Below are 71,454 nucleotides of genomic sequence, written 5' to 3' on the forward strand. Positions count from 1 at the left end.
TTCGGCAATGCCTTCCCTACGGCCGATATAGAGGCCTCCGAATGGCAACTTATGCACTAATCGCACTTGCGTATCCCTCATCGAATTTGCAATACTAACTTGTGCTGGCGCAATCAATGATGTATGGGACTATAGCCAATGGCACTGCCAGATCAATTGGGCGAACATTTCCTCCACTGACCTAAGGCACAGCCTTGGCCCTCTCCTCTATGACCTCGACTTAATCATCTTCACTCTCGGAACTGTCAAAGCCCAGTGCCTTACTATCGGTATCTCATTGGTCGTCCGATGATTCTCCATTGAACGCCTTAGGTTCATTATCGTACAGTGACTCGCTATCGGACATTTATAAACATAAATGAAAGGAAAACTAAATGTCATGCAAAGATCAAACTATGGAATCCTATAGATATCTCTATCTAAAGCAACTAGACTATCGAACGTTCTTCATGATCACCGGAAATCGATCCGCTGTGTGAAGAGTCACTAGAAATCTCCTTCTCGCTGAAGAATACTCGTTGGAAATCACGTCTTCACAAATTCGCAAATGGCTCTCACAACACAAGTGATCTCCAAAAATTGAAGGAGTCAACTGGTTCACCTAGATAATGCAACGGAGGCCATCATTACTTCATTCAGCATCCATGCCAACGACAAGTGGCACCAATAGTGCGCAGTAGCAACCTGCACACCACACACAGAAGACTAAGCATCATCCCATGCCCTCAATTCCGCTTCCCAACCTACACGCCACACACAGAAGACTAAGCATCATCCTATGCCCTTGATTCCGCTTCCCAACATGCACGCCACGCACAGAACGCTAAGCGTTGTGTTATCCACCAAAATGTTTGGAAGATTATGAAAACTACCATTTCGGACCTGATATTTATAGCATCAAGTGAACAGGCCTAGTATGCATTATCTGTTAGGAAGATCATTTCTACCGAACTGCAAACATATTTTTATGGCCCATGTTAAGTGAGGAAATCAATTTCACGGAACACCAACACTGTTGATGAAGCGTTCAAATCTCCTACCCCAAAAAAGGGGCACCGAAGGACCATATGAATTGTTAAGGTATCCTATACTGAGTGATGCCTCACACAGAGCAAGTCCCCAGTACTGATGAGAAGAGCAAGTCCACAACTAAGAAGATTCTCTTAGATGGGAATGTGGGGGACTTTTGTTTATACCTTATCTGATCGAATAATGCAGAGGCCACACATGGAAAATAAGACGTCATCGGTAGGGGAGTGTTTGGCACCCTTTACTACGAATGCAATACAAGACCCATTTCCAGTCATTTCTTGTTGGGACATGTGGAGCCATCACATACAATATCCACAATCCCACATCAAAATCTCACTCAACATGCACACCTCCCAAGACTTATAAAAGTGGGCACAAGTCCCAAAAAAGAGGGTAACTGAGGCTTTCGGCAATTCATCCATTACTCTGTCCAGATTACTATACATTCCATACTTATTCTTACTTAAGCATCGGAGAGCCTTCGGTCAGTACCACACCGGTGCCTAAGGGCTTAACGAGCATTTTCTATATTGCAGATCGATCGCTCTATTGAAGCCTAGAAGGTGCCGAAGGCCAAGACATCACTAAGCTGGGTCCAAAAGTGTTGAACCATTTTTTTTGCATCAACAGCTGGTTATATATCTACAATCCTTACTCATTCCAAGTTTCCATCCCCAGGGAAAATAGATTGAAAGCACAAGACAGCTAGCTCTTGCCAAAACTAGTTTTGCTTAATTTGAAGCTCACTGTCAAATATGGAGAACAGTTTGAAGAAACGAGATTCCCAAGCAACATATAAAGAGATTGATGAAGAAATCCACTAGACGCAAAATCTCCTCCAAGGCAAATACTGATTATGCCTATTCCTTAAATAGTAACCAATTTGAGAAGAAAAAAAAAACTACAGTGATTTAATGTACATCTAGCATCTACTGATGCAAGATTCACTGCATTTTATGCGCAGTAGGTGGAGAAAAATGTATATTACCTGGTGTAGCACAGCTGTGTCCTAAAAGAAGTTTACACTAATATCTTCAACTTCATTGTCAGGATGGAATGTATGCCCAAAGATTTATGTTTAGTTGGAAGTTCCCATACTTCATGAGATAAAAACTCATGCAAAATTCTACCAATATAGTCAATCAAGTGACTCCTTAAACCCTCATCTTGTAAAACTTTCCAACTATATTCATAAAACATGGAAGATTCGATTTCAAAAGGTTGGCCATCAGCAAACCCTGCCCCAGATTCCCAAACCACTTTCCTTCTTTTTCTTGGGTTTGGAAATATCCTTGTGAAAAAATCAGTGGCTTGATCGGATATACCAAATATCATCTCATCCAGAATACATACAGCAGTTGCTTGCCTGGCGCAGTAACTGTCCTGAACCAATTCTATTATACCATGAATGCCAACTGGCTTTGTTATAATCCTTCATACGAATCTTGTAAACTAATTTACGCAAGCAAACCAGTGGAATTTCAGTAATGAGTGACAAATGCTACCCATTTCTTATATCTAGTAAGGAAGGAAACATTAAAAACTTGATGTCAGTACAGAGCAATGACGATGTAAGTTGAAAGTTGAAACCAAACAATTCAATGTAAAGAGCTGAAATTACCTGCCATCGAAGATAAACCTACAAGTCTAAGAATTCCTGAAAGAGCTTCGTGTGATAGTGCAAGTGATTCCTCACTCCCAAGCACCACTTTTGGAAGCTTATCAATGAGCCTGGTAACATATTTAACTTCTTGTAAGAAAATATTCCTTTTGAAAGGGCAGGACCAACTACACCTAATATTTTGTCTAATATCAAATGAAGCACAAACCTAATAAAAATATGAGCAACATCATGTCCCAATTGATTTTCTCCAATCAATGTGAATAAATTCCCAAAGGATTCTTGTGCACCTGCAGTCACCTCTTCAGAGTCATCAATAACCAAAGCACACAAGCACTCTTGCATGAGTAGTAGCAAGACATATGTTAGCTAAGCTTCAACTGGAAGTTCAAGTTTAGTCCTTATAAATCAAAGTAAATTGATTTAATTCAGGATAATAAACATGCTGATAAGTAAAAAAATAATCAGAACAAGAAACGGAAGCTTATTTGCTTTAGCTGGAGATAAGACATGTTGAAGACACATTAAGATTCAAGAACAACCAAAATACAGAAGCACACTACAAAATAGAATGCCTTTAGCGAGGGCAGCTTGTGATCGAAAAAGGCCTTCTGCAGTCGAAAATACCCTTTTTCGACGGCAAAAAGTCGTTGGAACTATCATCGATACTCACCAAACCTCTAACTGCTTGATCAATTGCATCCCCACTTCCTGCAGCCCCAATGGTCATTGTTTTCAAGGCGTGTAAAACTTTGGCAAATTGACTAACAACATCAGGTAAAAAGAAGGCTAATGCATCAGCAGTCCAACCTGTAGGGAAAGAATATTTTGAATCAAACTAACCCAAAGGTACTGACTTATAAGATTGCAATTTGCAGTGAAGGATGTTATCATACATAAAAAATTTCAGAACCTATATGGGTCTGTTCGGGTGTGAATAACACAAAAAAATAAACAACTGGTTGTGATGCTTGAGATTAGTAAAAATAAATAAATGAAACAAAATGTGATATTTTTACCATTCAAAGTCGATGTTGTAAACAAACACTAAAATAAAATATCAAGAAAATAAAGCATTTAAAATGAAATTGATGGCTAAGTATAGTTAGTTTTTTATTAAGCACACCAGTTGGTTCATAAAGTGTCAAACAAAATATTTAAGCTTTTTTAAGGGATGAGCACAATGTGAAATGAAGAGGAGGCAGAAACAAAGAAACGCAAATTCAAATTTATAAATGGCTTATTTATGTACATGCTCTCTGTGCTTTCAAACTTGTCTCAGATTACCACTTGTGTTTTCAAACGTCTCAAAGTAACCCCCAACCTTTTAAAAACCTGTCTCACGTTACCCATTTTCAGCTTTTTAGCGTTCCGTTACGAGCATTGGGCCCCACTTCGTTTTAATCTTTAACCTCTTCGAATAAGGGTTTCTCAGTTCTAAGAAAGGGGGAAATTGGGTGAGAAAGGGAAATTGGAGAAGAGGGCTTAGGGTTTGTGAAAATCTGAGGTTGGCCTCCAAATAAGCATCTCTGAGAGCATTGCATTCAAGCGCATTCCTTTGCTGGGTGCACTTGTTCTTTTCTCTGGGTTTTGGTTTTCCAAACCCTCACTTTCATTTCATCTCTCTGTCCATTTCTAGAGGCTTAACAAAGTGTTTGGGCCTAATTTGGCACATCCAGCCCAAGAGAACAAAAGCCCATGACAATTTTTGATACCACTGCGTTCCCTTATAAATTGGGCCGAAGATTACTCACTTAACCCAACACTGGAGGCCCGTAGGATAAGGCAAAATTAGACCTGCAGACAGTATAGACTAAAATCGGAATCAAGAACCCAAATCAAATAAAGCCCAGCCCAGAACCTACCGAAACACAAGAATGACTTGGGCTTCAAAGAAACCCAAAACTGGTCTTGGCATGATTAAAGAAAAGCCCAAAAATCATAGGCGGACCACGTTTGAAAAACCTTGAAAAGTCAATATTCTTAATCGGGATGATAAAGAGTTGACAAGGGCAGGCAAAAAGAAGGGACATCTCTAAAATCTCTGTCACCAGAAGATCAAAATCCCTTTTATATATTCAGAAATATTGTTTCTACTCCAAAGAAGGCACCATCTTTCAAGGGATACACAAGCTATGTTTTCTAAAAAAGATAAGCAGGAAACAAGTTGTTCAAAACTGGAAAATCAAACTAACCATCACAGATTGAACTCTTACAGGGGCAGTTAGAATTAAAGATGGGTTAGGTTCTTTAAAAAAAAAAACACAGGGAAGTGATTGCCATAGGAACTGACTATTGAGAGCTTATCTGCTAGAATTGATAAAACCCCTTTTTTTCTTTACATTTAAAAATGAAAGATCTTTTGAGGATTTTTGTCGTCCATTATTAAAAGATTAGAAATCTTATTCTAACATTCCCTATAAATATAAGAGAGGGTGAACAGAGCAAAGGACAATCAATTAAAAAAACAACCAAAAATCAACCCAAGACAAAAACTTAAAATGATCACTTGATCTCTGAGAACCTTCAAACAAACTGAAGCAACCAAAAGCTCATTTAAGCCCCAGAAGAAGCTAGCTATAAATCAGAACTTCCAATTCAGACTTAAGAAAATAAATCATTCAAAATGAGATTTCTCTCGTTACAAATTTGGTTCAGCAAAAGTCAAAACAAGCAGAGTTTGAGTTTTTACAAATATGAAAACCTCAACAAATTTATGGAGAGTCCTGACCAAGCAGAACGGGTACCACAATATAGTTCCAGCTTAGTAATCCTCAAGTCCAACCACTTTTGCCCTTTCAGAATGAAGGAGTCGTAATTCTGCCCATTCAAAAAGCCTCCACAGGGCTCGAAATAGATTAAAGCTACAAACTCGAACTTTGGTATCGATTTACAATTGAAGCTTAGCAGTTGAAGTTGTTAATAGCTCAGTCCAACACATGTTTACCCAGTCTAGCCCAAATCATGAGTTTTCTATCCAGGTGAAATGGAAGCCCACCTTCTTTTCGTCTTTTTAGAGTTGATTTTTCCTTTCTCAGTTTTGTAAAAGGCACTTCTACCTAAAAATAGTTTACTATCTTATCATTCATTCTGGCCAGAACTACCAGTGTTGTATTGTGAAAAATTGTGAAGTCCTCACAAGTCTGAAGCATGAAAAGAACTTACTTTGGAGATATTCCTCACCCAAATTCATAATCGTTTGTTTAGAAATCAGTAACTTGGGGAGCAAGTTATCTATTTTTAAGAAGTCTGCTAGAATTTTTATTACTAGCAATGGCACGCTCGCACACTAAAGAAAGTTGACTTGTTGACGGTCAGCGGTTTTCAAGGCAATGGGTAACTTTACCCATCCGTCACAAGAGCAAACGAATCAGGTGAACACAAAGCTCGTGCTTGAATTCCTGCACTGAGACTTTTTACCTTTTCTGGTGAGTGTTTGGGGTTTTCTGAAATTGTATGAGTTTTGATTGTGCAGTCGGTGGTGTAAGCTATTTTTTGGTCTTTGTTTACTTCTTCATGAAGCTCCAGCTGCCTTCAATGGCTTCTAATGATAAATTAGCCATGAATTGAGCTTAGGCTTTGTGAATTTCATACTTGAACTTTGATTAAAATCCTGAAGCTCTTGTTTTATTATGTTAGTCAGTTTCATATGATTGTTCTGAATTTTTGGGGAAAAAGAGAGAGAGAAGGAAACCCTTATTCAAGAGGTCTTACAGTGCTGTTCGACTTCCTCCTTTCTTAGAACTGAGAAACCACGATTCAAAGAGGTTAAAGGTTAAAACGAAGGCGCGCCCAACGCTCTAAACGGAACGGCTAAAAAGCGTGACGGAACGAGTAACGTGAGACGTTTTTTAAAAGGTTGAGGGGTACTTTGAGACGTTTGCAAACACATGTGGTAATCTGAGACAAGTTTGAAAGCACAGGAGGCATGTACATAAATAAGCCTTTATAAATTAACCAAAGCTACAAATAGTTAGAACCTACATGGAATCACAAGATTACCTTAGCAAGAAGCACATGCAGGGTCATAAAGGCCTCAATACAAAGCCTTGCACCACCTAGATGTCCTCGTGCAGCCTCAGTATCTGCAGCCTTTACATAAAACTGCAAAGGACAAAAATAAAAAATGAAAACTTCAAATGATACAGGATAATCAATGGTAGTGCAGATAAAGAGCCATTAAAGTTTATACAAATTTATAAATAAACCCAATCCTAGACATGTATTTATAAAAAAACCCAAGCACTATTTAAACATAGAAACACACCCAAAATCAACCCCAAAGTCAACTTTTTGGGTGTGTTTATAAATGAGTTTTGAGTGTGTGTAATGATGGGTTTTGGGTGTGTTTATATGTTTAAATAGTGCTTGGGTTTTTTTATAATTTCAACCCCCATTTTGGGTGTTCTAGTAAAACTCCCTAAAGTTTATGGGGCATTTGAATCAAAAGCATTAACAAGTTCAATGCATGAACGTTTTGTTTTGGCTTCTAATAAATTCCATGTATTTGGAATGGAATAGCTAGAGTCGTAATTATTTGGATGGGGCTTAATGTATATGATTTTAGAGAGATAGAAAAAAGTATGTGAATTGGTCTTAATGAATCTTACGAACTCGGAAATGGTGAGGGTACATAATAAAGAGTTAATCATGGTTATGCCAATGAACACATGTCAAGTATTGAGAAGGGTGGTGAGGGTACATAGTAAATAGTTAACCATGATTATGTCAATAGACACATGTGTTTGGGCCAAAAATTGACACACCCAGCCCAGCGAAAAGATGGAAGCCCAAAAAACCGTAAGAGTCGTACCAAGGCTCGAGAGAGCAAACAAAGCTGATTTAGCCTCACAGCCCAATATAAAAGGAAGAGGGAGTCCAGGAATAGGAACAATCCCACGTGACATCTCTGGGATAAAGAAAGTCAGCAATGGCAACTGCCATAGAAGAAGTGATTGAAGGGTTCATGACATCAAGTAACTGAAGATCAAATCCCTCTTATATATGTATATTCAGAGATTTTTTCTTCTGTCCTTTCAGAGAAGGTAATTCTCCCAAGGAGATAAGCAAGTTACAATCTCAGAGAGGGATAAGCAGGAAGCAGGGAGCTGTCCAGAAAAGGAATCAAACTAACCATCACGGGTAAAATATCACAAGGGGCAGCTGAAATTGGGAAAGAGATTAGGTTCCTTTTCAAGAAAATCAGGGAAGTGATTGCCTATCTGAGAACCTATCTGCCAAAACTAAAGAAGAAGAGGAAAAGGGGGAAATATCTTTGCCGCCCAATAAATAAACACAATCACCCTACTCCAGAGAAGAAACAGTTTACTATAAATACAAGAATGAGTGAACAGGGGAGAGGACAACCAACAAAAACAACCAAAAAATCAATCAAAAACAAAAACTCAAAATGATCACTTGATCTCAAAAAACCTTCAAAACACTGAAGCAACCAAAGCTCATTGAGCCACCACAAACAACTCAAAATCAACCAGAAGCTCACTTGAATTCCAAGTGAAAACCAGCTTTAGATTAGAATTCCCAAGGTTCAGACTTAGAAAATAAGTCATTCAAAACGAGATTTCTCTCGTTACATAAATTTGGTTTAGCAAAAAACCAAGACAGAGCTTGAGCTTTTCCCAAACATGAAAACCTCAACAAATTTTACAGGCAGTCTCTAGCCCACTGAAGTCCTCGAGAATGTACCATACGCCCTTTCAGATCAAGAAGCCGATTCCTTACTCGTAAGCTTCACAAAAGCTTAAGATACATTGAAGCTCTGCCAGAATCAACCTTTGGTATCGATTTATAGTTGAAGCTTAGCGATTAAGGTTGTCAACGTTAGCGTTTCCAGTCGGCCGACGGTTCGATCGGCCGGACATTTTCGACCGAGCAGTAACCTTCCATCTCGCGTAAATGGAGTTCCAATATCTTCATCTCTCTAGCATGAGTATTTATTGTTATAGTTTTGTAAAAGGCGCTTCACGCTAAAAGCTTTAAATTTCATCAACCATTCTCGCGAGCGACCTCTTTATCGAGATAAATTGTTAAAGTCCTCACGATGAGGCAAGAAAAGAACTTACTTGGGAGATATTCCTCACCCAAATTCACAATCGTTTGTTTGCAGAAATTAGTAACTTAGGCGCAAGTTATCCATTCCAAACTAAGTCTGCTAAATTTTTATTACTAGCAAGGCACGCACACACCAAAGAAAGCGACTTGTTGACCAGTCTATGGTTCTCAAGGCGGTGGGGAACTTTGCCCTTCCATCACAGGAGTAAACACCAAAACGGGCAAACAATTTGGCACGCCAATGGGACATCTCAAGTATACATTTTCTCATTGAGTTCTTTACCAGTCCATGAATACTGGAAGCTCTAGCCGAACCCACACCACGACATGGAAATAAACCAAGTGGCCCTCGGGAAGGACTGGAATCGAAGAAAGTGATGCGGCATTCGGACATGGCAGACAGGAGCAAGAGGTCCAGACTGCTCTAGAAGGATGAACTCGACATAGGAATCGTATTACGACAAGAGGTCACAACACAAAGGAGCCAAGATATCCTAAATAATATGACAGCCATGATGCAATGGCAGGTCAACAAGCAATTCAGGAAGGATCGGGAGGTCGCCATGGCTGTAATTCCAATCCCGGTGAGGTGGTCCAAAGAACTAGACCTTCCCTATAGTCCCCACCGTGATTGGCATGGCCATGTTAAGAGAATCCTCTCTGCAGGTGTAGCCGGATACGTAACGGGAGAAATCCAGCCGGACACAGGAAATGGTTTTTCCTGTCCAAGAACGTGGCCCCATACGCCGAGCTCCTGCGCGCGCCAGACAAGTCCCGAATCAGCGTAACCTCACGGCTTGTTCCGCAGCAAGCCCCACAAGATCTCCCTATGGAAATTCTGCCCAACAGCAAAGCAATATTACCTTACAGCCCGAGTAGGATGGACCCTCAATCCATTCCTCACCTCGCAAGAGGAAGGAGAGACAGAGGGGAAACTATCCTTATGCCAATAACGATGTAAAGCAGTGAGGGGCAAACCGAGGAACCACCGGGACCTGAAGAGCCGAGGAGCACAGGAAGAAGTTCTCGCTTAGACCAAATAGGGCAGAACCACGATTTGCTCGACTGTAATGTGGATTTGCTCGGCACCTGTAAGGACAAAACCCCTTCCTGCTAATGCTCTAAATGACGTGGGGCATTGCAGAGGATGATCAGGGAAATGATGGAGCTCAAGCCGAGGAGAAAGGCCCACCTATAGGAAGCCATATCCACCTTACATCGATCAGATACCCTTGTCCCCAGGTTTTAAAGTACCAAACTTCACTTTATTCAACGGAGAGGATCCTCATGCTTCATCAGTTGAGCATGTAGGCAGATTTTCCACCCAATGCATAGCCATAGAGAATAACCCACTGTTAAAGCTAAGACTTTTTGGGAACTCTCTCTCTGGACAAGCTTTCACTTGGTACACTAACCTGCCAACAAATTCTATTCAGACTTGGGAGCAAATGGAGAGCGTCTTCCATGACTACTATTACGAGATTGGCCAAGTCACCATCGTGACCTTGCCGCTCTCAATAAAGTGAAGATGAACCTGCCCAAGACTTTATAAACAGGTTCAGGAAGCTCAAAATGAAGTGCCGAATCCCCATCGAAGAAAGACACTTCATCCAAATGGCTCAGGCTGCCCTCAAAATTTCTCTGAGGAAAAGATTTGATGGGATGTTGTTTGGAGATTCTGGCAGAACTGGCAGATAAAGCAACAAGTACGAGGAATTGCTCAGAGAGGAACAAAGAAAAGAGAAACTCTTCCAAAGGCACCTATTACAAATCCCCTTCTTCCTCAATACATATGATTGAAGTGGAGTCAGAAGAAGATGCAGAGGAATCGGAGGAGAGAGAGGTTGCATTGCGGAAATGACAAAATTAAAGCATCCCATCAGTTGTAAAACCCTTACAAAGCCTCCAAGGGATCAAAAGCGCCACCATTCACAGGAGGGTTCGTGCTCCAAACAAACCCATGCAGAACAAAGTATATTCTTTCGATCCGACCAAAGTAGATGCTTTGTTTAATGAAATGTTGCTACTGAAAGCAATAGAGACGCCTCACAGTAATGCCCAAACCAAGAACTCAAGGCGATAAGATGCAGATGGCACAATTCTTGGAATCATTCTACCAATAGTTGTGTTGTTTTCGGAGATGTTATACAGGAAGGATAAAGCTAGGAAGGTCGGTTAGCGTAAAAACCTCCATCCGTCACCACGATCCTTTTCCACAAGTTAATATGGTCAACCTAAATTGGCCAAACGAAAGAAGGACAGAACACTATAGAGGCTGACTCAGTAAAGCGAGAATAGTTTCAAAGGAGACTATGGAAAGACCAAAAGCAACCATTTCACCGAATAGTGCTCTGCAGCAGGTGCAAGTGTGAGGTCGAAAGGAGGTAATCCCGAAAACAGGATCCACTCCAAGTGTTTTTGACCGATTGGAACCACGCCCTGGATAAGGCCGACAGAGAAACTACCCTAGGCCTGTCCAATCCAGCAGAAGAATGACTAAGCAGCCCAAGGAAGAAAAATCAATAAGAGTGCCCAGAAGTGATAAACCTTTGGCGGCCATCATTGAAGGCGGTGTGGTATTCTCGGGAAAAGTGGCGGACCAACAATGGAGCTGACAAGAACCCAAAGGAGGAGGGTTCAGACAAGATCGCACATTGCTCAATAACGAGAAAACGCACGGATGCTTCCAGAGGCCAATTCCCGCCAAAAAGGGAAAGAGCGTAAATATTTCCCCTGCATGTACAAGCAATCTCTCAACCACAGAAGTTGAAAGAAGCAGAATCCTCAAAGAAACCTTCTATCCATTCTACCTCCGCCTAAAATCTACTTAAAACTCCCCACCATAGGAAAAATCAATCCTATTCCGTGAGAAGGGTAAGGAGACTGGGTTGAGGAATATGAAGAGGAGCACTGGATTATGAACCATCTACAGATGATCGTAATGCGCTCCTCGAATGTAAGCACTAGGAGAATGGACTGAGGAGTATGATGGAGAATGATGGATTATGACGGAGAATTGATGCGAAACCGAGGCCTCTTGCGTGCGTAATTGGAGGACTTGTTACGTCGACCTAGGCATCAATATAGTTCATTCCGCGAAAAGTTCGGGCAAGAGAAGGACAAGAGCACTCGATCGAGACGTATTTTCCCAAGAAAGTTTTGAATGCAAAGTTGGCGAAGCGGAAGAAATGCCGTAACAAAGAAACATACCCTGTGATGAATGAACAACCCACAAGTTGGCTACATGATCGCTTTGCTTCTCCAAACCAACCAAAGAAATGGCAAACCACCTCATACCCTTGTTTATAACAGAAACTTTGGGGTGTTCCTATTCCCAAAACTATGGTAGATGGAGGTGCAGCCATCAACCTTCTCGCTCACACGAATCTTTGAGCAAAATGGGCAGAACAGAAAAGGATTTAATTCCAACCCGCCTGACCGTCACCAATTTCGCAGGAGGCATCACCAAAACCCTTGGGATCCTAGATGTGGATGTTTTAGTAGGAAGCAAGAAGTCTGAAGGTTGCATTTTTGTGGTAGAAACTACCTCTACCACTTACAATGCATTGCTTGGCAGAGACCTGGATTCACCAGAGTCTATGTGTTCCTTCCACTCTTCATCAACAGTTAGCTTTATGGAATGAAGAAGGCTACATGGAGATAATAGAGGCCGATCCACGGCCATTTCTACCTTCTGCCATGTGTTGTGAGGCAAGGTATTATCATGATGACCTTGGTCCTTTCACCTTCTTTGGATTCAACTGAACGGCCGCCCCCATGGTGTCACGGCCCAGAGGCTCATTGAAGAAGGTCTAACCAATTCCTTGGAGGATTGGAACAGACCTTTTGTTCTAAATTTCCATAGCACTAATGTCTAGTCCCAATCAACAAGAAAAGGATCGAGCTGCAACAATCCGGTCCATTACAAAAAGATTGTTGATATACTGGGAGGAAAGAAAGTTTTTATGCAGTAATTCAGCCATCAATATGGCAGAATTCACTCATGAAAGCACGGAAAGCCAGGAGGAAGAGGAACTACAGGAGGAAGTGCTAGATTTTGCACCAGCCGCACTGGATGACTCTCTGCCAGAGGTAGAAGATCCTTTGCAGGAAATAAACTTAGGAACAGGGGAGGATCCAAGGCCTACCTTTATCAGCGCACTATTGAAAGAGCCACTTAAGAATGAACTCGTTGCACTTCTACAAGAGTTCAAAGATTGTTTTGCTTGGCATTATCATGAGATGCCAGGATTAGACAGGGAATTGGTAGAACACAAGCTGCCAATCAAAGAGGGATACCTTCCGGTCAAACAGCCGAAGAAGGATGTCCATGGACACAGTAACTAAAAGTCAAAGAAGAAATAGAAAGGCTGCTCAAGGCAGATTCATCAGCCTACCATCTATGCGATTAGCTAATATTGTACCGGGCCTAAAAAGGAAAACTGGGGCGGACCGCGTGGATTACGTAAACTGAATGAAGCCTCTCCCAAGGATGAGTACCCTATGCCAATGGCGGACATGCTAGTAGATGGAGCTGCCCACAACCAGATGCTATCTTTTATGGATGGCAACGCAGGTTACAATCAGATCATGATGGCAGAAGAAGATATCCACAAGACAGCCTTCATGTGTCCAGGCATATAGGTGCTTTTGAATACACTGTAATGCCTTTTGGCTTGAGAAATGCAGGGGCTACCTATCAAAGGGCAATGAATTCTGTTTTCCACGATATGATTGGACATTCCCTGGAAGTTTATATTGATGATGTTGTGATTAAATCACCAGAGGAGGGAAACCACATGACAAATCTAAAAGAGCATTCCTAAGAATGAGGCAACATAAACTGAAAATGAACCCAAAGAAGTGCGTTTTTGGAGTTCAAGCGGGAAATTTCTTAGGATTCTTGGTCCACCAAAGAGGCATAGAGATCGACAAAAACAAAGCAAAATCCATCATAGAAGCTTTGCCACCTAGGAACAAGAAGGAATTGCAAAGTCTCTTGGGAAAAATTAATTTTTGAGGAGATTTATATCCAATTCTGCAGGAAAGATCCAGCCTTTCTCTTCTTTGTTAAGATTAAACAGAACAAACCTTTAAGTGGGAAGAAAGCACAACAAACTTTTGAGGAAATCAAGCATTACCTCTCAAATCCACCAGTTCTGTCCCCACCAAAGAGAGGCAGACCACTCAAGCTCTATATATCTGCATCAGAAGTATCCATTGGAAGTTTATTGGTTCAGGATAACAAGGAAGGAAAGGAACAGGTTTATTACCTAAGCAGAACTCTACCGAAGTGGAAAGAAAATATTCTGCAATTGAAAGACTTTGCCTAGCCTTGTACTTCACTGTAAAGCTCGACATTACATGCTGCCATACACCATCTATATCATTGCCAAAACAGATCTGATCAAATACATGCTAACAAGACCAATGCTAAGAGGCAGAATTGGAAAATGGACCTTGGCCTTGACAGAATTTGCCTTCGATATGTTCCTCGTAAAGCCACAAAGGACAAGTCAGGCAGACTTCCTAGCAGATCATCCCGGAGAGGAGATTGAAAATATGGACTCTTTAGACATAGCAAATGCAGATCTATTGACCAGAGCTCACACCTACCTCAACAATCCTATCTACTCAGTTCATCTTGCACCTTGGAAGTTATACTTTGATGGATCAAAAGCGATACAACCGGCGGGGAATTGTCTTGGAAGAACCACTTGGAATCGACAGCTACTCTTTCCAATTGGATTTCCAATGCACCAACAACAGGCAGAATATGAGGCCTTAATCATTGGCTTAGAAATCTTGGTAGAACTAGGAATCAATGTGAAATTCAGGAGATTCCATCTTGGTTTTAAAACAAATTGTCGGGAATACAAGTGCCTAAGCCCTTCTTTGGTCTACTTGGTGGCAGCTAGGAATCTTCACGGAATTCAGAGAAGCCACTTGGGAACATATCCCAAGGGAAGAAAATTTGCACCAATGAATTGGCCAGTGCAACAGCGTACAAATGCCCAAGACTGTGTACAAAGAATCATCAGGATAGGAAAGAAAAGCCTACCATCTGTTCTGGCCAGGGGGATGGAGATAGATGTCAACTCTGCCACAATCACTGAAGATGATTGGAGAAATCCTATCATGACCTATCTACGATATCCAACTTTGCCCTCTGAGAAGAGAGTCAGAATCATGGCTTTAAACTACCTTATGTGGAATGAAGATTTGGTCCGAAAGAGCAAGGATGAGGTGCTTTTAAGGTGCCTCGGAAAGAAAGAATACATGAAAGTTATGGGGGAAACCCATGAAGGAATCTGTGGAGCGCATCAAGGTGGGAGAAAAATGTGCTGGTTAATTAGGAGATATGGCTACTTCTGGCCAACCATGATGAAAGATTGCATTAACTATTCCAAGGGGTGTGAATCTTGTCAAAGACACGGCCCAGTCCAGCAGGCTCCATCAGTTCCCATGAATCCAGTGGTAAAACCATGGCCCTTTAGAGGATGGGCAATGGATCTCATTGGTAAGATCTATCCAGCCAGCAGCCAGCAGCACTGCTTTATCATTGTTGCCACAGACTATTTCACTAAGTGGGTGGAAGCCAAGGCTGTTAAATCTACTACATCTCAAGAGATCATCATTTTCATAGAAGAGCAGATTATCCAAAGATTTGGCATCCCAGAATCAATCACAACTGATAGAGGATCCTCCTTCATATCCAGAGAAATGCTGGACATGGCAGAGGCATTCAAAATCGATGCTCCAATCCACTCCTTATTATGCCCAAGCCAATGGACAGGCGGAATCAAGCAACAAAGTGATCATCAACATTATCAGGAAAATGCTTGAGAAGAATCCGAAACAATGGCATGAGAAGCTGTCAGAAACTCTGTGGGCATATAGAACTTCAAAAAGAGAAGCGACTGGCATGACTCCCTATGCGTTAACCTACGGTCATGATGCAATTCTGCCTATGGAGATAGCTGTTCAGTCCCTCAGAATTGCTCACCAACATGACTTAGTAGGAGAAAACTACTCCCTGCCATGCTGCTGGGAACTGGAGGGATTGGATGCAGGCACTGACACTCTCAACAAACTCTTGGCAGGAAAACAGGTGTATCAAGGGCCTACAACAAGAGAGTCAGGGACAAGAGTTTTGAAGAAGGGAGATAGTCTGAGAAAGCAGTTCTTTGCCCCTCGAACCCATGTGGCTGGTTATGGAAAATGGTCGCCTACATGGGAAGGCCCTTTCATAATCAATCAGATTCCTCGGAATGGGGGCATACAGGTTGCAGGATAGGGATGGAGAAATTCATACGGCCCTAATCAATGGCAAATGGTTAAAAAAGTTTTATCCAACCATGTGGGATTCGCAGGCTGTACAAACAGACCCTGGGATAGACACAAGATTATACTAAATTCCTTTCAAAATTACTCTTGTTTTAGATTTACTTTGAGTTTGTCCCTTTGTTGTACTTCTACTTCTGTTAACGGAATTTACCACGCGTAATTTAATGGCCATGTCATTTAAGTCCAAACCGTTCCAAAATAATTCAGACTTAAGGGGCATTGTTTGGGCCAAAAATTGACACACCAAATTAACGAAAGATGGAAGCCCAAAAACCGAAAGAGTCCCAAGGCTCATCGAGCAAACAAAGCTGATTTGGGCCTCACAGGCCCAATATAAAAGGAAGAGGAGTCCGGGAATAAGAACAATCCACGTGACATCTCCTGGGATAAAGAAAGTCAGCAATGGCAATGCCATAGAAGAAGTGATTGAAGGGTTCATGACATCAAGTAACGAAGATCAAATCCCTCTTATATATGTATATTCAGAGATTTTTTCTTCATTCCTTCAGAGAAGGTAATTCTCCCAAGGAGATAAGCAAGTTACAATCTCGAGAGGGATAAGCAGGAAAGGGAGCTGTCCGGAAAAGGAATCAAACTAACCATCACGGGTAAAATATCACAAGGGGCATGAAATTGGGAAAGAGATTAGGTTCCTTTTCAAGAAAATCAGGGAAGTGATTGCCTATCTGAGAACCTATCTGCCAAAAACTGAAGAAGAAGAGGAAAAGGGGGAAATATCTTTGCCGCCCAATAAATAAACACAATCACCCTACTCCAGAGAAGAAACAGTTTACTATAAATACAAGAATGAGTGAACAGGGGAGAGGACAACCAACAAAAACAACCAAAAAATCAATCAAAAACAAAAACTCAAAATGATCACTTGATCTCAAAAAACCTTCAAAACACTGAAGCAACCAAAGCTCATTGAGCCACCACAAACAACTCAAAATCAACCAGAAGCTCACTTGAATTCCAAGTGAAAACCAGCTTTAGATTAGAATTCCCAAGGTTCAGACTTAGAAAATAAGTCATTCAAAACGAGATTTCTCTCGTTACAAATTTGGTTTAGCAAAAAACCAAGACAGTAGAGCTTGAGCTTTTCCCAAACATGAAAACCTCAACAAATTTTACAGATCTCTAGCCCGAAGTCCTCGAAAACACCATACGCCTTTTCTGATGAAGAAGCGCGATTCGCCCACCGAAGCTTCACAAAAGCTTAAGTACATTGAAGCTCGCGGAATCAACATTTGGTATCGATTTATAGTTGAAGCTTAGCGATCAAGGTTGTCAACGTTCCATCGACCAAGCATCTCTAAATCCGGCCTTGATCAGCCGGACATTTCCATCGGAAACATGTAACCTTCCATCTCGACAGAAATGGAGTTCCAATCAGATCTTCATCTCTAGCATGAGTATTTATTGTTATAGTTTTGTAAAAGGCGTTCTTAAAAAGCTTTAAATTTCATCAACCATTCTCGCCGTAATGCCTCTTTATACTTGAGATAAATTGTTAAAGTCCTCACCGATTGAGGCAAGAAAAGAACTTACTTGGGAGATATTCCTCACCCAAATTCACAATCGTTTGTTTGCAGAAATTAGTAACTTGGGGCGCAAGTTATCCATTCCAAACTAAGTCTGCTAGAATTTTTATTACTAGCAGTGGCACGCTCGCACACCAAAGAAAGTGACTTGTTGACCAGTCTATGGTTCTCAAGCAGTGGGAACTTTGCCCTTCCATCACAGGAGTAAACACCAAAACGGGCAAACAACATGTCAAGTATTAAGAAGGGTGGTGAGGGTACACCTTGAGTTAAAATGGTGAGCAAAAATGCTCTCATATGCTAAAAGGCTGGCGGATTTTAGTTTGCCAATGAATTTGGACATAATTATATGGAATATGATAATATTAATAAAATATAATGTGGGTATATACTAAAAAGGAAAACAATATGAATATATATAGGGTACATTTTTTAAGGTAGTTTGCATAACAATAAATAGGTGATTATCAAAAAAGAAGATGACAAACTTTAGAGACTAATTTGCCATCTCCAAGCTGCATCCCAGCATAAATAAGCCTACAAAAACAGTTGTGAAGCCAATAAGATCTTTGCCACACGTAAATGAAATGACGACAGACAACTGTCACTTGAAATTGAACACCGGCCTAGAATGGCCAGTCTGTAAACCAGAAATTACTCTTGAGTTCTCAATTGTTTAGTTAATTTATTATATGATATTGTTATTACATTGAATATAAAGAAGCACACCTCCGTTGCACAAGGGGGGATTCCCTCTTGGATTCATATCCTCTGCTATGATTTTATCTGCCAGATCTGCTTTACTTTTGTTTTCTATACGCCACCTAATTAAAATTTAATCTAAGGGATTTAAATGTTGACACATCACCCTAAAACAAAAACCCAATTTACTCCTAATTCCAAAAAAAAAAAAAAAAACCTCCCCAACTAACGGAATATTTAACGTCCAAAGCCCTTTTTTCTTCTTCTTCTTCTTTGTGTTCTGTCCTCTTCTCTTTTTTTCTCCTTCTTATTCATGTTCTATCCTCTTTTCTTCTTCTTCTTCGTGTTTTGTCCTGTTGAAAGACAACAACCAAACAGCGAGCATACACTTATTAATTATCTGATTTCTCAAACTTCTAGACAACAACCAATTCCGCGTTTGATCGAATTTGACATAATTCTTCTCCATCTCTCATAAGCTTTCCAGACATACATACAAGCTTTTTTTTCTGCAAAATGTGTTATTAGATTGATCTCTATTGACGAGGACAATCTAATCAATTTAATCACTGAAAATAAAAAGGCAAATGTTATTTCCAATCAAGAGATCATAAGAAGAGAGAATGATAACCATGCCGTTAGAGCACAAATACCAAATGCCTAAGGCTGCCGTTCCTATCGTAATTAACAATTGTGGATTCTCAAAGAGCCGCTTCACAGAGGAATTGTTTTTCTTTTGATCATAATTTTCCTAAGAAATTCCAATAATTTATTATACATCCATCTTTGGTGTCATTTGCCAAAAGTTTCTGCACCTCAACTCAACCCTTGGATGGCAAAAGGATGAACAGACGGGGAGAGAACGCTGTTTATTGCTTTACTTTGTCAAGAATATAAAAAAATATATGTTATTTATTTCTTAAATACATGTGTTATATTCTTTATCTTTGGATTGTTTTTTAATAATGTGGCAGCATTATAGTGAAAGTATAGAAGATTATGACAGAGAAAATCAGAGCAGAAGATCCGGATCCTTCACTCTTTCTCCTCAACCCTTTCCTTGATCCGGTCAACGGCATCATTTGGTTCGATGTCGATCTCAATTTCAGCCGTTGAATCATTTGTTTTCCCATTGATCAAGTCACTTTTTAATCACGGCTGTTGGCTTAAACTAGCCATTACATTTGAAATAAATAAAAAATCAATTTGGCTGTTTGAATTGCAGCCATTAGATGACAACGACTACTAGCCCATCTTGCGCCACGCGTCAGCAACTTTCCCTTCAATTAGCCGACATGGCTGGCCCACCTCCGCAGTTTCTCTTACTTTCCCCCCAAAACCAGTCTGCTCAAAGTGAAGAATTGGGGATCGGATGCGGGATTCTCCCTTGACTTGGGCCAAATTTTGAGATATTTCACACCCCAAAAAAAAAAAGGAAGGTTATGGTCTAAAATCCCGGTTTCTGAATATTCAATTTTCATACAAAAAAAAAATAGGACATTCAATTTTCTACAGCCAGAATTGTCAAGTCTTGTAATTGAACACGCCATTTCTTGACATGATATGAGCAACATATATATATACATGCTGCGTGCTTGAAGCTCCTCTAAGAGTATCTCCAACCGATGTGTCAAACGTGCCACATAGATGTTTAACATAGAAATAACATCTCACATCACTCCAACCGATATGTTAAAGTGATGTGGAATGAAAGGCTAGAGTTGAGATGTTATTTTGACATCTCAAAAGCAGATGTCAAATGAATATTTTATTATTTTTAAAACGATTGACTATTACTTTCATTTATTATTTTCCTTTTTTATTTTTTTATTCTTTATCTTAAATGATTTGTATTCTAATAATTATTTATTTGACATATCGGGTGGAGTGTAAAAGTATGTAAATGTCAAATTGCCACATCACCATCAAATTTAAATTTGATGTTTGGTATTTGACATCTCCCTTGGAGATGCTCTAACATTGAAAAGAAAAATGGCTGCGGGAAAATATGTTGTTCTTGATCTAGAAAATGGCCAAGAAAAGCAAATAGTTATCGTGCCAGACACATCGGAAGTCAGGGTTTGGCCTTTCATTCTCATGTTTTTCCTCTTCTCGCTTGCAGCTATAGCAATCGCCACAGTTTTCTGGTGAAGGAAGAATCAATAAAAATCTAACAGGAGGAAAAGGCTTGGAGTTGGTGGAGGCTGCTAGAAAAAATGTTGGCTGTCGTTTATCTTTAATTAATTAAATGGTACAAAATTCATGTAATTATTTTTAGTTTTTTTCCTTTTTAGCGAAAAATATGTAAGTTGGAGACATGCATAAGTTGAAAATATTTTGCTCTCCACTAGATAAGATCAAGGAAAAATCTGATGTTCTTGTAGCTATTGTTCTTTGAATACAAGGTTATCCCCTTGCAAATCAGTCTTGACTAGGACATCTCTGCGCTTGTTGGTCTAGCAACTCTGGTTGAAGCAAATTTGCAAAGCTAAAATACAGGTGCAGATGAAGAGGCTTAACTCTCTAACAAGTGGTTTTTTCTTTCTTTTCATTAGCACATGAAAGGAACAAAAAGAAAACAGAGAGAAAAAGTAGAGCTACCTTAAAATGGTGAGGGTTTGGAAGATTGCATTTTTCAATCAATTTTCCTGTAATATTTTTTCAATCTCATAATTTGCTTTCACAACATTCATACATATGTACATTTCGAATTGATTTTCTGTTTACACGTACACATCATCTCGATCCAAATTTCACGGTATTTCTCTCTAGTTTGTAGAAAAATGTCTCAAGTTCAAATCTCCTCTCCCAATTCAATAAAAAGAACAAAAAAAATTAGGATTATCTGTCCCGTGAATGTCTTTACCAGCTTCTTAAATGGGACTTGTGCTTCAAACTCAAGAGAAAATCCACCATCATTATCGCAGCACTTAAGCTGAGATCGCAAAGGCAAATCCTTTGCAGTTAAAAGCCAAGAAGAAGTGGCTACAAACCAGTTCATATGCACCAGCTAAAACACCCATATTAGAAGAAGCCCAAGATTTAGCTCTTATCAAGCTCAAACCTTCACTCAAACAAGATGCACACTGCAAATTTTCATTTCCTGGTTTGATCAGGGGCTCATAATGTTGGCTTCACTTAGCATTATCCTACCATGCTTCTCCTCAATCATTTATGAGAAGTGTCGTAGTGTCAGGCACATAACCAAGCCCTTTCATCTGCAGAATCAAACTGTCTAGAATTGAAAGTATAAGACCGGTCTCGCGATGCGTTCTATCTTTCGCAGCAAATGTATGAACTTCGTTATTCGCTTCAACCCAACTACGCCCAGTTTCTTTCACCACCCCACTGTATTCCATTTTTTCTCTTACCCTCTTGACATCAGCCCACATACCTTTGGATGCATAAATATTTGAAAGTAAGATATATGATCCACTATCTACTGGATCACTCAAAATTGCCATCTCTGCTGCATACCTCCCCAATTCAATGTTGCCTGCAGCTGTGCATGCACTGAGCAAGCTCCTCCATACAATCGCTGCTGGTTTTATCGGCATTTTCATAATAAATTCCTTAGCTTGAAATAATTTACCAGCACGACCCAGGAGAGAAACTATGCAAGCATAATGCTCTGTCCCTGGTTCGATTCCAAACTGAGGCATTGATTCAAAGTGGCGAAGTCCATCTTCCACAAGGCCTGCATGGCTACAAGCTGATAGCACACCCACAAATGTGATAAAGTTTGGTTTTATTTGCTCCTTCATCATTCTATCAAACATAATAAGGGCTTGTTCTGCTTCTCCATGTTGGGCATATGTTGAGATTATGGAATTCCAACAGGCAACATCGCTCCAAATTTTGGAATCAAATATTTTGCAAGCCTCTTCAATGCTTCCACACTTGGAATACATATCCACAAGGGCATTTGTGACAAATGGATCACTGTCAAGACCCATCTTAATGAGCTGGTTATGGAACTGTTGACCATGCTGGATACTTGCTAGGTTACTGGCAGCTGAGACTAGGGCAGCAAAAGTAAGTTCATTGGGTTTTTGTCTTGATAACTGTAATTCCAAGTATAACTTGAGAGCCTCTTCACTTTCCAGCTGTTGGGTGTATCCGCAGAACATCGCATTCCACACTACAATGTCTTTCTCATTCATCTCCTCGAATACAAGTCTGGCATCACTAATAAATGAGCACTTAGCATAAACATCTATGAGAGCACTGCCAGCAAATACGTCCAAACAGTACCCATATTTGGTGACCAGACCATGGATTTGCTTGCTCAATTCCAATGTAAATAAAGCAGCTGAGACACCAAGAAGGCTAACAAATGTCAAGAGACTCGGGTGGAGCAATCTAAGCCTCATCTCATTGAAAAGATCCAGCGCTTCAGACATCTTATCCTGTCTTGAGTATCCTTCAATCATTGCATTGTAAGAGACCACATTATGATCAGCCATTGAATCAAAAACTCTTCTTGCATTAGTAAGGGAATCACATTTTGCATACATATCAATCAAACTATTCTTCACATAATCTTCATAAACAAGATTAACTCTGATAGCATAAGCGTGCGCTTCTCTCCCATGATTAAGGGCCTCAAGTGAAGCACACGAAGTAAGAATACTACTGCACCCAAATCCATCTAGCTTCCAACCCAATCTGGCCATTTCAGAAAATAGCTTAACAGCCTCCCGGTTAAATGAGTTTTGCATATACCCAGCTATCATTGTGGTCCATGAAATGAGGTCCTTGACTACTATTGTATTGAATAGCTTCCGTCCTGCCTGCACTTCACCGCACTTTGTGTAGAAATCTACGAGTACATTAACAACTGAAACATCCATTACTGTTCCCCTTCTAAGCACATAAGCATGGATTTGCTTGCCACCTCCAATGAACTTGAGCGCAGAACATGCAATCAGAAGACTAGAAAGCACATATTTATCAGGAAGAACGTCAGTGTCTCTCATTTGGTTGAACAGTTTCAAAGACACTTCACTTCTTCCACATTTTGCATACCCTGACATCATGATAGTCCAAGTAACTGCACTTTTTACTTTTAAACCATCAAAAATTAGTTTTGCTTCTTCTATATCGCCATTTTTTGAGTAAAAATCGACTAAAGAAGTACCCACATAAACATCCTGATCAAAACCAGTCTTCGCAACAAAACTATGCACTTGAGCACCTTGATCAACCCCTCCCAATCGCGTACAAGCCCGAATAACACTAGCTAAAGTATACTCATTCGGCTTCCCATCGGAATTCCGGCAGAACTCGGAAAACATCACCAATGCTTCTTCATCATTACCATGCTTGGTATACATAGAAACCATAGAGGACCAAGTAACTGAGTTCTTTTCAGGCATTTTATCAAACAGTTTCCGCGCGTAAACAATAGAGTCAGATTTTGTGTAAGAGTGCAATAGAAGATTAGCAAGAAAAACATCGTCTTGAAGGCCCGATACGACAACCTGGGCATGCATTCTCTTGTCGTACAAAATGGGTTGGTCTGAAACGCGTAGTTGTAAGAGGTTGACCAATGCCCGCCTTCTGCTTTGGAGGTTTTGGATTGGAAGACATGGGTCTTGTGACTGAAGAACAGGGCACGCAAAGGTGGAGAAGTTGAGGGCTTGTGTCTTGGTAATCTTCTTCTGACAATGTGTTAAGTGCAGTGCAAAATTTCTCATACCAAAGGAGAGGAAGTTCTATTCAAATTGTGTGTGTTTCCTTTCTTTTATAGTACTGGTAGGTACATGACAGAGGCTGATTGTGGTTTGCACCCAAGTTATACTTTGATCTGTATTATTGGCTGGCTGACAACGTTGTGATTACTGGTTAACATGGTTCTGAGCTCAACAATTATTGTCTAATTTTTTTGCTTTTTGTCTAATTTTTTTTTAGGGGGAGATTCGAGTATAGGACCTGAGTGAAGGGATAAGGTCATCTCCAATAGTGCATGGCTAAATATAGCCCACCATTTATAGTTTTGTAAGGAATAGTGATGGGCTATATTTTTTATCGTCTCTAGTAGTGCATGCTAAATCATATCTTCTTCAGTATTTTATTATTTTTTAGTATATTCTTTAAATATATTGGATAATTTAATTAAAGTACTACTTTATACCCTATTTAAAATTTATTTTAGAAGAGAAAAAAAATTTCGTATAGGATTTTTGACATTCACGGATAGGATTTTAGAAAAGAAAAATATTTTCGGATAGGATAAGATTAATTTAAAAACAACAACCGCCCACCCAAGAAACTAAAACATTAATTTAAAAACAACAACTGGTCCACCCAAGAAATAATAAAATAAGATATAGCTCACTCAAGAAGTATACCATATTTGGCCCTTTTGGCCCGCTGACTAGGTTTGGCCTGAATATGGGTTTTGGGTGTGAAATGGCTAAATTTGAGGATTTAACCCACTATTGGAGATGGCCTAATTGCTTTTAATCACTTGAACAAGCTAACAAGCTCATGCTTAAGTATAGTTTGTTAGTTTTGAACCAGTGATGGATCCAAAATTCGAAACTCGACTCAATAAAACTTACATTAGACCATCTTCAACCATGTTGAGGCTAAATTCAAATTTCCACCCTCCAAAATACAACTATTCATGTATTTTCAAGACTCAAATTTTTTTTTCCTCCAACCTTGTAGACTCATAATTGAAGTTCGCAATTTTATTAAATTGTTTAAGAATAAATAACCCATAATTTTTTTTTTCTTGTTAATTTTTGTTTCAATATTCGTGATTTAATTTTCTAAACATTTTAACTCAAAAAAAAATTAAAATTCCAAAACATAATAGAATTTCACTTAAAAATAAAAACAAGTACAACACCATACGTATGCCCGGAATTATTCGAACCCTTCATTGAAGCTATTGCCATAATTTTCTTTCATTTTTACTTTTACTTTTTTTCCCATCCTTTATTGTCTTGTTTTAATCATGTTCTGAACCATTGCTCAACTTTGTCCATCTCACTTTATTGGATTCCCTTATATTTCCCTATCTTTTCCTATCTTTATTCAATTATTTTCTGAACTATTTCCCATCTTGTCTTGTTTCAATCACGTTTTGAACCATTGCTCATCTTTGGTCATCTCACTTTATTGGATTCCCTTATCTTTTCCTATCTTTTCCTATCTTCATTCAATTATTTTCAAACATGTAGGTCATCTCATTCTCTTGTCTATTTAAGAAGTGTTATTCTACTAAATTGACCACACAATCTCCTTCAATTCTCCTTCTTACAATGAATTCATGTGGGAAGGCTATACAAAATTTCTTCAATGATGATTCTGATAATGATAACCTTCATCAACAGAGGGTTGCAATGGCTATTCAACACCATACGTTTTTGCTGGAGCGATATGCTCAACAATCCAAACATGGTGGTTTTGTTGCAGGTCGTGAATACAAGAATCGGAAGAGAGAAAAACATCATAAGAGTCTCATGGAGGACTACTTCTGCGAAAAACCACTTTATCCCCCATGACTTTCGTGAGCGAAGCTAACAACCATTTTTCGAATGCTCGATATGGATGCTCTAGACTCCACCGAAGCAATCGTAGATTGGGTGAATCTACACCTTGAATGCTTACGAAAGTTTTGTTCATTATTGAAGCCATGTATGGTCAATGGTACCTCCGTTCCCAAATTCGATTGACCTTTACGGAGCTTTTGCACAAGGCTAGTCACAGAGGATTCCCTGCATGTTAGGCGCCTTGACCGCATGCATTGAGAATGGAAGAACTACCTTTGCCACCGCGGGCGGTTCGACTACAAGCATAAGCCAACTATCGTTCTAGAAGCAGTGACCTTGTATGACACTTGGATATGGTATACCTTTTTCGGCGTTGCCGGATCAAACAACGATATCAACGTTCTAGCTCGTTCCCCGTTGTTCAATGATGTAGTGAATGGAGTGTCTCCCCATATCCAATATGTTGTCAATGAAAATTAATATAATCTAGGTTATTACTTGGCTGATGATATCTACCCTCGTTGTGTGACAACCCGAATCTTAATTAATATTTAATTATTAAAATATTTAGAAGAAATGACAATTTTGCCCTGGGACTAATTTAGTAAAGGGAAGGTTGACCTTTTGACCGAGAAAGAATTTGACTATTTCACTTACACCGTTGCGTAGAGCGCGACGAAACGAGTCCGTAGACACGTATTAAGCTCAATTGGAATTATAACGAAGAAAATACGGTCAAAATACGCTCAAGGGCAAAAGGTAATTTTGGAAAGTCGGATTTTAAAACCCTCGTTCTCTCTCTCTCCCGGGCACAACCCAGGCCCGGATACTTCTCCAAGCCACCGCTGTCGCCACACCTCATCTCGGCCTTGGGACCGGATCGAAAAGAACCGAAGCTTTCCTCTTCTCTTCTCGGTCAAGCCCGGTGTCGAAAACCGCCGGAATCGGCCGGATTTTGCGAAACCCGATTGGTTTCGGAGAAAATTTCAGCGCTCATTCTCCGTCATCCGACCACCGTTTCTGATGAGTGAGGTATGGTTTCTCACCTATTTCTCGAGCTCTAGCTGCCTGTTGGATAGGAATTGATTCATTTCACGTGTAAGAGAACGATTTCGAAACCTAGGTTTTGACAGATTTTTGGGCTACTATTCCGGCCATTTCCAGCCACTTTTTGGGGTAGGTCCAAGAACAAAAGTGGCTCCAAATAGGGTGTTTTACCTAGGGTAGGAGTCTTGAGCCGAGATGTTGAGTTTTTCTGGTGAGGCGTTATCGCTTTAGGCACCACGCGCTGCCAGCGTGTGTGGCGGCGCATGGGCAGCAGGGTGGAGACCATAGTTTGTCCTAAAATGATCTCCTAGGCCTCACGAGTGCGTAGGAGTTCGCGGATCTTAATTCGGATAACGTTTGGACCACGAACGGATCTCGTCTATTATGCGATTTCCGGGTTCGATACGTTTAAACCGTTGGATCGATCATTTTCGAGTATGTTGATCTAGGTAGTTCTAGGATCGTACAAAGATGTCGATGGATCATAAAAGCGAGTCCTGATACTCCAAAAATGTCGACCCTAGAGTATGTTTACGGATAAATAAACCGATTTCATATAAATAAACGATTCATGATAAGCGATTCGATTCGAGTCAAGAACAGAGAAAAGAACTACATGTGGCTTGATCCTCGGTAAAGAATGCGTAGGCAGCCTATAGTTATCGGGCGACCACGAGTTAGGGCTCGGGGTTTATGTTCTGTTTGTGGTATTTTGGTATTTTACGACCTACAGTCACTAGGTGTCAGTTTTAAATAGAATTCGGCCCGGATTTCAAAGTGGAAATTGGGTCAGGTCATTTCACGTTGGGCTACATTGGTTAAGACGATTTCCCAACCGGATACTCCAAAAAAAAGACTATTTGCCCAAAAACAAGAGGTTTATAGGAAGGATGTCAAATGAGCCTTCAGAATACTTCAGGCTCAATAGGCAATTGTTAGGGGACCTGCACGTATGTGGCTCAAAGAACAACTTCATTCAATCATGATGACGTGCATAATATTGCACAACATGATTGTTGAGGATGAGTATGAGGATCTAGATGCAGAATTTGATGATGAAGACAATTGTCCACGAACATCTAGAAGAGCAATAGCAAGACTTGATTATGAGTTTGAGCCAACTATCACGTACGATATAAACCGAGACAGAAAAATTATCTCAGACTACATGGTCCGTCATAATAGAGTTCATGCTTCAAAAGTGCATCACAATCTAAGAAATGATTTGATCAACCACATTTGGAGATGCGAAGGAGAGGGGCAATGAGCTATGTTATGTGTTTAAATTATGTAAGTGTGTTTAAATTATCTAAGCGTGTTTAAATTATGTTGTGTATTTAAATTATGAAAGTGTGTTTAAATTATAAAAGTGGTTGTGTGATTTTAATGAATTGTATGGTTTATCATTGAATTTTTTTTATAAAAACTAATCATAGAAAAATAAACGACAATCATAAAAAAGAAGATAAACGATAATTATAAATAAAGATAAACAACAATTACAAATAAAGATAAACGATAATTAAAAATAAAGCTAAACAACAATTAAAAATAAAGATAAACGACAATTATAAATAAAGATAAACAACAATTACAAATAAACGTAAATTAATAACCACTATGTGGAGGGCTTGGATGTCTCCAGAGTTGTCTTCTGGATTGTAGGGGGAACTTGTATTCATCTGGGCCTCAATAATTTTGTCTTGCTTATTCCCCTAATACTTCTTCTTTCTTGGAGTAAATTTGGATAGGTCCATGGACATTATCCTCTGCTCATTGGCCTCCTTATCTTGTTGGATTTGATATGAATGTTGCTCTTGTAGAAGCTTTAACTTTTGCTGCCTATCCTCTTTTGCCTCATTTCCTTGTTGAACCAATTCAGACAAGAACTTACCACTTTGGTTGAGATAACTTTCAACACCTTTCCTTTTCTTTTTTTCATCCTTTTGTTTATCTCTTCCCAATGGTCTTGGAGTGGGCATGACCACATCATCTTCATCTTCCTCCAAATTGACTATATTGCAACTATGAGAAGAATCTTTGAATGATTGTGTGGGAGATTCACATAGGTCGTTCCATTTTGGGCAATCTTTTAAGATTTGCCAAGCATGATACAACTTGAAAGGCCTATTTGGAGGTTTATTATCATTCAAGAAAATTATTTTTGTATTTATATCCTACCCATGAAATAAAATAAAAATCAAGTTAATAATTGAAAACAATATAAATTATAAATTTAAGCATTGAAAAAAATGGGTACTCACCACATCTTCAAGATTGGAGCCACTCACATGCCTTGCATTGGCCTTTGTTATATATGCCTTCCAAAGATAACATTGTTGGTTGATGATCTTGAACCGAGAAGCAATAGCTTGCGGTGATCGTACCCCAGCTTTGCTCATGCCCGGATCATTTTCCAAAAAAATTTGGTACACACGCAACCAAAATGAATCATTTGATTGATTCGTGCCAATAGCCCGCCTTCAGAGACAAAAACCCAACCTCTACACAATGCCTCATCTTCTTGTGGTTTCCAATTCACACCTCTTTGGGGTTTTGGGGCCATTCTCAACAAGAATGAATGTAGAATGAAAAATTATAACAAATGGAGAAAGGAAAACAAAGGGAGAAAGGAAAAAAAAGAGTTTTGGTGGATTATTTACCAAATGAATGGCTATTTATAGAGTTTGGAATAAGTTTTGGGGTTGGATCTGACTTAGATTAATTATAAATATTAATTTGACCGTTGGATTTAAATTTGAGCCGTTGGGTGTGAAATTTTACCGTTGAGATTGCCTAAAATGAATCAAAATCGTTGATTTTATAGCTGTTGGATTTTTTTTTTTTTTTAAACAGCATAACAAAACATTTGAAAAAGTAGTCGTTGCTTCTCAAAACGGAAGGAATCTTCATTCCCACTTGTCAAAGTGGAGCGACATAGCTAGCACATGGGCTTTGATCCAATAAAAATTATATATTAAAGCAGATTTGGGCCCCACGAGTTTATCAGTCTAGGCAAAATTTGACTGGAATTCCAGTCCAGTTTTGAGTCATCTCAAATTTTCACCTCCCAAAATACATGGGTTGGAGAAGTTTTTTGGAGGCTAAACTCAAAATTTGAATTTCCACCCTTGGGTTGGAGATGGTCTTAGAAACCCAACAAAAAATCAAACAAACTCTCATAATAACATCAATGCCTTTAATCAAACATTAACATACAACAACAAATCAACTATTTCAACAATACCAATATAAAATCAAACATCTCAACAAAATTCCTAAAATAAAAAACCTAATTAATTTCAACAAAATCCCATATTATAATTCATTCTTAATCAACCCCTAGAGTATATTAGAACGCATCAATGCCCCAGTCGTAGGACCGCCCCTGTTTTGAATTCATTGCAAGTTTACTTTGAATGGGTGAAGTTGTGAATAAGGGAAAGAAAGATTGGATATGAGATAAACTACCCTCCCTTTTCAATTTAATTATTGGGTTTTCATGTATAGATTATGAATTTTAATGTAAAATTCACTTACTTTTTTAATTTTATTTCATGTTAGTAAACACAGATAAGTTAGGAATCAAGAAAATTCCAATATTAATTCTAGATAAGTAAAGAGGAAGAAAGGAAGAAGAAGTTAAAATGAGAGAGAGAGAGAGAGAGAGAGAGAGAGAGAGAGAGCAACACAAAAGTTTGATACGCTCAACATGAGCCCATCATAAACCCAAAAATTTCAAGCCACGCCAGCCCAATAAGGACCCTTAGTTTTTCAATTTTGTTAGCTAAATTACAACAACAAAGATTCATAGTATGCTACATATTACAATTCAAATATCAATAATTTCAAAGTTCCATCAAACTTCAAGTTTCAACATGTAAAATAAAATAAAATAAATATACAAAGAGAGAGTCGAATTCGGTTTAAATTGGTCTGCAAAAGTCAAAAACTAAACCAAACAATTATAATGAGATTCGTTTAAATCATTTGACTTTTTTCTAGGTTAAAACCAAACATAACCAATCATTACGGTTCGAATCGATCAGACTGATGCCCACCTCTACTTTGTAGCGGGACGGACCGGACGGTTAGGTCTTTTCATTTTTTGGCTAGGTAATGTTCTAGCTTATTTTCATATAAGAAAAAACAAGCGTGCAATTAGGTACGATTTGCTGGTAGTTGGACAAGCGTGCTTGTCTCAACACTAACTCAATTCTGGTCTGTGGGTCCAGAGATGCATAATCAAATCAAGTCAAGTCAAAATCTGATTGGGAAACAAACCTACCATCTTACTGTAGAATTTATTTATTTATTTTTATTTTTTCTCTATTATTGAGGGAATTTTCAGGTTTAAAATTGGGGAAATGGGTGGATACGAAAATGACAGGTTTATTACGTATGAAGTGTGTTTCATTCATTTCACATGTTTTTTTTTTTCAAATTCATTTCACATGAATTTTTTTAAAAAAAATTAATTTCACAATTCTTTTTTGCTTGGGATTTCACATGTTGGAGATGTGGAGGCATACGAAGTTTTATGGTTTTGAAATAATTCTTTTAATTTGGAAAAAAAAAAACTCCTCTATCATTTTTTGCTGTTGCTAAAAGTACTTTAGAATATCATTATACAAAAATCCTCCTTTTTTCACATGAAACAATATTAAAATAATGCTCCCCACATTTAGGGCACTTCTAGAAGTTGAGTTGTTTTATAGAATAGTACGATAGTATGACCACATAATATAAGCATATACACTTTATTATAATATGAGTGGACGACATGGTTGATATTTCCTCATTTTAAAGAATAACATCAATAAATATCCACTTATATTATAATATATGTCAAATTATGCATATTACTTTATCGTACTATTCTATAATATCTCATTTTGTGATTGGCAGCATTATGATTCTCTTATTTGGACATAATGTAGCAATGTGTTTCATACTTTGTAATGGGGGGACATACATAATTATTTGCGATGTACAATCAAATAGCAAGATAAGAAAAACATTTTTGAAAGCGGGGACATACATAATTATTGGACACTCATGGCCAATGCAGAGTGGCACTGATTTAAGAATCAGGGTCTTCACTTTACTAATGAGCTCATTGTTAAAGAAAAATTGCCAATACGGAGAGGCAAGAAAAATTAGATGTGTTGAAAATGTGATACTTGAATCTTTTTTAAAATTAGAAAGAAAAATTCAAAGGTGGGTTAGACTAATTGCCAGGGCTGTGTGTTCATTATCTTGCACCTAATTTTAAATTCCAATATTCTTAAATTAGATTTATTAAAGTAATTTAGACTATCGCTTATACCCAATATAGGAGCTTAAATTATTATTATTTTTTTAAACCTGCATGAAATGGACTTTAAAAACACACTCAAAACCCATTTACAACATAATAAAGAGGCTTCTAATTGCTTATAAATTACAAAACTATCATCGATTTCTTAAAATAAGCTCAACCCCAAAATCTCATTAAAAAAGACTTCAAACACTCAATAGGGTATCAAAGTAATTTAATAATAAAAATTAAATTGAATAGTGCCATATGTCCATATGTCTTTTTTTTGGGTTTGTTTATAGAAATTAAATGATGTAGCATTATTGTTAAGAATGAGTTTATGACTAAATATATCTGAAAAAGGAACCAGTAAATAAATGAATATGCTAATTAAGGAATTTTTTATTTATGGTAATGATAATTAAAATGCTATTTCGTGAATTAGTTATCTTCTTTTTTCTTTTTCAGGTTTCTCCCAAAAAAAACACATGTAAAAGCATGCACTTCTCGTGGGTCTGTGGTTGGTGGGTAGATTAGCAGAACTGTTGCTACCAACCACATAAATTCTAAAAAAATAACAAGACAAATTTAGTAGGTCCTGGAGGCACAGACGGATACCTCCTCCAGTGAGTCTAACAAAAATAATACCTGAATTTGTTATTTAAATTATACAAATTTATAAATAAACCCATCCTAGACATGTATTTATAAAAACTCAAGTATTATCTAAATATAAACACACCCAAAATCAACCTCAAAGTCAACTTTTTTGGGTGTGTTTATAAATGGGTTTTGAGTGTGTGTAATGATGAATTTTGGGTATGTTTATAAAATATTTTGGGTGTTGGGTTTTTTTATAATTTCAACCTCTATTTTGGGTGTTTTAGTGAAACTCCCTTTAAATTAACACCCCCGAAGTTTTAGTTTGAGATTTCATAAATTACGCAAAAACTTTTAAATTTTATTGGAAGTTTATGTAATTTTTAAAATATTAGGGATTTTGTGAAATACAAAAGTACAAAATTACACCCAGGTTGATGCTCAATTCCGAAATACAAAAGTACGCTCAGCGGCAAAGCCTTAAATAATGTGTTTGCCAAAAAAGACTCGAGACTGGAGCGAGAGAAAGAGAGAGAAGTGACTCTGCACCCAAGTGCTTGAAGCTAAAGACTCTGCAACCAATCACTTTGGTTTTGAGAGAGGTAGGTGCTCTGCTCGTTCTTCAAATCCTCAAATCCTCAAATCCACCACATTTTCATTTGATACACGGTTTTGATTTGTATATTATGTATCAGATGATTGATATTGAATCTGAAATTCGTAGTTTTAGTCAGATTTTTTATGTTTTCGCTTTCTGCGGTGGAATTTCAGGCTTGAATTTGTGGATACAAATCGAGAATTGATTAGGTGAATAGTTTGGCAGAGTCGTTGGTGAAAGTCGAGCTTTTCTGATGATGGTAATGGAGGCCACGGTTGCTCATAGGTTGCAGTTTTCTACCTGGATTGATTCGGAGAAGGTTGCGAGGCGGCCGAGCAGTTCAGCGCGGTGCTCTCAGAGATTGAAGGAGCAAAACAAGCTCCGGGTGCTTGTTGCAGCTCACCTACCCACCTCTAGAGTCTCTAATCGCCAACGACATGTGGCTTTGGAGGTTTCATGCTCCTACAACAAGTTTCCAGGTAGTTGTTGAGACGTTCAATCGGTTTATTTCCTGATTTGTAATAATTATTTAGTTATTGAGTTAATTTTCTGTGTTGAAATTGCATTAGGAAAAGGATTAAAGAAGAAGATATATTTCAAATTTTAGAAAGTTGTATAATTGTTTGCTTATGTGGAAGGAGTATAGTTGTTTTCTTAAAAGAAAAAAAAACATTTGCTCTTCGATGAAGAAGAAAAAAAATTGGTTTCAATAAATGTAAATTGTTTTGAGTCTCAAGAATTTCCCAGGATCCAATAAAATTGTCTCTCTCTTTTTCTATCTCTCTATGTCTCTCCCCCCGCTCATGTATGTCTGTGTGCATATTAACTACAATTAATTTTCTTTCTGAGGATTAAATTTTTATTTCACTTATTACTTTTGTAGCTTCAACAGTGGAATCTGGAAACTTTCAAACTCCTTTTGATGAATCTCTGGTTTTGAAGGTATGCATGGCACACCATTTCTAGTTTGTTTAGGCCGTGAAGTCTGGTGAAAGAAATCCTAGTCTCTATTAATTTATTACAAAATTTATCTCATGTCCAATGTGATTGTAAACTGTGGTACCAACTATATATTATTTATTTATGTGTGCAAAAGCACACACACATATGTCAAGAAAGGGTTAATGTTTTCTCACTTCTCATCTTAGACATTTGTTGGCATATTTCTAACTGGAAGTTAATAAAATTGCAGAATAAGGCACAAGCCATCGAGCCATATTTAAATGGACGATGTATATATCTTGTTGGTAAGTCTCTTCGTACACCCTTTGTCTTCAATCTAGGATTTTTTTTTTACCCTGTACCTAAAGAAACTAATTCTGAATTGCAGGTATGATGGGATCTGGGAAAACAACTGTTGGCAAGATTTTGTCGCAAGCAATTAATTATTCTTTTATTGATAGGTTCGTAGTCCGTCTACTTTTGAGTTTGGTCATTGTAAAAAAAGTTGCATGCTCTATTTTGCTTTCAATGAGAGGAAGGACGGAGTTTTTTCTCTATCATTTTTCTCGTTATTTTCAAGTCCAGTCTGAAGCCTTAATGGTGAGGAATAAACTCTCAAGCTGTATGGAGGACTCTCAGAAGCTATGCCAATGAAAACTGTAGATATTGGCACATGAAATTTCTGTGATGATTGTCTGTCGTTTTATGGCTGATTAGGTTATGAGTTCATGTTACTTCTTACTAATAGTACTCTGTATTTTGGTATATGCTTGTGGGCGCTCTAGTGATACATTGGTGGAGCATGAGGTTGGTGGAACTTCTGTAGCTGAAATTTTCAAACTCAATGGAGAAGGCTTTTTCAGAGATAAAGAGGTCAGTTGGAAACTGTTTCTGTTGATTTATTTACTGCAGATTTTCATGTTTGGCCTGTCATTTTTAGAATTACAGTGCATCGTGGTATAATGCATCTGTACACCTGATGTACATACATACATACATATAGAAAAGTGAAGCATGGTTTATAATTATACTTCTTCCTTTTAGACTGAGGTGCTACGTAAACTGTCTTTGATGCATCGTCTTGTTGTTTCTACGGGTGGAGGTGCAGTTGTAAGGCCCATCAACTGGTTAGTAGTAATACACTTGTGTCTTTTACTAAATTTTCTACGTTTTTAAATTCTCTGTGTATTATATTAATTGTGTTAATATACACATCTATTTGGCGAATCAGGAAATGTATGAAGAAGGGTATTAGTGTCTGGTTAGATGTACCCCTGGAAGCCCTGGCTAAGAGAATTGCCGCTGTGGGAACTGGTTCTCGCCCTCTTTTGCATCATGAGTCAGGGGATGCATACAGAAAAGTATGCTATTTATGTTTAGCTGAAAATTCTTACTAACATAGTCCTTAGTTCTATGATTGGTCAATAAACAGGTTATCTACTGACTGGAAAGTTTACACTTTGCCCTTCCATGCAGACTTTTTGCGTCTGACAAGCCTTTTTGAAGAGAGAGGTGATTCATATGCTAATGCCAGTGCTAAGGTTTCCTTGGAAAGTAAGTGGAGATTTGTGGCCCTTTCTTTGTGTTATGTCATAATAGTAAAAAAAATAAAAACGGAAAGAGAGATTTTTACTTGTACGATCTTCATGGCTTGGATTCTTTGTTGTGCAGATATTGCAGCCAAGTTGGGTTATAGAGATGTGTCCAGTCTCACTCCGACTGCCATTGTTTTTGAGGTTCCTCTCTTACTCTCGCTCTCAATGTTGCATTCCCATCAAATGGAACATAAGCATAGTCCACCTCAAAAACACAAAAAGAGGGCTAGATCTTGAAGCATTATCATAACCTGGTCGTAAATTATGTGTTACTGCTTAATTTGGGTGTACCCTTTTTACCAGGTACTAGAACAAATTGAAGTCTTTCTGAAGGAAGAAGATGGCCATGCCCATATTACGTTCTAAGATGCCAAACTTCCTCGTAGAATTCTTCTTGTGGTATATTTATTTTTTCCTTTATCGTGCTATGTTTCTATTTTCAGTAATGAAACATGGATATATGCGTCTATTGTGTTAATGGAGTTTGAAAAAGAAAAGAACTACTGTCAGATTTTGATTGTAATCTCGAATAAGTTGTAACTGTACATATTGTTTGACCTGTGAAGTGAGGTCCTTGACCCCTCTGCCAGCACCCCCTTTGTTTCGAGATTTCGTTTCAATCGGTCATAAAAGTAGTTCTAAACAATTTTGCAGATCAAACCCTTGTTTGTTACTTCAATTTTTAAATGGACGTGCATTAAAATGTTCTCTAAATTGCCTTTGATTTCTATAATCATGTGAGAGTTGGTTGGTTGCAATTATTTGTTTTTTGCTTCTTGACAGTTCAATACAATGGAGTTTAGCGGTATTTCTCTTCATAATGTCATAAATTCAAATTTCCCTTGCTCGCCGATCAGAAAAATTAAAAAACAAAACTAACAAATGAGAACCCAAGTTAAGAAAGAACGAAAAAAGTTGGTATTAGGTGGAGATGGGTTTCCGAAATGCAATACCATATTCAGCAAAGCCACATTTTACAATCGTTGCCAATTTAGTTGGATATAATGGAATGGAAATGGATCAAAATTCAGATGGACACTCTCCTAGCCACGTTCCTAACAAATTCACCAACGCTGGAAGCTAAAGATGCTTGCAAACAAAAGGACCACTTCGTCTTGGAGCGCCGTGTAGCACAATCTAACCACAAAAAAATAACAATAATACAAAAATTCAAGTCAAAATATGAAAAAATTGATGTTCACTTTTGCCAAGTGTTGTTTGAGTTTGTGAGGATATTGGATGATGGCGATTCAAGAGAGTTGAAAGAAAAACATAGTATGCACCCGAACACGGATGTTTCTTTAAATTTTGTGCATCAATCGGGGCCTCGAAATTTGAAATATCCTCCAACATAGAGAAGAGAATTACCACTACTTGAGCACGATGATCCATGCCGAATGAGGAAACTTGGCATTTTGATAGGATGTGGTTGTAAGTAAGCGAAGGCAAACCTACGGGCAAAAAATATGTACAAAAACAAAACAGAATTCATCATTCCAAAGGCTTCAAGGGGAATACATCATTTTACAACAGCCGATGGATTTAAGCAGCCCAGTAGCTTGTGGATGCACTTCAGTAACCGAGGGAAAAGTTAAAGGCAAACTGACATTTCCAAAATGAAACTTAACATAAAGAATGACAATAGAGAGATTACTCCCTCAATCCAAATTTTAAAAAAAGGAAAAAAAGAAAAAAAAAAAACAAGAGTATCCAAATTTACTTGAAGAATGGCTCAAAAAAACAGTGAAATAAGCTGAGATTTGGTCAGTGAGGTATGACAAATTATCATATCAGCAACTTGTAAATGGCTAGAGAATCCATTTTGCTCAAGATTGAGCAAGCTTTTAGTCAGAATCATAAATAGGCTTTTGCCAACGACATTCAATCATCAATGCAAAGCTTCAATTGCCACCAAAAAACAAAGAAGCAAAAAGGGGGAAAAGAAAAAAACCTCTAGAAGTGATTTCAAGTATTCTGCGTCACTATTATGAGAAGGGAGATATGTAGAAATTCCATAGTCGGCATTGTTGGTTTTGGATTTTGTTTTGTTGGCCTGTAAGAATGATGGTTTTGCTGGCATGTTAGGAAAATGGTTTCAAGATGACTTAAAGATCAGAGGAAGAAGAAAGTATATGCGAACAAAATAAAATAAATGGAAATTAAATTACACCTAGAATAAGGTTGCAACTAGACTTGTTCCAGTGAACCCAGATTTTTATTAAAAAAATTTTACAAATAAAACTTATGGTTACTTATTCCACAATTACTATCTACAAAGCTAAAACTAATTACATGGGCACACGGAGAAATGTAAAAACTTTTTATTACCAATCCTTGAAGCAATTGAGTGTGTCCCTGACCTAACTCGAAGGTGCTTTTATCAGGACCATTGCAAATTTGCAGCAGTCCCCCAAATTCAAAGGTAGGTCAGTGAAATAGTTGACATAACAACTTGCTGCTGGAAGAATGGGGCTCAATTTGAAGCTTCCTTTGTTGCTCCCTTGCTGGGATAGGACTCTGGTGACCTACCTGTGAGGACAAGAAACAGAACTGCGTTATGTTTAGCTACAAAACATCACAGTATTGCAAGCGATTACAGAAAAAGTACAACAATAAACTTGAGAATCAGGGAGGTGGGGGCTGTCCAAATCCAAAGTACTACGTTGGAAGATTGGGAGATAATACCCTAAGGAATGGCCCTGTTTGATACTACTTCTGTAGCAAGCACTTTTACTCAAAGAGCTTTTATTAGAAGCACATAAAAAAAATTATTAAACATAGAGGTTTTTCAGGAAGCACTTATGGGCTTTATGACTTATACGCACTTTTAAGTTTTTCTGCCAAACACTTTCAGAAAGGTGTTTGGTTGTCCGAAAACACTTTCAGCCCCTCTACTAGTTCTGTTGCTGCGTTCCAATTCACTTATTTCTAACTGCTAATATTAACATGGACAAAGCTAGCACCACTTAGACTAAGCTTGGCCATTCACATAAACATAGTAGCACTGCACAATATATTCTCAACTAAAACTTCTTGGTTGGCTTAAAGTTTGATAATTTAACATTCATAAGCTCATTCAGAATTGCAAACTTAAATTTATCAAGTTACATCAAACACAACATCATCCATCATACCGTTAGGGCAACCATGAACCAAATAAACGAAAGCATAAAATTTTCTTAACAAACACAAGTCAGCATGAAGAATGTAACAGTAAAGATTTCAATCATACGTTTGGATGGAATTCCACAGTGCTCCACCAAGAATCACAACGAGACCGCCAAGCAGTTGACGATGGAGAAGTCTTTCGGAACCGAAATGAGCTTATGGGACCAACCAATCTTTCCCTGCAACTCTCCATCCCCATTTTCCACCACTTCAATTTCAGCACACCAAATCTCAATTTCTTTACCATTTCCCTTCCCTTCCCACAACACAACCAATTTCTCTCCCACATTCGCCATCGTGGCGCCGCACAAGAACTTGGGCAGCCCCTTCTCCAGTCCCTTGAGCTCTTTCCAAACCCCCTTCTTCACATCAAACCCTCTAATTTTCCCCAAATAGTCATAGCAGTAGAGAATCTCATGGACCACACAGGCCCTCCCTCTCCAACCCAAGTCAAGCCTTTTATCAACCACATCCCAAGTTCCGGCTTTCGGGTCCAACACGACGCCGCCCCGGTCCGCCATGGCGTACACGCGCCCGCCGATCACGGCGCTCGCGTGCATCCACTTGTCGCGGACATCAATCGGGCTCGGCACCGCCTCCCAGCGGCCCGTCCCCGGGTCAAGAGACTCGGCCCAGAACTCGTTCCGGGCCCACGAGTCCGCGACGCAGCCGCCGATGACGTATATCTTTCCGTCCACGACGCCGGCAGCTGAGAACTCGCGCGCCACGCGCATCGGAGGACCCTTGCGCCACGTGTGGAAGCGGCAGTCGAGGACCCATACGTGCGAGGAAGGGACGTCGTTGATTGAGCCTCCGATAACGTAGATGGTGGGTCCCACGACGGCGTATGCGGCGCCGACTGTTGGGGCGGGGAGTGGCGGGACCGGGATGAGAACGTGAGGGTTGTTTGGGTTGTTGGGGTTGGGGTTTTGATAGAGTGTGAACCAGGCGGAGGGGTTGTGGTGCAGCCGCAGGGTGAGGTAGAGGAAGTGTTCGGTGGAGATGAGGAGGGAGCGGGTGGTGAAGAAGAGTGGAGATGAGAGGAGGGAGTGGATGGGTCGCGAGACAATGGAGAGGGTCGGGTGGTACCAACGTGGGACCCGAGCTATACAGTTCAAAGCGACATCGTCTGGGAGGGATGGGATTAGTTGTGCCTCTGCTGCTGAGCTGCTCTGTGTTGTGGTGGTGGTGGTGGTAGACATGGCTGTGTGCCTGTATCAGATCTGTTCGTCCATTGGATTTGATAAAAATTTGTAGATATCCTCATTTCTAGCATTAGTATAAGGTACGTGCGGTCCGGTTTAATTCGGTTTTTTTCCTGGGAATTGAAATTGAAATCATACATAGGATCCAATTTGATTCGGTTCGGTTTTTTCTATAGAAAATAATTAGGACAAACTACATAGAACTCCTTAAATTATACGGTCATTTTCAAGTTTATACCCAATTTTAAGGGGTTGTATTCAATTGAGATTTTAAAAGACTATTTAAAGATAAAAAAGTCTAGTGGATTTAAACAGAACATAATAACCTATAAGATTTTATTTATGGATTTTTTATAATCAAGATTTTTTAGTTATGTATTTTAAAATATTTATATCAAGATATATAAGATTTGAAAGGACCATATGGATTTAACGGATTATGAGTTTAAAAAATCCAATGGCTTAGAATATACCACATCATCTAAATAAGTTTTGGTTTTATTTTTTTGAAACTAACAATGCTAACTGCAATTTTGCTAGTAACCTTTATCCCCTCTTGAACTTCTTAAAGAATCACCAAAAGATGGATGCACATGGTGGTGAGAATGAAGGGATAATAAAAACACAAAGTTGGGTTACTTCTTTTACAAATTTATAAATAAACCCAATCCTAGACATGTATTTATAAAAAAACCCAAGCACTATTTAAACATAGAAACATACCCAAAATCAACCTCAAAGTCAACTTTTTGGGTGTGTTTATAAATGGATTTTGAGTGTGTGTAATGATGGGTTTTGGGTGTGTTTATAAAGTGTTTTGGGTGTTGGGTTTTTTTATAATTTTAACCTCCATTTTGGGTATTTTAGTGAAACTCCCTAATTCTTTCTACCATGCACATTGAGCAAAATTCCACCAAAAAAATGCTGAAATTAATTTCTCCTTCATATTAAGAAAGAGAAAACCACATAGTCTCCTCGACATTGAACAAGTTTAGATTTGGTTTGCTGCGTTTTTAGCTGAATTCTCTACCTCTTATTCGACAGAATCAATGGTAGTACTCCCATTAGCAAAACCATCGTCCCCTGCTACTTGAACACTACCTTCAAGTTCAGTCAAGTTCTCCCGTATCTCAACTTTTTGATCCTCGACTACATCACTACTTGTCATATTGTCACTAATTACCCCATCATCACGATCATTTACCATTTTGTTTTCAGTTGCAACCAGATTGTCGAAACATTATCTCCTTTACTAATGAGTCTTGGTACCTTCTTGTATTCCACTTGAGCTAGTGAGTGACAATTTGGATCATTCTCTCCTTTCACAGAAGGTATGTTATCGGATAAGTTAACATCCCTGGACAACCCATATTGGTTCCCGATTCTTTGCAGCAAAGCCTCTATGAGGCATTTTGTCGAACAGTTGGTGGAACTAGCAAAGAGCTAAGGTAGGCCTCATCATTTGGCCCGGGCTCATGGGCGATGGGGCCCGCCCATTGGAAAAAGCCGGCCCGCCCGTTATGGGCTTTGAGATGGCCCGCCTAGGCGGGCTAGGCTTTGGCCCATAGGCCCGGCCCGATTAAGCCAAGAAAGCCCGGCCCGCCCACCACAAAAGCCCGGCCCGTTAAGCCCGCATAGATATATAATTATGTATAAATAAGAGTTTAAGATTAGGATTATATCACTTAAATCACATATATAATTTGTTTCATTTCATTTACTTTTCTTTACTCATTCCTAGTTTATAATTGGATGATTAGTACATTAATTTGTGTCAATTATTAATACAACAATTATATATATATAAATAAGATGAACAATATATCATATCACTAAACATAATCATATCACGAAATATAATCGTACTACTACCACCAAATATAATCATGTTTTTCTTGAACACATCACCAAACATTTACATATTTATTTATACCATCCTTTAAAAAAATATATTTTTGATACTTATTATTTTTTTAAATTATTTCTTAAAACGTATTATGGTCTAATTATGTAATAACCTCAAAAATAATACTTTGTTTTATTATTTTTGTGGAAAATCTTATTAAGTTGTGTGACTTTATTGAGTATTTTATGAATTTGGTTTGATGTGAAAATATTGGAATTAAGTGAGTTTAATCTCAAATTTAGACTAAAATGCCATTATGATTAAGTTTATGATTTTTTCAATGAAGCAGCCCGTTTGGCCCGGCCCATTGGGCTTAGCCCAGCCCAATGGCTTTCTCAAGCCCGACCTATGGGTCGGGCTTGGGCTTTAATTTTCTAAAAACCCGGCCCGATATTTTCTCTCTCCTCTTTAAAGCCCGACTGCCCGCCCAAGTTAAATTTGGCTAGCTAGCCCATTGACAAGCCCTAGCTAAGGGTTGCAAGAACGGTAGACATGTACAAGAAATGTATTTTGTAGAGTCTTAGTTGTAGCCAAAAGAACACCAGATATAGCATTATCAAGAACTTCAACACATCTAATCCTCGCAGACTTTGAATTTGGAAGCATATTCATCACTTGTTCAGTCACTCCACCAGACTCAGATGTGATTAGATAATACGATACCCAGACTTTGTTTAATACCTCTAAGAGGAATTAAACAAAGTACAGCCCACTGAATTGGTCTCAAGTATTCCTCTAAGAGCTTGTTGCCCACAACGTAAAATATAAAAATTGTAAAGGCAAGGCCAGCATGAGAAATGGTTATGTATCTGGGGATCGCCGAAGAGGGTGGTTTTGTGATATGGGTCGATGGGTTTTGTTGGGTCCTTCAGCAGAGCCTGGGGTTCATCTTTTCCAGAGAAAAAAAAACAAAAAAAATCTCACGTGAAAAATCTCATGGGTTAGGGTGGGATTTGAGATAGGGTTTGGTATTTATACCTCCACTAAAAAGTCCCACACAATTTCAAATTTTAAAAAATCCTTCGAAATTAGCAAGTTTTTGAATATCATAAGACTTTTTATTACTTATTTAAAGTCTTGATTGAATACCACGTGATTTCGACACCATCTTTTAAAAATCATAATAGTCTTAATGGAATACCACAAGACTTATTTAGATTATTTAAAAGTCTTAATTGAATACCACAAGACTTTTTTATCCTAAAATAGTCTTTTAAAATCTCAATTGAATATACCCCCCTTAGAGACATTTATAAGTACATTCTCAAACTCTCGGAAAACCTACAAATTGCCTCATCTGTTAGTTAAACTGTTAATAAGTCTATTAAGTGCTTACATGGAAACTTTGGGTCCCACTTTTATGCTTATGTACAATCCATGTAGACAAAATAATATTTAAAAATTTAAATTCATTTAAAAGATTAGAATAATAATAAACCTAAAATATATATGGGGAAAAAAAAAAGCAACCCCCAACGCTGCCCCTTTCTCTCTCTCCCACCCACCATCTTCCCCAGTCAACCTGCACCAACCTCTCACACCCTACATCAATATTCAAAGCTCGCTCATTTACCAATTTTTTTAATACAAATTTATAAATAAACCCAATCCTAGACATGTATTTATAAAAAAACCCAAGCACTATTTAAACATAGAAACACACCCAAAATCAACCCCAAAGTCAACTTTTTGGGTGTGTTTATAAATGGGTTTTGAGTGTGTGTAATGATGGGTTTTGGATGTGTTTATATGTTTAAATAGTGCTTGGGTTTTTTTATAATTTCAACCCCCATTTTGGGTGTTTTAGTGAAACTCCCTTTTTTTAATTCATAACCTTCAAATTTTGTTCAAGGGTTGAAATTTTGAAGAACTGAAAGAGACCTTTTAATCTAAAAAAAAAAAAAGATAAGAATAAATAGACCGTTCAAGTTTTCGGCTTTGTTAAGACGAACATGTCTTCGGTGAACCTAGTCGCCACCTCAATCCTAATCTATCTATCTATCTATCTATCTCTCTCTCTCTCTCTCTCTCTCTCTCTCTCTCTCATATTCATCTACTTGGTGGGGTTCGGTGTCGCCATTGTAGTGACCAAAGAACTTGGCAATGAAGACCCTTGGCTTGGGTGGTTGGATCTGAGATTGCGATTGGGGCTGGGTCTTTGACGGATCTGGAGTTTTGGACTCACTGGATTTGTGTCGTATAGGGGTTGGTTTGGACTGGAGGAGCGGGGTGGGGGCGGGAGATTTAGGGTAATGACGGTGGTTGGAAGGATGTTACAATGGCCGCTGGATGGAGACGACGGTTCTAGCAGGGAAGCATTGAGGGGTTGGGTGTTTTAGTGACGGTGTTAGCTCTGGTACGATAATAAGTTGGGCTGAGAGGTTGGGATGAGGAGAGGGACAATGATTTTTCTTTTTCTTTTTAAATGAAAATTAATTATTTAATATAATTTTACTTGTTTGTATAATAGTTTATTAGTTTTTTGTCCACGTGGAACTCCACGTCAATTAAAAAATAGGTAAAGTGTTGCATATCCCCATAAACTATCACGCTAGTTGAAATCTACACCTTGAATCAATTTTTCAACCAATTTAGCACTCGTACTAAATTTTATCCCCAATTTACCCCCCACCGTTAGTTTTTAGCAATTTCCATCCAAATTTCTGTTAAAAACATCACGTGAATGGCACATGCCAACCCTGCAACCCAAATTATCCAGCAAACCCTCTGTGAACCCTCTCTCTATCTCTTCATCTCTTCTTCTCTCTCCATCTCCCCGCTTCTTCCTCTTAGGCCTCAGCCCACCAAATCAAGACAACCACTGAAAAATCTCTATCATTCAGTCCATGAATTCCCTCGTTGGCCATGTCATTGTCTTCACTACTAAACGCTAAATAGCCAATCGCGAGCCCCAAAAAGAGAAGCACAACTTCGTCGAGTCAGGTGGCCGAGAACTTCCCAAACGATAGGGATAAAGAAGAAGAGATGGGGAGAGAGAAAGAGGTCTCACATATTTCTTTATAAGCAACAATGTTTGCCTTCATAGAGAGGAACGACAGAGTGGAGGAGCAAAGATTAAACAACAAACCAAAAGGCTTGGCCTTTTTTTTGAGATCTTTAGCCAGGGATCATATCTAACTTAATTAAGTGAAAAAAAAAAGGTTCACTTTTTTGAGTTTCTTTCACACAGAGGACCAATTTCAGAGCGTTGTTTTTTGTTGTAAAAAGTGAGATTTGCACTTCAAGAATCAAGATTGAAGAGAATTATGAAAATTGATTGAAACCCAGAATGAGAAATTTGGGATTTTGGTTTGTAATTTAGGCCATGGTCACAAGATCTTGGTGATTTGGGTTTGTAATTCAAAATCCCCTCCCCCCTGGATTGTTCTCTCATTCGAGCTCTTTGATGAAGCAAAGAAAAAAAAAATTTGATGGTCTCCAATAGCTTATTGGAATTGTGTCCAAAGCCAAAAACCCATCTGGGTTCGAGACTCGCAGAGAGAGAGAGAGAGAAAAAAAAATAAGAGCGAGGTTAAAAAATTAATTTTTAATTCAATAGTGAATCATCTGCATGACATGTGACTTTTTTAACAAAGACTTGGATAAAAATGGCTAAAAACTAATGGTGTTGGGGGTGTAAAATTGGCGATCAAATTTAGTACGAGTGCTAAATTAGCTGGAAAATTAATTCAGGGTGTAGATTTCAACTAGCATGATAGTTCAAGGGGGTATTCGGCAGTTTACCCTTAAAAAATGTCCCACAAATGCCATCAACATTTAATAGATTAACTAACGATTTGGCTAACAAATGAGGTAAATTATAGGGTTTCCAGGAATTTGATTATGTACTCGTAAATTTCTCTAAAATTGGGTATGAACTTGAAAACATAGGGAAACGGTTAAACTTATGTCTTGCAAAAAATACAACACAAGTCAAAATGGGATTTTCCACAAGAAGTGGATTTTGGATTTCAAATAGGTCTGGGTCCGGTTCGGGTGCATTTAAGTTGTCAAATATTTGGACAACCATTCCTTTTTTTTCTTTTTTTTAAAAAAAAAAAAAGCTTTTAGCCTTTAAACATTGCACCTCTAAAAATTCATGGGTCTGAGTGCATCGTACGAGTGTTAAACGGGAAAATGCTAAGATTAAATCTAACAACTCCAAATATTTGACTAAAATAAAATAAAATAATATAGTATATCAATTAATACGAAAATCAATATCAATCATCAATTAACCTAACGAAAATCAATACCAAATTATCAATTAAAGAAACAATTGATCATACCTCGAGTCTTGTGCTGCGCAGCCTTTGTTAGATATATGCCCTAGAAGTCAATATAAAATGTATAATTCTAAAAAATAATATATAATAATCAAAGAGGCAAGAACGTTGCTTTAGATACATAACGTACACAAAGTAACAAGTCCATGGATTAAGATATAAATGGAAAGTTATATAAATAAGTTAGATGCACGAGACCTTTCCATACATATAAATATCGTATCCTAAAATGTTCCTGGTCATAGGATCTCCAATTGGACAATAGTGACCCGCAAAGACTGGTATACATTATGTATGCTAAATTGGGAGGATGACTAGTCTCAAGTCATTCGTGTAGAGACACTGAGACAGATGTGTAGGTGCTCTATAGAAGATGGGGTCCACTAAACGCGATCAACTCTAGAATTCTTGTATGGAAGTCTTACTCACACGTGTCAAACAAAGAATTCTAAGTTGTGATAATGCAAATTAATCCTTAGACATGAGACATCACAGTTGTCTGGTGTATATGTTGTTTCTCTTTGAGAGCACTATACGGTCATATCAAAATGATGTGACTTAAAGGTGTTCCTCAAGATTCTTAGCATGTACACAGAGACAAGTGAATATACAACAAGGAATCTCTGCTTTTAATAAGAAGAGAGAATACTCTAAAGATATGATTCGTGAATCGTTGGCCAAAGTATTGGATGGAAATTGAAGCAAGAACGTTTGCAATTTCATCACATTGAATCATATAATCAAGAGAAGTCATATTAGGGATTTTTACACAAGTTTACCATATCCCAAGAATATGACATAGAGTATTGAATTAGAGAAGGATTGAATTACATTGTAATCAGAAACTGACTAGAGGTTCTCTAAATGAATTCTTTTTAGCTTGGGTAGCCATGACATACTACTAGGTGTCACTCATGACTTGTGGAAGCCCTGTAAGGACTAATTGTAATTAGCCTTCACCAACCTTTGCCAATAGGGAGAATTGTATGGAGAGATACAATTCACACTTGATTCAGAGTGAATCATTCATACCTATTGCCTTGCTAATTAGAACCTATAAGATTGCACACCGAAAAGTAATTGATTGGGAAATTATGAAGAGAATGAATGAGTCAAAGGTCAAAGGTCAAACGGTTGACCCGACACTTGACACGGTCAACTAAGGATGACCGAGACCAACATTCGTTAGACAAGTGACTGATTGAATTAGTCAAGTCACTTGAGTAATTAAATTAATTAGATTAATTTAATTATTCAATTAAAGTTATGAAACTTTAATTAAAGGTCCCATATGACTTGGAAATTCAAAAGGGATTTGACCATATGGACTTAGGCACATATGTGACACATTATAGGATTAATGTATTGGATCAAGATAGCAAAAGATAACACACAAAGAAGAGGGGAGGAGGGGGTGTGGTGGTGTGGCTACACTAGGGTTTGGGGGCATTTTTGATCCTATAAGTGTGTAGCTATGGAATCCTATCATCCCAGGGTTTTCAAGTTGGTGAAATTGGAAGAGAGAAAATATCAAGCTCTCTCTCTCCCTAACCCCTTCAATCTATCACATCAAGTGAGGGTGCTAGTGTTGAGCCAATTCTAAACAACAAAATTGAGTTATTAAAAACAACAACTTTAATTCTCGCAAGTGCACGAACCGTTTATAGTATAACTTATGTAAATACGAGGTTGATCCCATGGAGAATGGTAACTTGGTTCCAAGTTAAATTACTTAGAATGCTAGAAAAACAGAAAACAAAGAAACTGACTAACTAACTAAAGGCAAGGTCAAATTCAACAATGCCTCTTGCTAATTACTCAAGGTCTAGGACAGAATCCTAGCACCACACACGCACTCGAAATGGGAGGTTTTGTTGTGAAATGAAAAGAAGAAAGTGAAATGAGAGTGCTCGAAAGTAAACACCAGCAGCAATCAACAAGTTGTGAAACAATGATTGAGATGTGTTAGAGCCTTGGAATTCACCACTAGTTTTCCTATCCAAGTTATGAATGCATAGAAATTGACTCAAGTTTCATCAACAATAGATTATCACATACAAGCCTATGGTATCTAGGTGCAGGATGCATGATTCTCCTAAGGCATGTAATTGTGCATGGTATCTACTTAGAATAAAGTATACAAGAGTCATTAAGCTCCATGAGAATATGATAATCACACAAGTCCTAGAACATGGTATATGTCCTAGTCAACCTATGGTTATTAATCGCTTGAATGATTCTTAGGCCATTCATGTGTTGCTTGTGAAAGGAGAGTAGAATTGGTGAATCTAAACCCCTTCTCACCCTGTGCTAGATGCATAAAATCCTAGTTAGCTACTCCAAGAAAACATACATCAAGCACATAATAAACTGGAGATTAACAACTTGATAATAAAAGCAAGGAAATCAATTAACTATAAAATCATCCATAACATTGAGTATTCATGACTAGGGCTTCATCCTAAGCCCTAACTAAATGGATTAGTTAGACATAACTATGAATACAGAAAATAAGATACGTAGATAGCATAAAAAGAGGAGAAGAACTAGATGATGGCAGCAAGGAATTCCCAGGACAGCTCCAAGCTCTCCCTCTTTTGCAACTAGCTCTCTTCTCTCTTGTGGTGAATCAGAATGTGTGTATGAGAATAATAGATGAAGTGAATGTGTGTATCTAACTCTCTCCTTATTGAATGAGTATGTAGCTCTCTATTTATAGAGTGCAATTTCTTCATCCCCTTTGGCTGCTGAAGCACACCTCTCTTAGCTGCTCCCAACTGCTCCAGCTGCCTATACTTGGCAACTGCTCCAGCTGACATACTTGTCAACCGCTCCAGCTGACATACTTGTCAACTACTCCAGCTACCAAATACATGCTTTGGTATGGTTTCTTTATGGAAAGCTTGACTTTTGTTCATCTTTCTGAGTTTCTGAGCTGATTTGACTCCCATTTGTGGCTGCCCATATGTAGCACATGACTCTAGGGATGTAGCCACATTAAATGTGATGGCAGCCAACATGACATTTCTGTGAACTTGCTTTAGTCTTTGATGTGCTGAAGGCTCCAGATTTATCCAATTGGGATGAAAGTTGGAGATGTTATAATAGACACCCATTGGAACAACTTCTATCAAGGATGTCTTCTCACTCGACCTGTGTAAGTTGCTAAAATGAGGCCTGCAAGATGACCTACGAAACTGAACTGACAAGGAGTGTGGCCCAAATTGGGTTTGTCTTTAAGCTCATATTGCTCTTATCCCAATCAGCCCTTAACAAGCATGGATTGCATCAAATGTGATCTCTTGCTGTCTTAACCTACAAAACAAACAAAAAGAGGTAAGTGACTCAAAATAAAGAGAAACTAAGCAAAGTCACTAAGTAAAGAAGGCATGCGAATGTATGAAATTATAAACTTATCAGCTAGCACCACTATTCACTTATTGTCTACTCATTCTCTCATCCCATTCAATCCTTGGTGAAGAGCTTTTGGGAGGTGCATATCATTGTACCTATTTGGAGAGCTATAAGGTGGAGAATCAACATCAAAGGGAGAGCCAACAACAAAGAGACCACACCTTCTACTTGAACACCATTCTTGGTTTCAAGATTCGCTCCAAGGGTATGAACATCTTATCTTTCACTCAAATAGGATTTAGAGAGTTTTTGGTGCACACTTTCATAGACTTATAAAGATTGGGACCAAATGAGACTTGCATGAATCCCTAGTTCATTTAATGCTTCCACTCTTACTTTGATCTCATATTAGATATGGCTTACTAGGTGATTTATACTCTCAAAGTTTGACTGTAGAGTTTTTAGAAATCTCTACACAACACCATTCCTACAATATTCCATTCAGGCTCTTCCTATTCGAGTTTGTTAATAATATGAATACAGATATAACCAAATTAGAAATAATAAACATATTATAAAGAAATAACAACAACAAAATAGCAGAAGAAATGTTGGGTGGTTGCTGAAGAAGAAAAGCAAAAAACCAGACCTTGAGTCAATGTTCTTAAGCCTCAAGTACTAGACCTTGATTATTATCATATCAATAATGGTAAACTGCCGAATACCCCTCTGGACTATTTCAACTGTCGAAATGTCCACCTTGAATTAATTTTTCACCCAATTTAGCCCCCGTATTAAATTTATTCCCCAATTTTTCCCATGTCGTTAACTTTTTCACAATTCCATCCAAATGCTCGTAAAAAACACCACATGAATGGCACATGCGGCTTCTGTTGAGGGTAATCTCGTCCTTTTAATCCACAGACTCCTTTTAGCGCTTCGTATGCCTAATTCACAAATCAAACTTAGGGTTCAAACTGAAAGATTCGAAAAATGATGAGAGTGAAAGAAAGACAACGACTGAAAGATTCGAAAAGGGTGAGAGTGAAAGAGAGACCGTGACTAAGAGATTTGATTTGGGACATATATTCTGACTTGAAGATTCCAAACGAAGGTGAGACAAAGGTGATTTGGTAAAGGCAACAGATTGAATAGGAGAAAGAGTCAAAAACAATAAAAATAAGAAATTGTGGGGAAGCTCCAACATACAGTAAGTTGCTTACTTTATTTTATTTGTTTGATGCAATTGTTTTGGTTTTATTCTTTGTTTTTGTCTGATTTCATTGGGTTTGACTGTTTTATTTATGCTGGACTTCATGAAAAAACATAATAAAAGTTAGAAAGTGGCCCCTATGAATGTTGTTTGTTTAACAAGGTTGGGTTGTGTGGTCCCTATGCATGTTGTTTGTTTATTGTTTGTCGGGTTGTCTGTCTGACAATATGTAACTTGCTTGTTGTGTTTTATTGTATTGTATTGTATTGTATAGGGTAGATAGTAAATGTATACTGTATTGTATAGGGTAGATAGCGAATGTGTATTGTATTGTATGGGGTAGATTGTAACACCCGATCCTAATTTAATTATCCATTTAAATTAATCAATTAATTTAATTAAGAAATTACAATTTTACTCCCGGAGGGGGTAATTTGGTCAATTTATAATCCGGAAGGATTTTGGGGAAATGACTGATACCCTTACGTAGATCGTGCTGAGATGAGTCCGTAGACACATAGTTGGCTCGAATCGGGTTGTAATGAGAAAGTTACGAGCTACGGAAGCCTAATGGCAAAATCATAAATAAGTTAAAGCCTGGTATTTTCTTTTAAAAACCTGGTTCTCTCTCCCTCCGTCACGATTCCTCCCATCTCCCCTCTACGAAACAGGCCCCTCTCCTCCGACACTATTCATTCGTTGGGTTTTCTCACCACCGCCACCACCTCTGGCCACCAAACTCGACAAGGTTGGTACCAAAAGAACCAGTGCGATGTCGCCTTCTCATCCCAACCCTTCGTTGCCCCAGCTGCCGCCATATCTCCTGGAATGTGCAAAAATCCGACCATTTTTACCCAAAACTTCACGGAGCTCGTTCAAATTATTACGGTGACTAATTTATTTGAACCTAGTATGCTTTTCCATCCTCTCAATGTGTTCTAGCTGATGGTTGGGTTATTTATGATCAATTTCTGCTTTTTGAGAGTCCATTAAGCAATTAAAGTTTTGGCCAATTTCAGCCCTTGATTTCGGCCATCTCCGACCACTTTTTGGGGTTGGTCCAAGAACAAAAGTTGCTCCACTCAATGTCCTGATCATCTAGGTATAGGTCTTGACCGACGATTTTGAGATTTTTCGGTCACCGAAATTTCTCTAGACACCCATGGGCTGCCTGTGCTTGTGGCGGTGCGTGGGCACTATTTGGGTGTCCCCCTTGGTTCTAAAATAATCCCCATGTCGTCTTGAGCATGATGGTATACTTGGATTTGAATTTGGTTATTGTTTGATTGTAGATAGGATATCGCATATTAGGACGTTATCCAGGTTCGATATGTTCAAACAACGGATCGACTTCATTTAAATATATGTTGATCTAGGCATCCCTAGGAGCATGTAGGAATTCACGGATTGTGAATCGGAGCCCCGGATGTCCCGATTCAATAACTGAAAGTTTGCGTTAAACGATAACCGTCCGATTGCGAGTGATCTGACCTTTCGATTCAGACCAAACTTGCAGGACGTGTATTCTAAACCTTGTTGAACCCATAGAAACTTTCGGATCGTAAAATAGAGCTCATGGGCCCGGTTGACCAATTATGGAAAGTTTGATTGCCGATTGACTGAGCTTCTTCCGAGGCTATCCCGTCATCCGAAACATGTAGTTGGACCTTAGAAACGTCTCGTTCCTTGAAACCCGGGAACTAGGATTTTAATTTAAAGTTCTTGTTTGAAGCATTTTATATTAATTTCATACTTGTATTCTAAACTAGGTACTCCAACCACACGCACGCCTGCGGGACCCTCTCAGGGTCAAACAACGTGGGATTACTTATGAGTGGACATTGTTTTCAAATGCTAACATTATTTTTAAGACGGAAAGTTATGCATGATGATTTAATGGTTTATTGAGTTTATTATTTTATTAATTGTTAAACGTGATATTTCTATATATTTTCGAAATATATTTGCGTTTTGGCATATTGCAAGTATCTTGAGTTGATATATAATATTTTCGAGAATTTCTATCTATGATTGGTTATGTGTGGGGTATGTGGGATGTTGGATTGAGATTGCGAAAAGAGAGTGGATTATTAGTTATGTCAGTTTGAAGTGTTATAAGCACTACCTTATGTACCTCCCCGAATTTGGAACTTTGGATTTGGAATGTTGAGATACTTGGATATGTTAGAACTCGGGCACCCTAACGGGTTTCGTAGACCCTTAGGGGGATAATCTGCGCGCATAGGACTTGTCACAGCGTACAGTATTGAAGATTCTGTTGTACGTGCTGGTGAGCTTAGTCCCAGTTGGACGGCTCATTCCCTAGCCACATGGTCAATTGAGGATTCATCCATGTGAACTAGTCAAACAATCCCCCGGTTGGATTGTTTCCCCAGTACAAACTTGTTGGTGTGAAACTTATATATATTTATATACCTATTATATAATATATATATATATATATGTATATATATATATATATCTATTCATTCGTTCTTGTTTATCGATGATGATACTTCCTCGCTCGCCGTGTCAACAGGCACACGTCTTGAGAGAATGGTTTGGGAATAGTATGAAAGGCTTGAACGGGATGAGAAACAAATTTTCATTATGGGAGTTCAGATTTCATTATGGTTTTGACCCAACTAAATATATATATATATATATATATGTGGTTATATCGGTTTTGAACACATATGGTTTTTAGCATCGTTTTCTAAATGGTGGGAGTTATATTATGTTGGTTTCAACTGTGAACTAAACTTTGTTTTTGTCCACTCACACTTTTCTGCTTTGCGCCCCCCAAGTAGTTGATTGAATTGAGCAGAGAGCCGGGTCGTGAGCTTCCAAATCCCGAGCTTACGTAGGATGAACTTTTAATCCTTTCTATTATGTTGAACTTCCTTTTCATTTGTAAATTGAATTCTCTAGATATGCTCTGTTATCGCCTTGTTAGGGTTTGATTTGTAAGGCCGGAGGCCCTTGTTGTAAACAGTTTAATTGAATCTTTCTCTTGCATGCTACCTATTGGGAGATAAATGTGTTTTTACCACGTTGAGAAATTTGGGAAATGTCCAATTTACAAGAGAGACTCTGCCGAAATTTCGGCAGAAAGTCTTGGTCCTTAGTAAGTGGGTCCGCATCAGTAAAATGCCGAACTTTCACGAGATTCGTCCTGGATTCTGAGGAATTAGGGGCGGATCCTGTCGTAGATAGTAAATTAATGAGAAAATTAATTATTGTGCAGCTAATCCTGACATGTTCACACTTGAAGTACACCACGATGGCTACTTTGTTGATGGTTTATATATGGGAAGTATTGTACAATGGGTTGATGGGCAAGATGCAGATGAGGCTTCAATGCTTGAGTTATTTGAAATGGTTAAACACCTTGATTATGATGAACAGAACATTTAATACTATTATAAGCATAGGACAAATGGCTGGGTTGAAATTAAGATAGATATGGATTATTTTGGGGCAGTGAAATTGGTAAAAAGAAGCCAACTGTTTGTGTTATACATAACTAAAAATCCAACACTTGGGGCTCTAAATGTTCAGTCCCCAGTATTCTCTGCATACAGTGAAAATGCTGAAGATTATGAAGAGACTGCTCATGGATATGATGTTAATGAAGAGAATAGGCAATATGACTTCTTGTTTGTTGACAAAGATAAAGAATTTGGTGAGGCAGAGGAAGAATATGGTGAAGTTGAGGTAGAAAGTGCTGAAGTTGAGAAAGGTGAGGAGGATGAGAAAGAAGATGGTGATTTCATAGATAGTGAGTTTGAGCAAAGTGATGAAGATGACAACATGAATTTTCATAGCTATGTTGTAACTGAAAAGTAAGATGATGAGTATAAAGAACTAGGTGAGGGTAAAACTAATGGTTATAATACATCAGACTTAGAAAGTTTGTATGAAGATAATGAAGATGAAGATGGCAAGAAGAGAGGTTTGGGGCAACCAAAATTCAAGCAATACAATAAACAACATGACCTATAAGATCCAATATTCCACTTGGGTTTGGAGTTTCATACTATGCAGGAATGTAGAGAGGCCATGAAGTACTATGCATGCAGGTGTGCTAGAAGACTAAGGTTTGTGAAGAATGAGCCTAATAGGGTGAGGCTGGTATGTGATGGTAATAATGATGGTGATAAAGCAAAGAGCATAGTAAAAGTGATAAGAGTAAGAGGCATGCTAAAGGTGAAGAGGGTGAAGATGAACTTGAAGATTGTCCTTAGTTATTGTATGCTGCACATATTGGGAAATGGCCCACTGTTAGAGTGAAGACATACCATCCAATTCATATCTGCGACAGATCTCAAAGAACTAGGTTTGCTACTTCATAATGGTTGGCTAAAAGGTTTAATGAGGATTTCCGAACCAATCCTAACATGTCAGTTCCTGACTTCATGTCATTGGTAAGGAAACATTATAGTATAGATGTTACTAAGGACCAATGCTACAAGGCAAAGAATTTGGCAAATGAGAGGATTCAAGGACTATTGAAGAACAATATGCAAAGTTGTGGGATTGTTGCGAGGAGCTTAAGAAGCAAAACCCAGGGAGCACGGTTTTAGTGAAGACATCATTGCGGGGAGATGATCCAGTTTTTGAGAGGCTTTATATATGTTTTGCTTAACTGAGGAAGAGGTTTATTGATGGATGCAGAACTGTGGTTGGTTTTAATAGGACTTTCATCAAAGGACAACATCTAGGATAACTTTTAATGGCTGTTGGGATTGATGCCAACAATGGCATGTTCCCAATAGCTTTTGTTGTTGTGGAGACAGAAAGTAGAGACACTTGAACATAGTTTTTAGATATATTCATAAATGATGTTGGGGTAAGAGACACTGGAAATGGTTGGGTTTTTATCACTGACAAACAAAATGGATTGGGGCAAGCAATTGAGGCTTTAAAGCCAGATGCTGAACATAGGCATTGTGTAAGGCATCTGCACAATAATTTTAAAGTTGCTGGGCATGGTAGTTTGGCACTTAAACAAAGGCTATGGGCTACTGCTAGAAGTACAACACTTCCTTAGTGGGAAGCTGAGATGGACAATATTATGGAAATATCTGCACCAGTTCATGCATGGCTTAAGGATATGCCAACAATTCATTGTAGCATGTCACAGTTTAGTACTGGGACCAAGTGTGATATACTTCTAAACAATTTTTGTGAATGTTTCAATTTAGCAATTTTGGAGGCAAGAGATAAACCAATAATCGCGATGGTGGAAAGGATAAGAATATATTTGATGTTAAGAGTTGCAAGAGAAAGAAAGGTGAAATGGACTCAAAGAGTTGGGCCAAGGATCTTTTAGATTATTGAAAAAGAATTTGAAAGATAGTGACTCATGCATTGCACAGAATGCAGGTGGAAACAGGTTTCAAGTCACCCATATGCTTGGTGGGCAGTATGCAGTTGATCTAAATACTCACTCTTACTCTTGTAGAAAATAGGATCTATGTGGCATCCCATGTTGCCATACCATGGCTGCAATATCAAAGGCAAAAGAGGAGCCCAATGAGGTGTATAAGAGAGAAGTTTATGATAGGGCTTATAGTAATTACATTTCACCAATGCCAACCTAATAGTTACGGAGGAAATCAAGTCATAGGCTAATTAAACCCCCAATGTATCACAAACAGAGTGGTAGGCCGAAGAAGGCAAGAACTAGACTAGTTGATGAGATCCCAAAGGGTGTCACTAGGCTTAGGAGATATGGAATTGTAATCCATTGCTCAGTTTGTGAAGGAGAAGGCCATAATGCTACTAATTATGGAAGAGCAGACAACAATATGGGAAGAGGAAGAGGCAGAGGAAAAAGAATGAGAAGAGGAACCAACTCAATCCATCAATCTCAAGAGGAACTTCAATATACAAAAACAACAAGACCTATGTTACAGGTAAAGGATGTGAAATTATGATTGAATGTTTTAATTGGATGACTCATTTGAATTGTTTTAATTGTGATTAATTTCATTTGCAGACAATTAGAGGAGGTTTGACAAGGACTGCAGCCACTGCAAGCCAAACAGCTCCAACCAAAGTTGTTAGCCAATCAACTCCAACCAATGTTGCTTCTCAACCAGCTCCTTGTAGTTTTGTTTCATAAGCAGGTCCAAGAAATTTTGTTTCATAACCATAGTATACTATTACCACTCAAAACATTTCTAGGCCACAAGGTAAAAGGTTCAAATCCCCTGCAAAAAGGGCAAGGCCATTGAGGTAAAGTAGATTCATTGAATACATTTTGATGATGAATTTCATGGGTATTTTGAACAGATGGCTATTTTGGATGAATTTCGGAATGTATATTTTAAACAGATGGCTAGTATATGCTGGAATGTATATTTTGAATAGATGGCTAGTAGATGTTGGAATGTGTATTTTGAATAGATGGCTATTTTGGATGTATTTCAAATGTTAGAATATATATTTTGAACATATAGGTATTTTGGATAGATTTTGAATGTATTTCAAATGTTGGAATGTATATTTTCAACAGATGGCTATTTTGGATGGATTTCAAATGTTTGAGATGTTAATATCTTGAATTTGGATGGATTAGAAACGTTAGATGTTGAATTTTGAAGTATTTCACATATTAATCTAGACCAAGAAGGCCTACATTATGTTTCTGTTCTATTTTTCACTACTACAAAAATCGAAATAGACGACGGGAAACCACCGTCGTGTAAAAGGTTTTCGCCCGGTCGTGAAATCGATTGCCGTCTATTTGGGTTTCAAACTACGACGGCTTTTCACCGTCGTTGTTTATCAGTAAAGATAACGGTTTTTAAAGAAAATCATCGTTGTTTAGAGGTAAAGATCGTTAATTATAGGAGGAAAGACGATCTGTTTTTAATAAAACCGTCGTGTATTGTATGTAAAGATGACGATTTTTTATGAAAACCGTCGTGGATTGTATATAAAGACGCTCATCTTTACATACAATAGACGACCTTTTTTTATAAAAATCGTCATCTTTACATACAATAAACAACGGTTTTTATAAAAAGCGTCATCTTTACATACAATAGACGACGGTTTTTATAAAAACGTCATCTTTACGTACAATAGACGACGGTTTTTATAAAAAGCGTCATCTTTACATACAATAGACTACGGTTTTTATAAAAAGCGTCATCTTTACGATACAATAGACGACGGTTTTTTATAAAAAGCGTCATCTTTACATACAATAGACGATTTTTTTATAAAAAGCGTCATCTTTACGATACAATAGACGACGGTTTTTTATAAAAAGCGTCATCTTTACATACAATAGACGACGGTTTTATAAAAACGCCATCTTTTCATACAATGGACGACGGTTTTTATAAAAAGCGTCATCTTTACATACAATAGACGACGGTTTTTATAAAAACGTCATCTTTACGCATACAATAATGCTTTTTGATTTCCTATGATGCTATACAACAATTTTAACTAAAAACCAACCATAATGCTTTATCAAAAATAGTTTCTTTCATAAAACTTGAAGATTCAATAGTTATTACATAGTTAACCAATCTTTATTTTACAACAAACATAATTCCTAACAAGACCTACGTACTCCTAATCCAAGCATTCCTCATCCAAACATACAAATGATGCATAACTGAAGTCTCCTCCATCATCCCTGTAAATAAATCAAAATGACAAAGAGAGAAAAAGAAGAAGCTAAGATTATAAACATAAAAAATTAGGTGGAAGAGAAATTTTACCATTGGTCCATATTTCCATAGAAAACTTGTAAAATGAGCATAAAAAAGACCATCGAGAACCTGCAAATTTTCAACAACATAAAAACATACGACTCACATAGAAAACCTGCAAAAGAAAAAGTTATAAATCTGCAAGCTTCCTCCTCATCTCCTGATAACCAAATCAGAAAATCTAAAAAGAAACCAGAAATTAAAAAAATATGTAAACAAATCAGACAAATCAAGAGAGACAAAATCTGAAATTAGGGATACAAAGAACATACCAAAAACGCAAAGAGACTAATCCAGAATTCACTAGCAAGATATAGAAGGGTATTAAGAGATTAGGTGACTTTCAAATCAAACCTTTCAACCAGCTTCGATTCTCAAATACAGAACATCCCTCTACATCTTATGGATTTGCTAAGACCTTAATCTCTCAACTCCTTCATTGATATCGATCTTTTGATGATTTTGTAGAGAGTTTCATGAGGGTGTTTTAGAGAGTGCAGAAGGAGGGAGAGATAAGGTTTTCAGAGACGGGGGAAAATCTGAAAATTTGACAAGCGCGAATTCACTTAAGTAGACATTTTTTAGCGTGTTTTAAAAGACGACGCTTGTTAATGAGAGATAAGATTTTCAAAGACGGGTGAAAATTTGAAAATTTATCGAGCGCGAATTCACTTAAGCGGCCATTTTTTAGCGTGTTTTAAAAGACGACGCTTTTTTATAAAAAAATTTGTCATCTTTAGATATAATATACGACGGTTTTTTATAAAAGCGTCATCTTTACATATAATAGACGACGGTTTTTATAAAAAGCGTCATCTTTACGCATACAATAGACGACGGTTTTTATAAAAGCGTCATCTTTACGCATAATAGATTTACGGTTTTTATAAAAGCATCATCTTTACGTACAATAGACGACGGTTTTTATAAAAAGTATCATCTTTACATACAATAGACATTTTTTTCCACTACACTCCTTGACCCTATATGAATACAATGACCGAATTTGATCTTCAATTTAAAATATTTACACTAGTGGATACCACAAAATCTTATGTTATATTTAACGAAAGTATAAATAAACTCTTAATTGTTAGTGAATATTTTTTTATGGCATACACATTTTAAGAAACTAGTTTCAACGATCCAACCGTCAAACTTGTTTGTTTATACTTCGAGATCATCTACACCAAAAATCGAAAAAAATAAACATTCAGAGATAAAGTAACAGGACAAAAAATTTCAACGGTTATAAATGAAAAATCATGATTTAACGGTTATTTTAACTCCGATTTTGATGATTTTTTACCGCTACACTCCTTGACCCAATATGAATACAATGATTGAATTTGATCTTCAATTTAAAATATTTACACTAGTGGATACCACAAAATCTTATGTCATATTTAATGAAAGTATAAATAAACTCTTCATTTTTAGTGAATATATTGTTTTGATGACATACGCATTCTAAGAAACTAGTTTCAATGATCGAACCGTCAAACGTGTTTGTTTATACTTGAGATCATATACGCCAAAAATCGGAAAAAATAAACATTCAGAGATAAAGTAACGGAACAAAAAATTTTGACGATTATAAATGAAAAATCATGATTTAACGGTTATTTTAACTCCGATTTTGATGATTTTTTACCGCTACACTCCTTGACCCTATATGAATACAATGACTGAATTTGATCTTCAATTTAAAATATTTACACTAGTGGATACCACAAAATCTTATGTTATATTTAACGAAAGTATAAATAAACTCTTAATTGTTAGTGAATATATTGTTTTGATGGCATACGCATTCTAAGAAACTAGTTTCAACGATCCAACCGTCAAACTTGTTTGTTTATACTTCGAGATCATCTACACTAAAAATCGAAAAAAATAAACATTCAGAGATAAAGTAACGGGACAAAAAATTTCGACGGTTATAAATGAAAAATCATGATTTAACGGTTATTATAACAAACCATCATCTTTACATATAATAGACGACCATTTTTTATAAAAAGCGTCATCTTTATATATAATAGACGACCCTTTTTAAAAAATCGTCATCTTTACATATAATAGACGACGGTTTTTATAAAAAGCGTCATCTTTACATATAATAGACGACGGTTTTTTTATAAAAAGCGTCATCTTTACATATAATAGACGACGGTTTTTACGGTTTTTATAAAAGCGTCATCTTTACACATAATAGACGACGGTTTTTTCGGTTTTTATAAAAAGTGTCTTCTTTACATATAATAGACGACGGTTTTATAAAATCGTCATCTTTACATATAATACACGACGGTTTTTAAAAAAATCGTCATCTTTACACATAATAGACGACGGTTTTAATAAAATCGTCATCTTTATATATAATAGACGACGGTTTTATAAAATCGTCATCTTTACATATAATAGACGACGGTTTTTATAAAAATCGTCATCTTTACATATAATAGACGACGGTTTTATAAAATCGTCATCTTTACATATAATAGACGACGGTTTTTATAAAAATCGTCATCTTTACATATAATAGACGACGGTTTTATAAAATCGTCATCTTTACATATAATAGACGACGGTTTTTATAAAAATCGTCATCTTTACATATAATAGACGACGTTTTTTTTATTATAAAAAGCGTCATGTTTACATATAGTATGACGTATGATAACAAAATCAAAGAAATAAATTGATAAAAAAAATTCATATTAAGACGACGGTTTAAATATAAGGTATGACGTATAAAGGGAATAAATACGACGTTAAATTTTATAATACGTCATTAAATGAAAAACAAACGTGGTGAGATTTAAAGATACCGTCGTAGAACTATATGAGAAAGACGTCGATATATTTTTATTTTTCGTCGTTGTACATTAATTTAATACGGCGATATTTTGTATTTTACCGATGTGGATTTATTTGTAATTATATGGCACCTTATACGAAAACTTGGTCGTGTTATTTTCTGCGTAAAAACGGCGGCTTTTTTTGAAATCGTCGTCTTTACTTTCTACGTCGGTCGATTCATAACTTCTGCAGTTCTTTATTTGCTTTGATTTTACACTGCGGAAATCCTGTTTCAAATAGACGTCGGTTTTTTAATTAGGTACGTCGTTGTTTATGAACAATCATTTGAATCTCCATTTTTTAGGTGTCTAAGGTGTTATTACACGGCGGTTTTATAGAACCGTCGTCTTTTAAAAAACAACGACGGTTTTCACTTAGACCGTCGTTTTTTTCTGGTCGTCTTTGTCACTTTTTGTAGTAGTGTTTGTTTATGTTGTAATTTTGGGTCGGTATTTTTCTTTTGGTTGATACTGGTTCTCTTGGATTAGTGTAGGCTTTCTGCCTTGCTTTTGTTGTACTACTCGGTTTCTAGTTTCTGGGTATTTTGCCTTGGCTTGTGCTTAATGAAGTATTCAGTTACAAAAAAAAAAGGGCCTACATTCAACCAAATTCATTAAGCCAAATCTACATTTAACCAAATAAAAAGGCCACTACATTCGTTAAGCCAAAAGAAAGCACAAGAAGGCCACTACGTTCAACCAAATAAAAAGCTACATTCAACCAAATAAAAAGCTGACTAATACAATAAACAACAACAAAATTACAACCAAACAACTCAGCAGCCCACTTTGAAATTTTTCTCTGTCTCTTAGCTCTTGCACAATCTTCTTGTCTTTAGCTCTTTTCTCTTCCAATGAGTTTATTCATCTGATCAATTGACATATGGCATTTTTGGTACGTTCAGACATTTTCGGGTCCTTCCAATCCTTCCAACCATAGCCACCACCATACTTCTCTCTACAACACACATATAACCTCCTCCCTACATTATCTTCAAACCAGTAAACAATTGTTTCAGCCTCAATTCCACACCGGCAGATGCGCACTATATCATCATCCGTAATAAAATTGGTTGAAATTTATTTCTTAAAAGCAACAAGTATGTTCCTAAGCATCCTGTCTTCAACTGCAATTTCTTGTCTTGTTCATGAAATTGATGAACATAAGCGAAATGAGAAGGTTAGAACGTCTGCAAATGGGGTTGGGTTCTGTCATCAAGGGTGGGTTCTGTTAAAAAGGGGTGGTTTCTGGCGAATCTCTTAAACACAGTATCTCTTTCTTTCAGTCCCAAATTGAATCTCCAAGTTTGATTTGTGTTGGGCATACGAAGTGCTAAAAGGGGTATGAGGATTAAAAGGATGAGATTACCCTCAATAGAAGCCGCATATAACATTCACGTGGTGTTTGTTAAATAAATCAAATAAAAAATTATATAGTGGCTGAACTTTTCAATTGTATCTTTCCAAATTTTTGTTGAATAAAACACATAAGTATTTATTTGTACTTTTCTCGTTTCGTAGTTTACTAACTAGAAATCTAATTGACTTAGGTTAAATTGGTCCTCACAGATTCTCATTTTAGGTCCTGAAGTGAGCGAGATTGATTATAAGGCCTTCTCCAATCCATTTGGGGCTAAACCCAAATTTTCCCCCCTCAAAAAGTAAGTATTTGAGTTTTGCCCGGACTCAAATCGTTTTTTCTACCAACCTTCTGGACTAAATTTTAAGTTCGCAACTTTATTAGATTGTTTAAGAATGGTTTAAGTATAATTTTTATTTTTATTTTACGTATAACTTTTCTTCATTTAATCTTTTTAAATAACTTCATAATTTAATTTTTTGAACAATTTGACCTAAAAATTTGAAATTCCACAAATATAATTTTATTCCAAAAGAAAACACACAAGATAACTAAAACACAAAAGGAGGATTGAAACAATTGTCGACCTCATTCACCATCTCCAAAGCTCCTCCAAAGGTGATCGATCAAATCATGTCGGAGACTATGATGCACATGTGGAGATCGAACTATATTATGACGAATCATGTAATCAGAGAGTCTGCCTATCTTAAGAAGGGAGAGAATTTCAGGCGGTTAAAGTCACTCTCTCCAACCTTTTCTATCTATCCTTAGAAGTAGGGCGAGAGAAAGTAAATATGAGATTTGCGTTGGTTTTTCCAACGAAAAAAAAACACTTTTTTGTCTTTATCATTCGGAAGGCTCAGTCCCACACTCTGACTTCAATGATGGGAAGGATAAAGGAAAAGATTGCTTTGCCACGGTTATCCATTGAAAGCTTGAAATGATATGAAAAAGTATGAGAAAGAAGATGATGTGCTTAAAATGATATGAAAAGTATGAGAATGAAAGGAGATTGATGAAATTGACAAAGGAAAAACAAATTGAGAAATAGAAAAAAAAAAATATTAATCTACCTTTTTTTTTAATTTTTAGATTAATATTTATAGAGTTTGGAGTGAGTTTTACGGTTGGATCTGATTTAGATTAATTTAAAATATTATTTTGACTGTTGGATTTAAATTTCAACCGTTGGATCTTTTTTTTTACTGTTAAAATAGCTTATATTTAATTTAGATCGTTGATTTAAGTTACTATTAGAATATATAAAATAAAATAAAAATGAAATTTGAATTCTTGCTGTTGGATTCCAACGACAACATCACCACAAGGCGACACATGGCAAGTGCTGCTTCAGGCAAGAGACAACCATCGCAGCGGACCCCAATCGATTCCTTGCACATGGGCTAAGTGGGCTCCACTAAAATTTTTTTTGAGTCCAGGCAATAGTTGAACTGCTATTTGGCCCTTTTATTTTCTTGGTTTAGAAGAAATTTTGGGCTATAATTTAGGATATTTTGAATTTGGCCTCATGAATTGGAGATAACCTAATAAAGTCATACTTGAAAAAAAAGTGAACTGCATTTGGTAACTAGAGAACATTGCCCACCATCGTCTAGTATATTTACATGAACTCAAACAAGCCACCCATACTTGCATTATTGTTAATTAGTTTTCATTTCATTTCCATCATTTTTCTTGATTTTTAACCGTTGTTATTTTTCTTAAATTAATATTTTCATTAAAATTTTCGTGTTTTTGAACTCATGTCCTGTTGTGGACATCTACATTAATTACATAATTTACAATGGCAACAAAAATAAAGGGTAATGATTTTTCCACTCCAATTTTATTCACTTACACTCATTTTTTAGTTATAAAATAGAGTGTAAGTGAATAAAATTAGAGTGGGGAAATCACCACTCAAAATAAAACACGGGTTATAAAGTAGATTTTTCATTCACTTTTCTCGAATGTTGCTATATGATAAATTATAATTATACCTATTTCCTAACAACAACGTTGATATGGCCGAGTTGGTCTAAGGCGCCAGATTAAGGTTCTGGTCCGAAAGGGCGTGGGTTCAAATCCCACTGTCAACAAATCTTTTTTATTTATTAATATGTTCAGATTTGCGATATAAATAACCTTATCCCCCTCCCTCTCTCTCTGGTGCATATATCGAAAAAGAGCAAAGCCATGACGAGCTTGGCCATGGCTTCTCTCACACTCTCACTCTCAAAGCCTGCCTCTTCTTCTTCCTCCTCCTCTCACTTTCATCGACAATTTCGAACCAGAGCTTCTTCCTCTGCTGCTCCTGGTGTCGACCTCAACACCCTTCAATCCGCCATTGCAAAGGTTCTTCTTCCATTACGCTTTTAGTTTTCATTTACCTATTTTTATTCTTATTTCTAATTTCTCATAAAAATTGCACCATCACTAATTGCTATGCTGCACTTTGTATTCGTAATTAAAGAATTTTAAAAAAACATTTTGATTTGAAGAATGAAAAATGAAACTGCAGCTTGTATTGAACTCTTCCTATGAAATCATGATTGCATTTGTTGGTTAAGGCATGCTTAATCAATGTACATCCTTTATCATGAGTTAATCATGAAATTTAAGTGTCAGAATGAAAATCAGGTGGAGAGTTAATGTAAATTCTTCCTCCTTCTCTCCCATTTACCTTCATTTCTATTATCTTTATTCGAATTCGTAGATAATTGGTTTAGTTTAAATTTTCGATCCCCTTGCTATTGCTAAATAGATAGAGAGAACATCATTGATTGTTGATGCATATATCTATGAGAAATAGATCGAAATGAAATAATGCTATGCATTTTCTGCAGAAAGATAGCAGTGCGGTTAAAGAGGCACTTGATCAGCTAAGTGAAGTTGGTTGGGCCAAGAAATGGAGTTCTCAGCCCTATGTCTCACGGCGTACGGTCAGTCTCCGTTACAAGTGTGAAGTTCTGGGAAAGTGCTACTCAAAAAATTACCAACATCTACAAACAAACCCATGCATTCATGTACTTGAATGATGATCATCTGTTCAAAGTATTGACTCTTTCAAGTTTCAACATTTATGCACCAGACATCGCTTAGGGAGCTGACAACTCTCGGAATTAAAAATGCAGAAACTCTTGCGGTTCCCAGCGTCAGAAATGATGTAAGTATTCATAAAACTAGTAATTTCTTTGGGCTACTTGCATTCAGAATGTGCGAAAATTATATACGAAACGCGTTCTTGGATGTTCATTACCTCTTCATACAGTGTGCAAGATTGTTTTGCAAAGCCTCAACACCACATTTACTTATCTGTCCTTTTTATTTGTGCTTTGAACTTTTATGAAGTAGACTCTCATAGCAGCAAACCCTTACCCAAAACGCCCAAACCAATTCTGAGTAGGATTTAGAATTGTCAGCATCCTCTTGTAAATTTTTCTACCTATTTTCTTCTTACATGTCTTTCAGTGTATCTAATATGATATGGGGAAATACGGGATACTTTACATCTAAATTGGGAATGCAGCTCTTTCTATATGCATTGGTCTCAAACTACTTTTTGTAAATTTGATATCGTTCAGTGATACAGGCGGCTTTTCTATTCACCGTGGTGGGGACGACAGGATTCTTAGGTCTTCTTGCTGGCCAACTTCCTGGGGTAAATTTGATTATATCTCCTTGTCTCTGTAAGTCCACATATAAATTATACATCAACTATCTAAACGGTGTGATTAGGAGGGATTTTCGTAATCCTATATTGTTGTGTAATGAATTTTCTTTTAACTTTTTTTTTTTAGCAGTGTATAGTTGACAGTATTTCTCTTTATTTTTCTTTTTCATATATTGGCATTAAAAAAAAGCCTTTTTCTATTCTTACACAAGTATATGAAATTTTAATCTAGCAAGTTTTCTTTCTTTGATCTGGAGGAGGAGATAGGAATATGGTTTTTGGATTTTACAGTTGCAATCTAACCTGGATCGCATTATTACTTTTGCATGAAAGTGGAAGGCATTTTCAAAGTCCCTTTCTTGTGTCTGTGACCACACATTAAGCATGTATTGTAGAGCTCTGGCTATATAAGCAGGGCTGAAGAATCCAATTATTATGTAAGCTACATTTTTTTTAATTTTTTTGGATGAGGCCCTATGTCAGTGCAATTGTATTGCTGCCAGCCTAGCACAAGGCGTTGGGGACAGACTGGATAATCGATGGCCACTTTCATTTGATAGTTGATAGTTGAAGTAGACAAGAAGACCTCTGTCCTGGATGTCACAAATTAATTAAGTACAGATTGTCAACATTTTTACTAAAACAAAGAACTTAACTTCCTTATGCAGACAACTTGAATTGTAGTAGAAGTAAGATTAGGATTGAAAGTGCAATGGATTCTTTTTCGCCTTTGTATCAGCCAAATCATTGCCTAGTATTTGTCAACTGCATTTTAGGGATAAAGGTTTACTTGAGTTATTTCCAAATATCATCATTCTTCTAGAACTATTAGATTAGGTCAATTATACACCAGAGAGAAATTTTCTTTTACATTACAGAGAAAAGAAGTTGAAAAGATTCTAGCTCTACTAACATTTCTTGGGTTTGCATAATACTGTTCTTGTAGGACTGGGGCTTTTTTGTGCCATACTTGCTTGGGAGCATCTCTTTAATAGTTTTGGGTGTGGGAAGCACTGCCCCTGGGTAAGACTAAGGTTTAGATGCAATTGAATTTTTATGCCTTGATGACTTGCGTATTTTTAATAGCATTTACGAGTAATTATCAACATTGTATTTTCTTTCATATAAAGTTATCTTCATCTGTACTTTAGGCTTCTTCAAGCTGCCATATCTAGCTTTTCATCATTTTTCCCAGATTATCAAGAAAGAATTGCTAGACATGAAGCTGCTCATTTTTTAGGTACTTCATTACACCACATATTATATACTTAATATCATTAATAATGCATAGATTTTAGTTGCTTGCTTGACATACTGATAAAGTGATTTTTTTCTTTGAACAGTTGCTTATTTGCTGGGCCTTCCTATCCTGGGGTATTCTTTAGATATTGGCAAAGAGCATGTCAATCTTATTGACGAAAGGCTGGAAAAGCTGATATACAGTGGGCAGCTTGATGCAAAGGAACTAGACAGGTATTTACATGATGGCCATACCTACTGGAATTTAAGATTTTTCTTGAGTAATTTTTCACTTCTTAAACTGTAACAAACGGGCTCTCAGTTCTTTTGAAATAGTGCATCTTTTCACTGTGTCGGGATCATTGTTTTCTGATAATATTATTTGGTTTATGCACAAACTGTCCATTTGCATTAAAGTTCTGTTGCAATGTTTTCACATAACTTTATCAATACAAATGCAATACATAATTACACACCAATGCTGGAAATGCCATTATAAATTGACCGGTGGAGAAGAATTAATTTTTAGTGGTCTTTTAGGTTGGCAGTGGTAGCAATGGCTGGACTTGCAGCAGAAGGTCTGACATATGACAAAGTGATTGGTCAATCAGCTGATCTTTTCAGTCTTCAGGTTTATAACTACCATTTTCCTAAGATCAATTGTTTTCTTGATACTATGTTAACCCAATCTCAGAAACTTCATTAAATTTTTTCAGAGATTTATCAACAGAAGCAAGCCACAGCTTAGCAAAGAACAGCAACAAAATCTTACTAGATGGGCTGTAAGTTCCTCAGTTATACAACCTGCATGCTCCACTAACTTTTTATTATTATTTTTAATGTGAGAGTATACAGATGAAAACCTTGGTTCTTTCACGAATAATTATGTGTTTATTTTTTTTGTCACAGCCCTTTTATGGTTTCCTCTGTTAACTGTTAAAAATGATGGAAAGAGATTTAGTAATTGCACATTTTGTAACAAATTCTGATGCTGGGAAATGTATCGCAGGTTTTGTTTGCTGGGTCTCTCTTAAAAAATGACAAGGAAATTCATGAAGCCTTAATAACAGCAATGTCAAACAAGGCAACTATACTGGAATGCATCGAAGCAATTGAGAAAGCTGCTTGATTCTGCAGTCAGGAATCCTGCAGGAGATTCACTTTCACATGGGACATGCGGTAGTTGCTTAACCCTCATTCTTAATCTGCAACTAAGAAACTTGTACAATTTTCTGTAAGTTACCTTTGCCCTACTGTATATCACAAGATATTCATTCTGTATCAACAAAACTTAAAAAGTTACGACGATGAAATGATTCATTGTACTCATACACGAGCGACTGAACCTCGAATGGCACTTCATACATTTCCATTTCCATGGGACTTAAATGAATAAGCCCTCGTGATCAGAAAATATTTTGTATAAAGTTTTGCTTGTTTTTGACCAAGTAAGAAAATGAGAAGTTGTTAATTTATCACCCAGTTAGTTGGGAAAAACAGAGAAGATGGTGAATGTTTTTGTATAAGCTGCTTGATCTGCAACTAAAAAGAACTTATTTTGTTGTCTTGGGGTTGATCTTTCATGTAAACAACATACCATTAGGTTTTAAAATTTGGCGCCTTCGGTTCAATTTTAAAAGGAACTAGAGGTCTGTAGCTTGAAAAAATGGTTGAAAGAGAAGGCTATCCAAGTATCCAACCAATAGGTTTTAAACTTTTGTCTCCTATGGTTCACGTTGTTAATTTTCATCACTGTCCTTAACGCAGCAACTTCTTCCCACCTTCTCTCTAATGCATATATGTTAGCCATCTCCACGAATGTAGCTACATCCTGGGGCTCCAACTCAGATAGACGTCGACGTGCATATTCACTGATCTCTATGTTACGGTGAATCTTGCAAGCTCAAAGTAATTATGCACCCCATATTCCAACATCAGGTTTCACTGGCATGTTCTTCACAAGCTCCACAGCTTTCATGCTTTCTTTATGCTCAAGGATTTATATCGTAGACTTTTATCATCTCAAAGAACTCCATTCCTTTCTCAAAATTACCTGCATGAATGCAAACTTAGAATGGCAAGAACTATTAAGTGGTTTGGTAAACACAACCCATATATTACTGTACAAATAGATTATCTGAATAAAGGCCATTTTATTCAACTGAAATTGATACAAGTCCAACATTTTTATTGAAGTAACGTAATTTATTATTCTTCTGTAGATTATTAGTCTGATACAACAACCTGTCTGTAGTTCATGACCACCTGAACGAAAACGTTATTTAGCACTCTTAATTTACAGCCGCCCGTACATCGACAACATTTCCCTCAGTTGCAAAGCTTCTGTCTCCAAGCTATCAAAGCTCCTGGAACTAGGTATCCTCCAACCCCAATTTCCAAACTGTGCAAAGAAATAAAAAAATCATTGACATGCGGTGTCAATATGTTAGGTTGCATATTTCTACAAGATATTAAAACCCAAAAAAAAAAGAAAAAAAAAAAGCTTAAACTTTCAGCTCAGAAGCAAAGATTCCTGACTTCTAATTATTATGTGTGGTAAAATGATGGGGGGAAAAGTATGCTCTTAAATATCAGAAAGAAGGAAACCAAAAGCCTCAAATGTTTTCGTCTTGCCTCTTGCTGCCTGAGTAGAAACCCAGGCGCACACAAAACATCCAGGTTGTAAAACAGAAAAGGATAGGATGGGAGCACCCCAACCAATCCAAGAATCCGATTTGGCCTATATTCATCTGCATTTTAACTCTAGAGTCTAGACCCCAACCATCAATGTACTGCAGACAACAAAGACCGTCGACCACCATTCTACTGCCCATTACCAATTTATCGCATCTATGTATGAAGCTGTCATTTACCTGAGTTGCAGGAATGTTCATCCTCGCTGAACTTCCTAACCTAAGAATATCTTGCATAGGTATGATTGCTGTTCGGGCCACAGAAGATAATGCAGCTTTTGCGAGTGCCCATGAGATATCATCTTCTTCAGCAATTGAAAGATACTTCAGGACCTGGGATAAAAATAAAACTGTAAAGAAACACAAAAGAAGCTACATCTTGTCTAACATGTAGTGTGAAATTACATATTCTAGTACAAGATTTTTCGAATGAAAGAAAAAACAAAAAACAAAAAGGAACCCACATTGGACTTCTCTTCTTGCTTCAAAACATCCCACCACCCTTGAATCTGCAAGGCAATCAAAGAAACTATTAGCCAGCTTCACTTAAAAGCTGAATGCAAAAAAGTTAAACAGAAGTCATGATCATGGGATTTGAACAACCACTACAAGAATATGCTCTGCCAGCTATAATTTAGTAGCAGAAAGAACACCTCCAGAATAGTGGAAAGAAGGGCTCGACAATCATTTGAGGGCAAACCCAGAAACATATGGAAAGAAGCCCATGGATGGATGAATTTACCGTGTCATTATCATGAGTTCCAGTGTAAACAACTTGATTGGGCTCATGATTATGAGGTAAATGAGGGTTAGCAGCATCACTTCCAAAACCTACATAGAGAATTTACAG

At 37.4% G+C, this 71,454-nt stretch overlaps 5 protein-coding genes, 1 non-coding gene and 1 pseudogene across 10 annotated transcripts in view; 4 read left to right on the plus strand and 3 right to left on the minus strand.

The window, feature by feature from the left end:
* Positions 1-20,949: 20,949 nt before the first annotated feature.
* LOC103331863 (Tetratricopeptide repeat (TPR)-like superfamily protein) lies at positions 20,950-24,248 on the minus strand. Its single transcript, XM_008234538.3, has one exon. The coding sequence runs from the start codon at positions 24,015-24,017 to the stop codon at positions 21,483-21,485; it is 2,535 nt and encodes an 844-aa protein (XP_008232760.2). The 5' UTR covers positions 24,018-24,248; the 3' UTR covers positions 20,950-21,482.
* An 8,970-nt stretch (positions 24,249-33,218) lies between these two features.
* SK1 (shikimate kinase 1) lies at positions 33,219-36,496 on the plus strand. 3 transcript variants are annotated; one of them, XM_089051261.1, is made up of 11 exons: positions 33,219-33,371; positions 33,541-33,846; positions 34,251-34,309; positions 34,560-34,614; positions 34,698-34,770; positions 35,095-35,182; positions 35,354-35,436; positions 35,541-35,674; positions 35,786-35,863; positions 35,981-36,045; positions 36,208-36,496. In XM_089051261.1, exons 2-11 carry the CDS (start codon positions 33,621-33,623, stop codon positions 36,268-36,270), a joined length of 924 nt encoding a protein of 307 aa, XP_088907387.1. In that variant the 5' UTR covers positions 33,219-33,371; positions 33,541-33,620; the 3' UTR covers positions 36,271-36,496. The 3 variants fall into 3 exon arrangements, with proteins under 3 accessions (XP_088907387.1, XP_088907393.1, XP_088907385.1); XM_089051267.1 differs by having other exon boundaries at positions 33,233-33,371; positions 35,541-35,658; positions 35,719-35,863; XM_089051259.1 differs by lacking the exons at positions 35,981-36,045; positions 36,208-36,496 and having other exon boundaries at positions 33,257-33,371; positions 33,504-33,846; positions 35,541-35,835.
* Positions 36,497-36,799: 303 nt separating this feature from the next.
* SKIP6 (SKP1 interacting partner 6) lies at positions 36,800-40,317 on the minus strand. 2 transcript variants are annotated; one of them, XR_016126403.1, is made up of 5 exons: positions 39,137-40,317; positions 38,233-38,433; positions 37,856-37,957; positions 37,273-37,355; positions 36,800-37,041 (listed from the first exon to the last, which is right to left on the minus strand). XR_016126403.1 is itself a non-coding variant. In XM_008234494.2 (2 exons), the coding sequence occupies exon 1, from the start codon at positions 40,272-40,274 to the stop codon at positions 39,171-39,173; it is 1,104 nt and encodes a 367-aa protein (XP_008232716.2). In that variant the 5' UTR covers positions 40,275-40,317; the 3' UTR covers positions 38,036-38,433; positions 39,137-39,170. The 2 variants fall into 2 exon arrangements, 1 of the variants encoding a protein (XP_008232716.2); XM_008234494.2 differs by lacking the exons at positions 36,800-37,041; positions 37,273-37,355; positions 37,856-37,957 and having other exon boundaries at positions 38,036-38,433.
* A 14,184-nt stretch (positions 40,318-54,501) lies between these two features.
* Positions 54,502-57,166, plus strand: LOC148920855 (uncharacterized; annotated as a pseudogene).
* Positions 57,167-65,017: 7,851 nt separating this feature from the next.
* Positions 65,018-65,098, plus strand: TRNAL-AAG (transfer RNA leucine (anticodon AAG)). The gene has a single exon. It is a non-coding gene; the product is annotated as a tRNA-Leu (tRNA).
* Positions 65,099-65,152: 54 nt separating this feature from the next.
* LOC103331836 (uncharacterized) lies at positions 65,153-69,240 on the plus strand. 2 transcript variants are annotated; one of them, XM_008234505.3, is made up of 10 exons: positions 65,154-65,354; positions 65,846-65,941; positions 66,091-66,165; positions 66,592-66,660; positions 67,619-67,695; positions 67,824-67,912; positions 68,016-68,145; positions 68,452-68,542; positions 68,628-68,693; positions 68,921-69,240. In XM_008234505.3, exons 1-10 carry the CDS (start codon positions 65,196-65,198, stop codon positions 69,038-69,040), a joined length of 972 nt encoding a protein of 323 aa, XP_008232727.1. In that variant the 5' UTR covers positions 65,154-65,195; the 3' UTR covers positions 69,041-69,240. The 2 variants fall into 2 exon arrangements, with proteins under 2 accessions (XP_088908208.1, XP_008232727.1); XM_089052082.1 differs by lacking the exon at positions 67,619-67,695 and having other exon boundaries at positions 65,153-65,354; positions 66,592-66,688; positions 67,868-67,912.
* Positions 69,241-70,044: 804 nt separating this feature from the next.
* The window catches only part of DPE1 (disproportionating enzyme), a 5,491-nt gene continuing 4,081 nt past the window's right edge, over positions 70,045-71,454 (minus strand). The window contains exons 12-15 of the mRNA XM_008234516.3: positions 71,347-71,435; positions 71,069-71,113; positions 70,785-70,937; positions 70,045-70,312 (exon numbers count right to left, since the gene is read on the minus strand). Coding sequence (XP_008232738.2) covers positions 70,208-70,312; positions 70,785-70,937; positions 71,069-71,113; positions 71,347-71,435 — 392 coding nt within the window. The 3' untranslated portion in view covers positions 70,045-70,207. The remainder of the gene's footprint in view (positions 70,313-70,784; positions 70,938-71,068; positions 71,114-71,346; positions 71,436-71,454) is intronic.

This window comes from Prunus mume, linkage group LG1 (assembly GCF_029339155.1).
Source record: "Prunus mume cultivar Tortuosa linkage group LG1, ASM2933915v1, whole genome shotgun sequence".
NCBI lineage: Eukaryota > Viridiplantae > Streptophyta > Magnoliopsida > Rosales > Rosaceae > Prunus > Prunus mume.

Bases quoted from the DNA above. Each gene is read 5' to 3' on its own strand.
- LOC103331836 (XM_008234505.3), top strand. From the start codon at position 65,196: ATGACGAGCTTGGCCATGGCTTCTCTCACACTCTCACTCTCAAAGCCT. The intron at 65,942-66,090 runs GTCAGTCTCCGT...TTTATGCACCAG, and splicing joins CCTATGTCTCACGGCGTACG to ACATCGCTTAGGGAGCTGAC. The intron at 68,146-68,451 runs GTATTTACATGA...GTGGTCTTTTAG, and splicing joins GATGCAAAGGAACTAGACAG to GTTGGCAGTGGTAGCAATGG.
- LOC103331863 (XM_008234538.3), bottom strand. From the start codon at position 24,017: ATGAGAAATTTTGCACTGCACTTAACACATTGTCAGAAGAAGATTACC.
- SK1 (XM_089051267.1), top strand. From the start codon at position 33,621: ATGATGGTAATGGAGGCCACGGTTGCTCATAGGTTGCAGTTTTCTACC. The intron at 34,310-34,559 runs GTATGCATGGCA...ATAAAATTGCAG, and splicing joins ATGAATCTCTGGTTTTGAAG to AATAAGGCACAAGCCATCGA. The intron at 34,615-34,697 runs GTAAGTCTCTTC...TCTGAATTGCAG, and splicing joins ACGATGTATATATCTTGTTG to GTATGATGGGATCTGGGAAA.
- SKIP6 (XM_008234494.2), bottom strand. From the start codon at position 40,274: ATGTCTACCACCACCACCACCACAACACAGAGCAGCTCAGCAGCAGAG.